Here is a 72,089-nt window from a genome sequence, read left to right as displayed (position 1 = left end):
CCTAATGGGCCAATAACCTCTCATATTGGCTCTTTTGAGCCAAACAACCACAATTGGGCCCTAGTTGGGCCAAAATTCATTAAACATTAATATTTTGGGCCATAAGACCCTTAGTGGGCCTTATTGGGCCGTGAATACCTTTCTTAGGGCATAGTGGGCCCAATACTCCATTTAGCATTATTTTAGGGCTAAGACACTCTTAATGGGCCTTATTGGGCCAATACCCTCCATAGATCATTTAATGGGCCGAGACCTATATATTTTGGGCCTTTAACACCAAAAACCCTATTGGGCCTAGGGGTTCTCGGTCACAACCCAAACCCAAGCCCAAAAATATTATTTCTTTCCTCTCTCTCTCTTATTCTCGGCCATATATACATATAAAAAAAGGGAAAATGGGGCATTGTCTCTATTGTGACATCTCACTAATGCATGGTGGTAACCCATGCAAATTACCCACCATACTTCTAGGATTAATGTGCTAAACCTCCATGTAATAACCACATTTAATCTCTCTCTTCTCCTCTTTATCTTGGCCGAGACCCCCATCTCCCTCATCTCTCACTTCAAATTCATTCAAACTCTCATATCTCCCTATCAAGCTCAAGGAAATTCCCTCATTCATCTTGCAATTTTCGTGAGTTTGGTGTGTGTTTTCAAGGGATTTTCATCAAGATTCATCCTCTTGGTAAGTTGTCATCATACACAAATTATTACTTTCAATTTTATGCCAAGATTATCGCTCATAAACAATTCATTTCGTGTTCAAGCTTCCTAGAGCCATCTAAGTTTCGAAACTCTTCCCAAAGGAGCAAGCTAGGCTGAAAATCATTTTTCCTTTCTCTTCAAAACCGATCTAACACCAAGGTGATCTTTATACCCCCTTGTTTTCGAGTTTTACTATCTTTTGGGGGAGAATACAAGCTAGTTTTGTGGTTAATATTAGTATTATGAATGCATGTGTATATTTTTCATGTATGTTGTGTGAATATATGTTAAACACTCATAAATACGAAATATCTTCCAATTTTTGGTGATATTAGTAACCAATCTACTTGAAGTAACTTATTATGATGTTTTGAAAAGATTAAACATGTTAAAAGTTACTAGAAAACTAAAGAAAGTATACAAAAGGATGACACTTGACAATAAAGATAAACAAAATGGGCTTTTAAGTGTCACTTACGGTTTTATTGGGCTTAAATTGACAACTCATGGTTTATTGGGCCAAAAATGACATTTTTCATAAAAATGGGCCATATTTGACAACTCACGGTTTATTGGGCCAAAAATGTCATTTTTAACATAAATGGGCCATTATTGTCATTTTGGGTATATTGGGCCAAAAATGTCATTTTTAACATAAATGGGCCATTATTGTCATTTTCGGCTATATTGGGCCAAAAATGTTATTTTTAACAGAAATGGGCCATTATTGTCATTTTCGGTTATATTGGGCCAAAAATGTCATATTTAACATAATTGGGCCTTTATTGTCATTATCGGTTTTTATTGGGTCAAAAGAGTCATTCTTGATAAAAATGGGCCTTTTTTTGTCATTTTTGGAAAATTTAGGCTAAAACGGTTATTTTGATGCAAATGGACCATTTACGATACTGCTTATTTAAATTGGGCTTATTGTGCCAATTTCATTTAAATTGGGCCTTTTGTGACCAACCTTATGATAATCGGGCCGTTAGTGAAAATTCTAATACACTCGAAATTTTCACGATACATTGGGATGACGACAAGTTTTCCACGATAACATCAAATATTTTGACACTTTCGATAAAAGCAATTATATCGCCAATGGTTGTAGTCAAAATACACACTCGAAGCAGTATTTATAGCGTTAAATAATTGGATACTCTATTCGCGTAAATTTAGTTAAGGCACTTGTGAGACACTCCTTCACTCGTACCTACCTAGTGTACATAGTAAGTCCTGTAGTTATAACCAGAGTCTCCTGGAGGGAGAGCGAGAATTTGTGCCTAGATCTATACTGGGATGACACCCCACACCTGAGCTGCTCGCTACAGCTAGACAGGCCAGTCTAGGGTGACAAATGTCTTACCATAACCGACGCCTGAAGAACGTCATGACAGGCATATCAAGCATGGTTATAGCGACTCACATAGAGAATAACAACACAATAAATTTACGTAATACACATACTATACTCATGATACAAAGTACGAACTATACAGTTACTATTAACATTTAAACTTTCACCACTCGGGTCTTAGGGTTAAGACCACTCTTTTTCATTATACAGAAAATATAGGATTTTCTGGGAAACTATCACACCCCCAAACCGAGATGGCGGAAACATTTGGGGGCGGAGAACGTCATGTACAATATCATAACAATGCACAATAGTAAAACAAGCAACAACATCCATTCCCTTAATAGTATAAAATGTATGTTTTCCATATTTTCTTCTAAAAATGAAAAGTAGTCTTCTACTCAAGACCCGACTGTTTTGTATGTTTGTTCTCTTGTATTAATGTAAAGTTTATGTTTGTACTTGAAATAGTATAAAATGTATGTTTTCCATATTTATCAACCATCTTTACTAGAAAAATAGTATGCATTTCTCATGTGAGAATATGATTGTATTAATGTAATGGAAAATGAAGGTTCATAGTAGAATTGTGTAAAATAAACTACTTATGCGTTAACTGCCTTGTAACCAAACTAGTTAATTAAGGTTAAATGTGATTAGGTTATAACAATGCTCGATTGACTAGTATAAAACACCGCGTTCTTTAGGTGTCGAAAATGATATGATATTTGTCACCCGTAGACCTGCAGGTCCCACTGTAGCTAGCAGCAAGGTGTGGGGTGGTCAATCCCATATAGATCTATACACAAACTCATGCTCTCCCTCCAGGCGACTCTGGTTACAAAACGTGACATAACAAGAATATTGCTAAGCCATGAAATAGTATCTCACATTTTAGTTATCTTGTTCACATATACTATGTAAGTTCCTTTTTGTTCTTGTAAATGAATAGTATACTTTGTAATGAATAGTAATAGTATGTATCTATTGATTCATGTATTGTTCCTCTGTTCTAGAAAATAGTATGTATTGATCCTCTAAACTATACCTATTATAGTTTACTAGTGTGTTTGTTTGAACTGTAACTGATTTGGAGAAAAGACTCAATTGCCTAACATATGCAACTGAGTTAAGTATGTACTTTGAAAATGGGGGTTTAATATTCATGTATATATTTAGCAAGTATAACTATGATTTAGCCGACAGTCAGACTAGTGATCCTACCCTAAGCCCACAACTAAACAAGGAATAGGAGTCAAGGTATTTAGCAATAGTCCTAAGTCCGTTCAAGCATATTTATACATAAATATATAAATGAATATGATTTTGATAATAACAGCAATCTAAAATAGTTTAAAAGAGTTTTTGAAACGATTTTTAACAACTTATAAAAGCATAAGAAATCCTTTGTTTGTTTTTCCACATGTAAATGATTAACACAATTATATTGTGTTATACTTGTATCCCCCCTAAAAAGAATTTAAAAAGGTAAATTGTAGGGGTATGAACTCATCTTAAGTGAGTGATTCGTTTGGATGTTCTAAATAGGATGATTGTTTCCACAAGTTAGATCCCGAGACAGAAAAAGTCCTAAAATGCATTTCATGCGATATATTGGCATGAAATTAGTGAATATAACCTCAAAGGTGTTAAGGAAACAACCTAGGATGTAAGAATTAGTTACAAAAGAAGTGTTAGAAGCGAAATCGAGTGACTGTTTGGAGTTCACGGCTGGGCTTCGGTGTTTACGACCGTACACGGTTCACGACCACTTGAGGATTCAAGTGTTTTCGACTGTAAACTCAAGGGTGTTCTTGGTGTTCGTAGTGAAACCAAGGAGATTCAAGGGTTTATGGTTGTAAACCCATAAATGAAGGGTGATTGATCGATGAAAAGAAGAACACTAGATGTTGTTATCAAGATCCAAAGGTGAATCAAATGATCCTCGGTTGATAGTTGAGAGAAAACTAGGGGTTTTCGGTTGCAGATCTTGAGAGAAAAAGCTTGAGTTTTTGGCTAGAAGTGTAGAAGTGAGGATTATTTCAGTTAAACCTATATATATAGTGTAGAGTTTGCGGTCTGAAGGGGTTTACGGCTGCGAACCGAAGGTTTACGGATGCAAACTGTTTGCGGTCCGAAGTCTTACTGCCCATGCGAGGGTTTGCTGCTCATGCGAAGGTTCTCGGTTCCAAATGTTTCCCTCCAAAACACACAACACTTTTGAATACAAGGTTGATACACTTATAACTCATTAATCTAACCAAATTAATATAATTAAAGAAATAAGTTTGACCTGTATTTGATATGTTTGACTTTCGTTGACCAAGATTTACTTTTACAAGAATGGAAATTACGGATTGTCACATCATCCCCTTGTTAAAGGGAATTTTGTCCCGAAATTAAGTCTAAGAGATACACATGGACTAAGGGAAAATATGAGGATACTTATGTTTCATTTGATCCTCCCACTCCCATGTAAATTCAGGTCCCCGTTTTGCTTTCCAGCGAACGTTCACTATCGGGATACGGCTTTGTTTCGTTTGCTTGACTTCCCTATCCATGATTTCTACTGGTTCCTCCACGAAATTGAGGCTCTAATTGATCTCGATTTCATTGAGTGGGATAACAAGAGTGTCATCAGATAGACACTTCTTTAGGTTTTGGATATGTGGAAGGTAGGGTGTACGTTACTAAGTTCCTGAGGTAGTCGTAGTTTGTAAGCTACTGGGCCGATTCAAGCGAGAATCTCAAAAGGCCCAATGTACCTTGGATTTAGTTTGCCACGCTTTCCGAAGCGTATCATGCACTTCCAGGGTGAGACCTTCAATAGAACAAGGTCACCAACCTGAAATTCCAAGGGTTTGTCTTTTGTCAGCATAGCTTTTCTGTTTGTCTCTGGAGGCTTTCAATAGTTCACGAATTTGAACAATCTTTTCAGTCGTCTACCTGATGATTTCTGGACTAGTGAGAGTGTTTTCAGGAACTTGTCCTTTAGCTAGTTGCGTGTCACCCACCTCAGCCCAGCACAGAGGGGATCTGCACTTACGACCATAGAGGGCTTCAAATGGAGCAACTTTGATACTAGTATGCTACCTGTTGTTGTATGAAAACTCGACCAAGGGTAAATGGATATCCCACGCTTTACCAAAGTCGATCACACAAGCTCTCAGCATGTCTTCCAACATTTGTATCGTCTTCTCACTCTGTCCATCAGTTTGTGGGTGGTAGGCTGTACTCATGTCCAGCCTAGTTCCCAAAGATTTTTGTAGCGACTGCCAAAATCTTGAGGTGAATCTACTATCTCTATCAGAGATAATAGATACGGGAACACCATGCAATCGTACTATCTCTCTAATGTATGTTCTTGTCAGTTTCTCCATCTTGTCGTTTTCTTTGATTGGCAGGAAGTGTGCAGACTTAGTTAACGTGTCAACGATCACCCAAATGGTATCGAGACCACCCGTTGTCTTGGACAACTTGGTTATGAAGTCAATTGTAATCCGCTCCCACTTCTACACAGGTATCTTCGGTTGTTGTCGTAAACCTGAGGGCTTTTGATATTCTACTTTAACTTTGGCGCAAGTAAGACACTTGCCTACAAAGGTAGCAATATCTACTTTCATGCTAGGCCACCAATATAACTTTTTGAGGTCCATATACATCTTGGCTAAACCTGGATGAACAGAGTATCGAGTATTGTGCGCTTCATTCATGACAACGTCTTTGAAGCCACCGAACTTCGGTGTCCAGATTCGATCCATGAGGTATAAGACTCCGTCACCATTGACTTCTAAGTTCTTATCCATCCCTCTCAGGGATTCACCTGCCACATTTTCAGGTTTCAAGGCTTCCTACTGAGCCTCCTTAATTTGTGTGGATAGATGTGAATGGATTGTCATAGTCAATGCCTTGACTCTACAACCTAAGTACTCCTTCCGACTTAGGGCGTCAGCTACTATATTGGCTTTACCGGGATGATAATGAATTTCGCATTCGTAGTCTTTTAGTAGCTCGACCCACTGTTGTTGTCTCATGTTGATCTCCTTCTGTTTGAATATATGTTGAAGGCTTTTATGATCTGTAAACATAGTGCTTTTTGTACCATACAGGTAGTGTCTCCAGATCTTCAGAGCAAATACCACTGCTCCTAACTCAAGATCATGAGTAGTGTAGTTGATTTCGTGTGCCTTAAGCTGCCTTGAGGTATAGGCGATAAACTTTCATCGTTGCATAAGAACACAACCAAGCCCTTGGTTGGATGCATCGCAGTATACCACGAAATCTTCTATCCCTTATGGGAGGGATAATATTGGTGCGCTGTATAAGGCTTGCTTAAGCGTTTGGAACGCCTTTTCTTGTTTCTCTTCCTAGTCAAAGGTCACACCTTTCTGGGTCAATGTGGTAAGTGGTTTCGCAATCTTTGAAAAGTTTTGAATGAATCTGCGATAGTAGCCAGCGAGGTCTAGAAATTGATGAATTTTCGTAGGCGTCTTTGGTGATGACCAGTTCTCAATGGCCTTGATTTTGGAAGGGTCCACGTGAATTCCCTCTTCGCTAACCACGTGACCCAAGAATTTGACTCTTCGAATCCAAAATTCGCATTTAGAGAACTTCACATAAAGTTTCTCTGCTCGTAGTGTTTCTAAGATCAGTCGTAAGTGTTGATTATGTTCTTCCTTACTGCGTGAGTAGATGAGTATGTCGTCAATGAATACGATCACAAACTTATCTAAGTAAGGATGGCACACCCGGTTCATGAAGTCCATGAACACTGCGGGTGCATTGGTTAATCTAAAAGGCATCACTACAAACTCGTAGTGACCATAACGAGTTCAGAAGGCTGTTTCGGCAACATCTTCCTCTAAAACTCGTAACTGGTGATACCCGAATATTAAGTCAATCTTTGAAATGTGGCTCGCTCCTTGAAGTTGGTCGAACAAGTCGTCTATTCGTGGTAGAGGGTATACGTTCTTAATGGTAAGTTTGTTTAGCTCGTGATAGACGATGCACATACGGAACAATCCATCTGTAACATCCCATTTTTCTAGTAGCTTCAAATTCATCCCTCAGATTTTAATTAGGTCATTTTATCCCTTCATTTAGAAGGAAGTGGAAAAGGAGGCCCTAGTGGCAAAATGGTAAGTTTGGAGAATTAAGTAGTACGCTGGGCGTACATGTGGTACGCTGGGCGTACACATGTGTACGTTGGGCGTACGTGTGCCAGGATGGAACCCTAACTTTTAGGGGCTGTGGAGTATTTAAGCACCTTATGGACCATACCCTCTCATCTCTTTTAGCCTCCACACCTCCCTCAACTGCCGTGAGAGAACCCTAGCCTCCTAGTGATCCTTCTTGAGCTTATAAGTGTCTTTTTGTTGCTTTCAACAAGGAGCTTGTGCACCAAGGAGCCAAGGAGGGAAGATTGGCTTGTACATATTGGTTCATCATCTGTTTTGGGAGCTGCAGAAGGTAAAAAGCTTGGAACTTTATTCTTGTATGAGATAGATCTAATCATTTTAGCTTTTTTGAAGCATTCTTGTCCCAAAAAGTCCCAAACTGGTGCATGTTATTATTTGGACGAAATGAGCTATCCTTTCAGACTCCTGAAAGGGTTTGAATGATAAAAATGAGGTCCCAATGGCTGAATGTGTCCCATGCATGGAAAATGAAGGTCTTAATGGATTAAGACCAAGTATTAAGAGCTTTCTGGACGTCCAAAATGATAAAGTTCGAGACTTTATAGTCCTATGACACATGTGGTCGATGGATCTGGAGTTTGGGCTTAAGTGCTTAAGCCATTAAGCACATATTAGGGTTTTGGTGAAACCCAGCGTAAATCCAGTACGCCCAGCGTACTGGGTCAACCACCCCGATGGTTGAAGGTCTGGGTATTCCATCCTGATGGATGATTGGAACCATAGTACCGGTTATATATGTATTGTGTGTGTGGGCATTCCAATCCGATGGTTGTGGGCCGAGAGTATTCCATCCCGAGGATGATTGGACTCGTAGTATGTGGGCATTCCAACCCGATGGTTGAGGGCCTGGGGTATTCCATCCCGATGGATGATTGGACCCATAGTTTGTTGTTTGTTATTGTATGTGTATTGTTGTGTGTATGGGTATTTTGGGGGTAAGTCACTAAGCTTTCGGGCTTATAGTTTCAGTTTATTATTTCAGGTTCAGCGGATGGCCGCGGGAAGGCGAAGGCGTGGCCGTACACTTCCTTGATTGATGATTTTAATTTTTGGGAACTCTGATGTTTAAACTATTTTGAAAAAAAAATTTAATAATTGAATGGTTTTAAATGATTTGAAAATTTTAAAATTGGCTCGGATTTTATGGATGTTACAAGATGGTATCAGAGCCTTGGTTTGAGTGAATTGGAGGAACACTCGTGTGAATCCAGTCTCAAATCAAGGAAAGATTTTCAAAATGATTTTTAATGGTTTTCAAAATAAGTAAAAGAGGATGCGAAGTGTACGATCAGCCGGAGCTAGTAAGTAGACCAAAATACCATGCAGTTATTTGATTATGTGATATGTAAGAACAGCATGCTAGTACTAGGCTAGGGATCTTCATGAATTGCATGATAGAATTGCCTGATTACATGATGCCTGATAGCCTAGAGTTTTCCTTATATGAAATTGACATCATTACTGTAGTTGCTTAGTGTATGCATTACACTCGTACATAATTAAGATCATATAGCCTGAGAATGTTTGGTTTGGCCTTATTTCCTGTTCTTGTCTGATGAAGGGCTTAGGGTAGGATCATGTATTCGAAAGTCTATAGGGTCCAGCGTTATGTATGGCTAGCATACACTAGTGCTGCAGGGTTAGTGGAAGTTTCATGGATGGGTGGGATGTGTGAGGCCGGGAGGCCAGTTTCGAGACATTTAGCATTCCCCTAGGAGTGAGGATTGAGCTCTCGCTATGACTATGTATATTGTTAGGGCGTTGTGATGATACTTGAGACAAATATGGTTAGGTGTGGAAGGTAGTATGGGCCCGTACTTCTGAAAGCACAGGACCCATACGCATAGCAAGGAAGTCACAACCCCTAGGGTAGGGTTGGGAGTTGGTCCCCTGTCGTTATATGGATTATCAAAGATCTTTCTGATGCCTTACCAAAGTGGTGGTTACGAGACGTCTTGAGAACGGATCTAGGTTAGGGTCGGGAGTTGGCGGCCAGGATAGGCCAACATTTTCAGAGGATCGTGTCAGTGAGATCATCCGAGAGGAGGTGATCAAGATTGTCCGGGGGCAGTTGCCGGAGATGTTCGGGTCTATTAAGACCTCCATGGTTGAGTATTTCTGCGAGTGCTATGTAGTCCTTGCTGAGACGGTTACCGCGGAAGTTATATCAGCTGAATCGACGACAGGGGGAGGAGCTGGTCGAGATTTCCAGTGCTAGGACATATTCTGATGAGCAAAGGACTGCAATTATTTGAGATCAGGGAGATATTCTATACTCGTTGCATTCCGAAGGTTGAGAGGGAGAGGCTAGCACACGAGTTTCTAGATTTGAGGCTCGGGGGTTTTTATCGAGGCTGGAATGCGAGTCGCGGAGACTCCAGAAAGGAGTGATGATTATGTTCAGCTAGAGTTTTGCAACTGGAAGTAGGATGGTTAATTGAAGGATTGGAATGTCGTTTCGTAGGGCAAGGATTGTGCCCTTTCAGTTTTCGAGCTCGAAGGAGTGAGCAGGCATGTGACCCCAAGATCAGGTTGTATTCCAGCTCGCGGTCAGTTGGTTGTAGGGATTGGCGACATTATTTCAGCGCAGGTGAGCACAGGTGGGGCGATGTGGCATAAGTATTTTGCGAGGTCCGGTTTGCCTTGGATCTCTTGCATCAGGCGGTAAGTATTGATTGTGCGGCTTATTGCACTTTTGGGATTGCAGACTATGTATTGGGAATAGTTTGTAGCCCGGTTGAGGGCAGAGGTTGCTTCATCTACTGCAGTTCAACTATGGACGTTTGGGCGGGTATGTGAGTCAGGGTGCGAACCCTGAATGAAGTGATTTCTAGAGCCAGAGGTGGGAGACTTGTTTGGAGCATCTTGGGATGAAGAGTATTATGTGGGAGGTCTGCGGAAAGGGTTCCACATGATGGTTATTCAGCATTGTCAGGAATCAGTGGTTTTAGTAACCGTTATTGATTGGCGGATGAAGGCGCCAAAGGAAGTAGCTCGTTGCTGAAGTATTAGTTGGGGTATCTGCCTTTTGGTCTTCAAGATTTGAGTGGGGGATAATTCAAGCACTAGTGACTGTCGGCTTCACTGGGATTCAAGGAGTGTTCGTCTGGTTCGTAGAGATGTGTGGTCAATTGGGATTGGCTATTAATAGAGCGCTAGTTAGAAGAGTTGGTTGTCTTCGGATCGATCGTTGGGAAGTGAGAAGGATTGGTAATTCTCCAATTTTCATGTATTGTGAAGACTTAGTCGAATCTAAGTGGGGGAGATCGTCCCGGGATACAAAAGCAGGAGCGGTGTTGAAAATAGGTTAAGTTTCGCATCGTGGTCAAGAAGGAAGACAACCTAAGTGGATGTTTGGTTTGAGGGTTGTGTGAGTTGGGAGTTCGGTGAAACTCCCCAGCATGTGTATCACGTCTTCTTGGTGCTTGATAGCAGAAGTCGGGGAACCAGGTTGGAGTTCTAGTCATGAATTAAGTTTAGTTCGAGTGTTTGGTCGAGGGTGTGCTCGACTCTGAGGGTTTTTTTGGATTGATAGATTGAGGGTTTTGTTAGCTGCCAGGGCTCGGCAGTGCATTCAGCATGGGTGTGCGAGTTATTTAGCATATGGGATCGACACGCGGGTTAGGGTACAGACCACGAATTTCTGAGAGGGTGGACAATTGTCATGAGGCGTAGGGTTAGGCCGGGGTTAGAGTCCACATAATGGATCAAGAGTTCGGAACCCCAAGTGGGTGAGAACAATATGCATAGGAAAGATCACCAGGGGGTGGTCTAGAGAGATGCTCAACAATTTAGAGCGGTCCGGATAGACTGAAGGCCGGTAGGGCGTACCAGTCAGGCCGAAGGCTCGGAGAACGGTCCAGACAGACTGAAGGCCTGTTAAGGCGGTCCAGTCATGCTGAAGACTTTGTATGTGTTTGTAGATCTATGTGCGGGTATTGAGTATGCTGCTATGCTATAGCAATTAGTAGGTCTGTCCCGAAGTGTTGAACATGCTGATGGAGTATGCTGAAGACTTTGTATGGGTTTTGTTAGTTATATGATCAGGTTCTGAGTATATATGTGTTATGGAGTAGCAACTTGTTCTACAAGTGGATAGTGTAGGATGAGGTTTCAACACTGTGACACTTGTTGGTGTTGTGATGGACATTGATTAGGCCTTCTTGGGAAATGGAGGAGGTGAGTACCTCCAGGATGGAGTGCTGGACATCTGAAGTGACGAAAGCGGTGTCGATAGGTTATCGGGAGCATTCCAGTCATGAGCTGAGGGCCGGAGAGGGCATACCAGACTCATGTTATGTGCTCAGAGGCAATCCAGACCTATGTTGAGGACCATGTGAGGGTATTCCTGTCATAGGTTGTGGGAATGGAGATTGTGTTGGTTATGTCTCTGGTAGGAGCGCGCTCAGATTGGATGTATTGTTGAGATTCGGGGGAGTTGCACTCGGTTGTGACGAATAAGAGGATGGTGGATGAGACGCAAGGATAGATCCTTGGATCTCAAGTTATGGGTTTAGACCCGGGTTATGTACTCAGTGGTATTCCAATCTAGGGTATTCCATCCTGGGATGACTAGACCCTATGATTGATTGGACCTGATATGTTTGGTATTCCAACATGAGGGTTGATTGGGCCAAACATGTGTGGGGATACGAGGGTATTCCATCCTAGGGATGATTGGACCCGTCGTAGGCATGCCTGGTATTCCAGCCCGAGGCTGATTGGGCCATGCATGACTGTTCGTGTTTATTAGTGGATTGATTTTGGATCATATTTTGGGAGCTGAAGGACGCATTATCCTGCCAGCACAAAGGGTTCACTTCAGGAAGAGGGGAAGTTGGGTTTCCGATACTTTGGATCATCAGGATTTTGTCTGGTTGGCCGGTAGTGGTAGGAATGTTGTTGGTGGGAATCGCTTGCGAGACTGTATTCTATAGATGTGGTGGACGACAAGGAGCGACATGGTAGATTATCGTCGTTATTATGTGGACATCTTATCCGGATGGTCTATTAGGTGGCATGTTGTGCTTGATCGGGCTAAGGCGGTCCAGCTCTATGTAGTAGGCCAAGATACCTGGTGCGGGCCGACGGTAAGCGTAGGCTCGGGGGTTCAGCAGAATATTATCCATGGTTCTATTTTCGGGTAGGAACCTCAGGATCCCAGGGTTGAATAGTCGGTTAGTAGTGTTGGGAAGAGAACTAGCAATGGTTAGTATTAGTGGTCTGTCAGGGAGCCAGATCGAATTCAGGTTTCCAGATTGCAGGTTTAGGTAGAGTAAGGTTGTGTGTTGCATGGGTTCATTGATTCGTTTTCTCTAGAACGAAAAGATTCTCGTTGGATTTAGTCTCCTTCGGAAGTCGTCAGCTGTGATGGGTATGAGGTGCCCCTCAGGATGTCGGGTTGCCGGGGATGGTAAGGAATGATTTCGAGGACGAAATCGAATTCAAGTGGAGGAGATTTGCAACATCCCATTTTTCTAGTAGCTTCAAATTCATCCCTCAGATTTTAATTAGGTCATTTTGGCCCTTGATTTAGAAGGAAGTGGCAAAAGGAGGCCCTAGAGGCAAAATGGTAAGTTTGGAGAATTAAGTAGTACGCTGGGCGTACATGTGGTACGCTAAGCGTACTAGGGCGCGCCCTAGTACACTGGGCGTACACATGTGTACGCTGGGCATACGTGTGCGAGGATGGAACCCTAACTTTTAGGGTTCGTGGAGTATTTGTAACATCCGGATTTCCAAGTATCATAATTTAAATATTTATTTTTGAGGTAAGAAGAGGGACTCGACGAGTTGACGCCTAAACTCGTCGAGTAGGATCACGACTGATGACTCGAAGTAATGAATGGACTCGACGAGTCCGCGCTGTGGACAGAAACCCTAAATCTTTGGGCATGTGCCCTATTTAAAGGTCCTTATGGCCTTCATTGGCGGCCACACACACACTTGAGAGACCCTAACGAACCAGAGAGCATAGAGAGTGAGGGAAGGAGCTAATTACATCACCATTAGTGCATTATTGCAAGAAGGAAGGAGGGGATTCAAGCTAGGCTGATTGAGGAGCTGAGATCTACTATCACTTCTTCAAAGGTTGTTGTTTGAGGTATAAACCCATGCCTATTTTCGTGTATATCATAGATCTCATGAAACTAGGGTTTCTTTACCCTTCTTTAGATGGAATAGGGAGCCTGTGGAGTACCATTGAGGAATAAACATTAGATCTGGACCTTGAGAAGTCCAGAGAGTCCCAATCATCCAACTTTATGCAGTCCCATAAGAGTTTTGAGCCTAGGTTATCATTTTAAGAGTTATTTCATCAAATAGAGCCATATGTGTTATGCATGAACATAAAGATTGGACCTTGACGTGACTTTTGGGTGTTAGAAGGTCATATCTATAAGTTAGAGAAAATAGATCTGGCCTCAGAAGGTCGAATGAGTGTTACCATGGAGGAAACTCGTCGAGTCCATGAGAGAACTCGACGAGTCGGATCGGGTTGCCCCGCAATTCGTGATCAGTGGTAGCCCATCGAGTTGAGAGGTTAACTCGGCGAGTTAAGTGAGGCCTTAGGAGGATTTCGAGGACACGCATGGAATCGCCGAGTCACCCGAGTGCACTCGACGAGTCTGGTCAAAGTTGAACCGTTGACTAGAGTTGACTTCAGTTGATCTTAGGGTTAGGTCAAACTGATTCAGGAGAGGCTATGGAGGGGTAGAATGGTCTTCTACCCATCCTTTAGAAATGAGAATGTAAGGAGAGTATTGATTAAGAGATATTATCATTTTGATAGGCGGAGGCTAGACCAGAGATATCGAGCACGAGAGTTTACTAGACATTATACGAGGTGAGTCTTCTCATTATACATTACCTAGAGTGGTATCTATGAGCAGACCGGAGGGTCTTGTATATTATGTGCTTGCTTGAGATTATGTGTTTGTGATGTATGTCTGCTATGTGATATTAGACCGGACCGGAGGGTCCAACGACTTACGAGGCCAGAGGGTCCTCAACCAGACCGGACCGGAGGGTCCAACGAGCTAGACTGGACCGGAGGGTCCAACGAGCTACGTGACTGGAGGGTTCCGCTGAGACACATTGACCGGAGGGTCTTACCGAGTTATAGCCTCGAGTGGCTTATGTGTTGTTTGTGGTATATTGGGGAACTCACTAAGGATTTATGCTTACCGTGTTATGTGATATGTGTTTCAGGTACTAGCGAGGATCGCGGGAAGGCGCCGGCATGATTTGTACACACTGATAGAGGATTTTGTATTTGAGATTCTGGGATATGTTTTACCGTGATAACATTTGATACACTTGAGTTTGACATGATTTATATGAGATATGTTATGTTGAAAAATGAAAAATTGTTTTAAAATTTTCACGTCGTTACAAGTTGGTATCAAAGCCTTGGTTTGAGGGATTCGGATGCACCTTCGGGCGTATCTGAACTCAAACTGAGGATTTGAGAAAAATTTTCATAAAAAGGAACAATTTTTCTAAAAAGAGTAAAAGGTTTTGAGAAAAGCGGAAAGGAGCACTGTGTACGATCAGCCAACACCCGGACGGTGATTTACCAAAATAGCCTTACATTATGTGTTATGAGATATTATGTGATGTGCTATGCATGCTAGAGTAGGCTGTGTATTCATATTTAGGACTAGAGTGGCCTGATTTGTGATGCCTTAGCCTAGGAGATTACTGCTACTATGAGTTACTTCGAGAGTGAGTAGGTAGCAGCGAGGAGCTTATGAGAGGTCTACTTGAGGGTAGCCTGTGATTAGCGAGATATAGAGTACTTGTGATCTGGAATCCTAGGAGGAGGACTTGGGGTGAATACTGATGTGGTGTGGAAGGTAGTATAGGGCCCGTACTACTGGAAACACCTGATCAGTGAGCAGCCCAAGTAAGAATCCTTAGGGTACTAAGGAATAAGTAGGGTTGAGTTATTGAGTGCGAGTACACACGAGCGAGTCTCTGATTTCCTTTGTGTTGTGTTTCAGAGACATCATGGTTGGTACACGCTACACTCCGAGGAGCAGCGGTGTTAGCGATGAGGAGATTCGCCGGATGATTCATGATGAGGTGGCCGCTGCTATCAGAGAGGCCATTCCGGAGATGTTTGGGTCTATCAAGACCACACTGATTGAGACGTTTGACGAGCGATATGCTGTTGTTACCGAGGCGGTTGTTGCTGCAGCCACCGCAGCTGTCGCTGCCGCGAGACCACAGGGGGGTGACTCGTTGCTGTACCGAGAGTTCAGCAACACGAAGCCACCAGAGTTTGACGGGACTCAGGATCCAATAGCCGCGATGAGATTAATCTATGACATTGAGGGATGCTTCTACACATGTTCATGTCCGGAGCATCTGAGAGTAAGGTTCACGCTGAACCAACTTCGTTTGGGAGAGAAGGACTGGTGGAAGTTTGTGACGGCTGATTTCACCTCTGCAGAGATTACGGCGGTGACTTGGGAGAGGTTCACCACCATGTTCCGAGATGAGTATGTTCCCCCTGTGGAGAGGGAACGTTTAGCCTAGGACTTATTGTCCCTCAAGCAGGAAACCGAGTCTGTGACAGTGAATACGAGGATGTTTCACAAGAGGGCGTTGTTTTGCCTTGAGCACGTGTCGACTGAGCAGGCACGTATGAGCCGATATCTGAGCATACTGAGGAGAAACATTCGTGAGTTCGTGGCGAACTCGACATACCGGACATTTGCCGAACTACAGGAAAATGCTCGGAAGAGGGAGATAGAGCTAGAGACTCAGGTCAGGGAGGAGGCCGAGTCTCAGAGGAGGGATAGGCGGCCGGTACAGTCTCATCCGGCAGCCAAGCGGGCAAAGCCCGCTGATTCGAGGTCTGGAGGGCAGAAGGGCCGCACTTGCGGAAAATGCGGCAAGAGCCATGAGGGGGTGTGCAGAGCGGGGGTGTGCTACAAGTGTGGCAAGGAGGGGCAATTCGTGAGGGATTGCCCCAAGGGGTTTGCAGTTTGCTTTCACTGCAACCAGACTGGCCACCGGAAGGCCGAGTGCCCACAACTACTTTAGGGATCAGTACAGGGATCTGCACCTGCTGTTAGAGCTACCGAGGTCCGGCCAGCGAAGGCGGAGGCACCGAAGGCTCGCGGGAGAGCCTTTCAGTTGACAGCAGAGGAGGTCTGCGTAGCGCCCGATGTCGTGGTTGGTATGTATTCTTTTATTTACTTATACTGAGTTCGAGATATTGGGCTTATATTATGGTATGCATAGGTACTTTCCTTGTGAATTATGTACCTGCTTTGGTGTTATTTGACTTGGGTGCGAGTCGATCTTTCGTGTCATTAGCGTTTAGTCAGCACATCAGTATCCGACGAGAAGCGTTGAGTCGACCTCTGCGAGTTTCTATAGCTGATGAGAGAGCGGTTTTTGCTACCGATGTGATTCGAGGATGTGTACTCAAGATTTTCGGCGTTGAGTTCCCGATAGATTTGGTACCGATTGCGATGGGGGATGTATGTGTCATCGTGGGCACGGACTGGTTGAGCCGATTTGGAGCTGTTATCGACTGCGAGCGTCAGTCGGTGACCATACGAGACCCTGGTGGGGGAGTACTTACGGTGTATGGTGAGGGTACCCGATTTGGGTCAGCATTTTCCTCGGCTTCCAGAGCGAGACAGAGTCTACAGCAGGGCTGTTGAGGGTTTGTAGCCTATGTGATGGACACACGAGTTGCCGCAGAGAGGCCGAGTTCTGTCGATGAGGTTCCGATAGTGCGTGAGTTTCCGGATGTTTTCCCCGAGGAGTTGTCGGATGTGCCTCCAAAGAGGCAGGTGGAGTTCCATATTGATTTGGTTCCGGGAGCGGCGCCTATTGCCAAGGCACCCTATCGCCTTGCGCCACCAGAGATGCAGGAGTTATCCTCGCAGCTTCAGGAGCTGCTGGGGAAGGAATTCATCCGACCGAGTAGCTCGCCGTGGGGAGCGCCGATCCTTTTTGTCAAGAAAAAGTATGGTTCACACCGGATGTGCATTGATTACCGGGAGTTGAACAAGTTGCCGGTCAAGAACCGTTATCCACTACCGAGGATTGACGATCTGTTCGATCAGTTGCAGGGTGCATCTTGGTTCTCCAAGATAGACTTGAGGTCTGGATATCATCAGATGAGGGTACGTGATGAGGATATCCCGAAGACGGCGTTTAGTACTCGTTATGGGCATTACGATTTCGTGGTGATGCCTTTTGGGCTCACCAATGCCCCAACAGCGTTCATGGATCTCATGAACCGAGTGTGCAGGCCGATGTTGGATCGATCGGTGATTGTGTTCATTGACGATATTCTAGTGTATTCGAGATCCAGAGAGCAGCATGAGGAGCATCTGAGAGAGATCCTTGGAGTATTGAGATCGGAGAGGCTTTATGCCAAATTCTCCAAGCGTGATTTCTGGTTACGAGAGGTCCAGTTCTTGGGGCACCTCGTTAATCAGAATGGGATATTGGTCGATCCGGCCAAGATTGAGGTTGTTATGAGTTGGGAGGTGCCGAGATCCCCCACCGAGATCAGGAGTTTTCTGGGGTTGGCCGGCTATTATCGGAGATTTATCAGGGATTTCTCCAAGATTGTCGTTCCCCTCACCAGATTGACCCGGAAGGGCGTTGCTTTTACTTGGGGTCCCGAGCAGCAGACCTCGTTTGAGACTATTCGCCAGAAATTATGCGAAGCCCTGGTGTTAGCCCTTCCGGAGGGAATGGAGGATTTCGTGGTGTACTGTGACGCGTCCATATCGGGGTTGGGTGCGGTGCTTATGCAGAGAGGGCATGTGATAGCATACGCATCGAGGCAGCTGAAGCCTCATCAGACGAGGTATCCCACCCACGATTTGGAGTTGGGGGTCGTGGTGTTCGCCCTCAAGATATGACGCCTTTAATTGTATGGGGTTCGGTGTACTATGTACACGGACCACAAGAGTTTGAAGTATCTGATGGATCAGCCCAACTTGAACATGAGCCAGAGGAGATGGCTGGATGTGGTAAAGGATTATGACTGTGAGATCTTGTACCACCCGGGCAAGGCTAATGTGGTAGCCGATGCTCTGAGCCGCAGGGCGGAGAGTGCCCCGATTCGAGATATATGCATGAGGATGACGGTGATGACTCCGGTATTGGATAGCATCCGAGAGGCCCAGGCAGAGGTTGTGAGACCGGAGAACCGCAAGAGAGAGCGGGTGATTGGGCAGGTATCCGAGTTTGTTACCGATAGCCGAGGGCTTATGACCTTTCACGGTCGGATTTGGGTGTCGTTTATGGGCGGGGCACGTAGCATATTGATGGAGGAGGCGCACAGATCGAGATTCTCGATCCATCCCGGTGCCACTAAGATGTATTTGGACCTGAAGAGAGATTACTGGTGGCCCTGTATGAAGAGGGATGTTGCGTGGGTAGTAGAGAGGTGCTTGACCTGTCGCCAGGTTAAGGCCGAGCACCAGCGTCCGCATGGCAAGTTGCAACCTCTAGAGGTTCCCCAGTGGAAGTGGGAACAAATTTCTATGGATTTCATCACTAAATTGCCGAGGACCGCGAGGGGTGTTGATGCAATTTGGGTGATTGTGGATCGGCTGACGAAGAGCGCTCACTTCCTTGCCATCAGTGAGAGCTCTTCTGCAGAGAGGCTGGCAGAGATATATGTGAGGGAGGTGGTGTCGCGGCATGGGGTGCCGATCTCGATTGTGTCAGACCGAGATGTACGTTTCACTTCCAGATTCTGGAAGAAGTTTCATGAGGAGGTGGGTACAAGATTGCACTTCAGTAGCGCTTATCACCCACAGACAGACGGGCAGAGTGAGCGGACGATACAGACGCTTGCGGACATGCTTCGAGCATGTGTCATGGACTTCGGTGGAAGTTGGCTTACATACCTACCTTTGGCTGATTTTTCCTACAACAACAGCCACCATTCGAGTATTGGTATGCCTCCCTTTGAGCTGTTATCTGGGAGGAGGTGTACGACCCCCACCTATTGGGGAGGGGTTGGACAGCGAGTGATGGGTAGCACTGAGATAGTGCTTAAGACGACTGAGCAGATACAACAGGTCAGACAGAGGTTGCTGGCAGCCCAGAGTCGCCATAAGAGTTATGCGGATAGGCGACGATCCGAGCTTGAGTTCCAGGTTGGAGACCTTGTACTCCTGAAGGTATCTCCTTGGAAAGGAGTGATCCGGTTCAGGAACAGGGGCAAGCTAGGGCCCCGATACATTGGTCCTTTTAGGGTGATCGCTAGAGTAGGCAAGGTAGCATACCGTTTACAGCTACCCGAGGAGTTGAGTCAGATCCATGATACCTTCCACGTATCCCGGTTGAGGAAGTGTGTGGCCGATGAGACGGCAGTGGTACCACTAGAGGATATTCAGGTGGATGCGGGCATGAATTACATCGAAAGACCGGTCGCGATCCTGGATCGGAAGATTAAGGTTCTGAGGAACAAGGAGGTGCTTTTGGTTCAGGTCCAGTGGCAACATCGGAGAGGGTCCGAACTGACTTGGGAGCCGGAGACGGAGATGCGGGAGCAGCATCCAGAGTTGTTTCCAGAGTGAGACTTGGAGGGCGAAGTCTGATTCTAGTGGGGGAGATTGTAACATCCGGATTTCCAGGTATCATAATTTAAATATTTATTTTTGAGGTAAGAAGAGGGACTCGACGAGTTGACGCCTAAACTCGTCGAGTAGGATCACGACTGATGACTCGGATTAATGAATGGACTCGACGAGTCGGCGAGTCGACTCGACGAGTCCACGCTGTGGACAGAAACCCTAAATCTTTGGGCATGTGCCCTATTTAAAGGTCCTTATGGCCTTCATTGGCGGCCACACACACACTTTAGAGACCCTAACGAACCAGAGAGCATAGAGAGTGAGGGAAGGAGCTAATTACATCACCATTAGTGCATTATTGCAAGAAGGAAGGAGGGGATTCAAGCTAGGCTGATTGAGGAGCTCAGATCTACTATCACTTCTTCAAAGGTTGTTGTTTGAGGTATAAACCCATGCCTATTTTCGTGTATATCATAGATCTCATGAAACTAGGGTTTCTTTACCCTTCTTTAGATGGAATAGGGAGCCTGTGGAGTACCATTGAAGAATAAACATTAGATCTGGACCTTGAGAAGTCCAGAGAGTCCCAATCATCCAACTTTATGCAGTCCCATAAGAGTTTTGAGCCTAGGTTATCATTTTAAGAGTTATTTCATCAAATAGAGCCATATGTGTTATGCATGAACATAAAGATTGGACCTTGACGTGACTTTTGGGTGTTAGAAGGTCATATCTATAAGTTAGAGAAAATAGATCTGACCTCAGAAGGTCGAATGAGTGTTACCATGGAGGAAACTCGCCGAGTCCATGAGAGAACTCGACGAGTCGGATCGGGTTGCCCCGCGATTCGTGATCAGTGGTAGCCCATCGAGTTGAGAGGTTAACTCGGCGAGTTAAGTGAGGCCTTAGGAGGATTTCGAGGACACGCATGGAATCGCCGAGTCACCCGAGTGCACTCGACGAGTCTGGTCAAAGTTGAACCGTTGACTAGAGTTGACTTCAGTTGATCTTAGGGTTAGGTCAAGCTGATTCAAGAGAGGCTATGGAGGGGTAGAATGGTCTTCTACCCATCCTTTAGAAATGAGAATGTAAGGAGAGTATTGATTAAGAGATATTATCATTTTGATAGGCGGAGGCTAGATCAGAGATATCGAGCACGAGAGTTTACTAGACATCATACGAGGTGAGTCTTCTCACTATATATTACCTAGAGTGGTATCTATGAGCAGACCGGAGGGTCGTGTATGTTATGTGCTTGCTTGAGATTATGTGTTTGTGATGTATGTATGCTATGTGATATTAGACCGGACCGGAGGGTCCAACGACTTACGAGGCCAGAGGGTCCTCAACCAGACCGGATCGGAGGGTCCAACGAGCTAGACCGGACCGGAGGGTCCAACGAGCTACGGGACTGGAGGGTTCCGCTGAGACACATTGATCGGAGGGTCTTACCGAGTTATAGCCTCGATTGGCTTATGTGTTGTATGTGGTATATCGGGGAACTCACTAAGCATTTATGCTTACCGTGTTATGTGATATGTGTTTCAGGTACTAGCGAGGATCGCGGGAAGGAGCCAGTATGATTTGTACACACTGATAGAGGATTTTGTATTTGAGATTCCGGGATATGTTTTACCGTGATAACATTTGATACACTTGAGTTTGACATGATTTATATGAGATATGTTATGTTGAAAAATGAAAAATTGTTTTAAAATTTTCACGTCGTTACAGTATTTAAGCACCTTATGGACCATACCCTCTCATCTCTTTCAGCCTCCACACCTCTCTCAGCTACCTTGAGAGAACCCTAGCCTTCTAGTGATCCTTCTTGAGCTTATAAGTGTGTTTTTGGTGCTTTCAACAAGGAGCTTGTGTATCAAGGAGACATGGAGGGAAGATTGGCTTGTAGATCTTGGTTCATCATCTGTTTTGGGAGCTCCATAAGGTAAAAAGCTTGGAAACTTATTCTTGTATGAGATAGATCTAATCATTTTAGCTTTTTGGAAGCATTCTTGTCCCAAAAAGTCCCAAACTGGTGCATGTTATGATTTTGACGAAATAAGCTGTCCTTTCAGACTCTTGAAAGGGTTTTGGATGATAAAAATGAGGTCCCAATGACTGAATGTGTCCCATGCATGGAAAATGAAGGTCTTAATGGATTAAGACCAAGTATTAAGAGCTTTCTGGACGTCCAAAGTGATAAAGTTCGAGACTTTATAGTCCTATGGCACATTTGGTCGATGGATCCGGAGTTTGGGCTTAAGTGCTTAAGCCATTAAGCACTTATTAGGGTTTTGGTGAAACCCAGCGTAAATCCAGTACGCCCAACGTACTGGGTCAACCACCCCGATGGTGGTCAACATCTGGACGAGTAATCTCTCTTCATCACGCCCCGCGTAGCAGAGGAGTTCACCCCGCGTACGTCCTGTGTTGGGACTTTGACAATTGGGCTTCGGGTTTTAGGCTGTTTATGGACTAGTTGGATTTGGGCCTTGCATGACTTTATGAATATAATGATTTGGGCCAAGTGTTGATAATGGATCTTGGATTGAGGCCCAACTAGGGAGTTGGGCCAAATTTGGTAAATTGGGCCAATTATGGGCTTTGCATAAGGACTTTCAAGGTTATGGACTTGGTATTAGGCTTTGGCCCAATAAAGAGAATGGACTTAATGAGTTGTGTGGACCCTTAGTCAAGATTTTTATGTTGTGTAATGGCTTGGTATTTATTATCTGGACAGTTCGGGATCTTGGGTGAGATAGCGATTCGGGAGTTCGATTCTTCAGTTCAGATCGGCATTGCGAGGTGAGTTCTCCTCACTGTACTCAAGGGTCTAAGGCACCAAGGTCGGCCATTTGTTTTGTTATTGGGATTATTACTATTATGATATGTTAGCCTGGTATCCTGGTAGATAGGATGGTTATATGCTGGTATGATCTGTTAGATCGGTATCCTGGTAGATCGGATGTGGTTATGCTTAATGACCTATAGTTTAGTCTGACTGTCTGTATGCTGGTAGGAGATTACCTGTAATATGTTCGCATGATTAATTGGTAGTTGAGGGTATTCCATCGCGAGGATGATAGGACCCTAGTATGTTATCTTTATAGACCGTTATATGATTATCTGATATAGGTGCACATGTTTGATTAGTTATGTTGGCATTCCAACCCGATGGTTGAGGGCATGGGGTATTCCAACCCGATGGTTGATTGGACCCATATTATGTTGGTATTCCAACCTGATGGTTGATTGGACCCATAGTATGTTGGCATTCCAACCCGATGGTTGAGGGCCTGGGGTATTCCATCCCGATGGATGATTGGACCCATAGTATCAGTTATATATGTATTGTGTGTGTGTGGGCATTCCAATCCGATGGTTGTGGGCCGAGAGTATTCCATCTCGAGGATAATTGGACTCGTAGTATGTGGGAATTCCAACCCGATGGTTGAGGCCTGGGGTATTCCATCCCGATGGATGATTAGACCCATAGTATGCTGTTTGTTATTGTATGTGAATTGTTGTGTGTATGGGTATTTTGGGGGTAACTTACTAAGCTTTCGGGCTTACAGTTTCAGTTTATTGTTTCAGGTTCAGCGGATGGCCGCGGGAAGGCGAAGGCGTGACCGTACACCATCCTTCTTCTTCACGAACCAAATCGGTGCTCCCCAGGGTGAGAAGCTTGGTATAATGAATCCCTTGCTTATCAGTTCGTTCAGTTGACTGGATAGTTCCTGCATCTCAGCTGGTGCTAGTCGATAAGGCGATTTGGCTACAGGGGGTAGCTCTTGGAATTAAGTCGATTCTAAACTCGACTTGACGTTGTGGTGGTAATCCTGGAAGATCTTCGGGAAAAATGTCGGGAAAGTCGCGTACTTATGGGATGTTCTTTATGTCTTTCATCGTTTGGCTCACATCTACTACGTGAGCAAGGAACGCATGATATTCCTTTCGTAACTACTTCTGGGATTGAATACTCGAGATGATTCGAAGGTTCGTGCCTGGTTTGTCGCCATAGATAACTAAGGTTTCACTATTCGGTAGATTAAGACGAATGGCTTTCTCGAAACATAGAATGTCAGCACGATGAAGATTCAACCAATCCATGCCGATAATGACGTCGAAGCTTTTAACTGATACGGGCATAAGGTCGATTTGAAATGAATAGCTATCTAGCGTGAGGGTACATCCTATGTATATATTGTTAGTGCTCTTAGTCTTCTCGTTAGCCATTTCTATGGTGAACGTTTCTTTTAGTTCTCGTGGTGGTTGTTTAAGTAAGTGTGCAAATTTTTGGTTCACAAAACTCCTCTCCGCTCCACTATCAAATAATACGCATGCATAAGAGTTATTGAGGAGAAATATACCCGTGACCACAGTAGGGTCTTCCACAACTTCCTCATGGCCTATCGCTTAAACTCTCCCGGCTTCACCGGTATTCCCCGCTTTTGGACAGTTCCGTTTGTAGTGTCCAACTTCACCACACCCGTAGCAGGCCTGGCCTGCACCAGCACCAGGGACCTGGGTGATTGGTCTTGCCGGAGCCTTACAGAAACGGGCCGTGTACCCTTTCCTATTGCAGTTAGCGCACTGCATCTCCTGGCAGGGTCTGTTGTGGTGGAAGTTGCACTTGTTGCACTTCGGCAAACTCCCAGCGTACTGTTTCGCTGGTGCAGGGACATCAGGGGTTGTTGCGGCATGAACAGCCACAATCTGTTGTGTCTTGGTGGAGTTCTGCGCCGATTTGTTCTTCTTTCCGTCCCAAAACTTCCTCTTGTTGTCGGTCGTTTTGGCTGGTTCTGGGACAGGGGTTGTTACTGGGGTGCGGACTCCATGGTCAATGAGTCACTGTGCCAATCGTTTGGCACTGTCAAATGTAGCGGGGTTTGAAGACAATACATTCCCCAGGAATGGAGGTATCAGTACCCAGATGTTCCTCTCGATCTTTTTGCCTTCAATGGGGACCATCCCTGGACATAAATCCACTAGATCACTAAACCTAGTTGTGTAGGCTACTATGTCAATGCCTTTCATGGTCAGGCTCCAAATTTCCTGCTCGAGTTTCTGAACTTCGCCCCTCAGGAAGTATTCTCCCCTCATCAGATCTTTCAGTGTTTCCCAACCCATCGAGTTAGCCACTATAAGAGTAAGTAACTTGACATAGCCATTCCACCATGTGAGGGCCCTGCCTTAGAAGGTGCAGGCAGCAAATTTTACGTTGCTTCCGTCTGGGCAGGAGCATATCTCGAAGATAGACTCCGTTTTCTCAAACCATTGTGATAGAGCAATGATTCCACCGCTACCGTTAAAGGCTTTGGGTTTGCAGTTGGTGAAGTCTTTATATGAACACTCCCTAGGGTGCCCGTGACTATCACCTTGGGTGGAGTTAACACTCCTTCCACCTCCGCTAGTACCGCTAGCGTTGATCTGAGCTAAGGCTGCCGTTACAGCCGCGGTCACTGCAGCTTGAAAAACTACAGGATCGAATTGTGGAGGAGGTGGTGGTTGACTTGGAGTTATTGGTGTATTGCGTCTATTTGATCTACGAGGAGGCATCTTTCAACTATAAGTTCACAAAGATGAAGATAAATGTAAGATGTCAATAGTGAGAATAATGAGAGTGTTCCTTGAACTAATTCACCATAGTTCAACATGTAATTGTTTGAGTGTTTTCAATAGAGAATTACCACTAGAAAGATGAAAGAATTTGGATAGATATTTTCCAAGAGGATTGGATGCTTGTCAATATCATTGGTATTATAGATGTATAGAGTTCAGGAAAATTTGACCTTGTAAAAGGTCTACAACATACCAATACAGAGAAAACTTTGACAGCACAACGACCTAACGAACTGAAAGTTCAAGGTCTAGATATAAACAGGAAAATAACACTAGAGTCTACAAGTAGACTTAATCTATATCCAAAAGAGAGAGTAGAGTATGATCTACTCGCGAGAAGTGTTCTTCTGATTAGTACTAGATTCTGCCCTAGACTCAGCCAGCTGGTGTTCTATTTCCCACACACACCTTTCCAATGCAACTTGACCCTGTCGAAGTTCTCTAACTTCGGATCGACTGGCATTCAGTTCCATCTGTAGTGCGTCAGTGTGAGTCCTGGTTAACTCCTGGTCATCAGTCAGATGGCGTAGACGAACTATGTTGACTTCTGAGTTAGCCCTAATTTCCATGACTTGGTCGATGGTTGTTCTTCCTTGTTCAACATTGCTAGCAACACGACGAACCAAGATGGGAAGGACTCTGTCTCCTGAGCCTCCCTTGTCCAAGTTATAGAAGCTTCGGTCTCCATTATAAGGAGGTGATTTTCTCTGTTCGTGGCTCCACCTTCCCAAGTTCACTGCCCACAGAGGCGTCGGCCTTGAAAATCCCGTCGGGGGTTAGGATTTTGGGCAACTTGAGGTGGATTATAGACCTCGGGTTCTGAGTCAGAGTCTTCTTGGACTTCCTCTTCGTTCTCTTCCTCAGAACTCTCCTCGGGGTCTTCTTCTTCTGGGACCACCGGGTTCTCTTCTTCAGGTTCAGCTTCAAGCCATCCACCGTTCCCTTGATTGGGAAAGTACGGGTCACCAGGTAGATGGAATCCAGCCATGTTATCTAAGCGAGAAAAGGGGTGTAAGAGATGTATAATAGACGTATTACTAAAGATATTTATAGTATGGTCCTTACCAGTTACTTCAATACTTACGTATTGCATACCAACTATATATAACCAAGATAGAATAGACCTTCGAATAAGTGAACCAACTCTAAGACCACAACCAAACAAGGAACAGGAAGTAAAACGAAGATCACAGATTCTAAGTCTATAGCATCTTAGTTACATATAACCTTAGCGCATCCACTCAACAACTATTGACCTACTAGTAAGGGTCTTTTTAGTTTTCACATAAGTAATTATAGTACAACAAAATACTCCTATAGTATTTTAAAATAATGTTATGTTCTAGTGTTTTATTGTAGTAGAGTTGGTAAGTTTTTAGACTTGTTGCAACACCACAACTATTCCTAGGCACATGCTAATCACTTCTCGGATATATATAGTTGACCAGGCTATATCAATCCCAGACCTGATTATATGTCCCCAAGCCTACTTGTGTTGTTCAACAATCACAATACATTTGTTCTGTTCTTAGTATGAATGTAGGTATGTATACTTTTAGTAAAATATGTTATTATTTAAAAAGTATAACTCTTGGTCAGAGTGTTTTAATCCCGTTGTGTTTATAGTTGTATATCTTTTATGGGTTGATATACTTAGTTCACTATAAACAATGCTCTGATACCAATCTGTCAGACCCCCAAACCGAGATGACGGAAACATTCGGGGGCGAAGGACGTCATGTACAGTATCATAACAATGCACAATAGTAAAACAAGCAACAACATCCATTGCATTGATAGAATAGTTAATACATGTGTGTTCTGAGTATAGTTGTATGACACCAAAAAATATATATAGTAAAATATAAAAGACGAGTCTTGAACATGCTTCGTCTTCTCAAAAACCTGATCCAGTGTACATATCTACTGGTTCCCTGAGAATACAAGTTATTTTGAAAGAGAGTATCAACATTTAAGTTGGTGAGTTCATAAGTATTTAGTGTCAAATGTTTGTAGTTGTTTCATGAAAATGTTTGTATTTGTTTAGTGAAATGTTTGAATACTTCCCAGAAAATCCTATATTTTCTTCTAAAAATGAAAAGTTGTCTTCTACTCACGACCTGGCTGTTTTGTATGTTATTTCTCTTGTAATAGTGTAAAATGTATGTTTGTACTTGAAATAGTCTAAAATGTATGGTTTCCATATTTGTAAACCATCTTTACTAGAAAATAGTATGCATTTCTCATGTGAGAATATCATTGTATGAATGTAATGGAAAATGAAGGTCCACAGTTGAATTGTGTAAAATAAACTACTTATGCGTTAACTGCCTTGTAACCAAACTAGTTAATTAAGGTTAAATGTGATAAGGTTATAACCATGCTCGATTGACTAATATAAAACACGACGCTCTTCAGGCGTCGAAAATGATATGACATTTGTCACCCGTAGACCTGCAGGTCCCACTGTAGCTAGCAGCAAGGTGTGGGATGGTCAATCCCGTATAGGTCTATACATAAACTCACGCTCTCCCTCCAGGAGACTCTGGTTACAAAACGTGACATAACAAGAATATTGCTATGTCATGAAATAGTATCTCACATTTTAGTTATCTTGTTCACGTATACTATGTAAGTTCCTTTTTGTTCTTGTAAATGAATAGTATACTTTGTAATGAATAGTAATAGTATGTATGTATTGAATCATGTATTGTTCCTCTGTTCTAAAAAAATAGTATGTATTGATCCTCTAAACTATACCTATTATAGCTATTAGTGTGTTTGTTTAAACTATAACTGAATTGGAGAAAAGACTCAATTACCTAACATATGCAACTGAGTTAAGTATGTACTTTCAAAATGGGGGTTTAATATTCATGTATATATTTAGCAAGTATAACTATGATTTAGCCGTTAGTCGGACTTATGATCCTAACCTAAGCCCACAACCAAACAAGGAACATGAGTCAAGGTATTTAGCAATAGTCCTGAGTCTGTTAAAGCATATTTATACATAAATATATAAATGAATACGATTTTGATAATAACAACAATCTAAAATAGTTTAAAAGAGTTTTTGAAATGATTTTTAACAACTTATAAAAGCATAAGAAATTCTTTGTTTGTTTTTCCACATGTATATGATTAACACAATTATATTGTGTTATACTTGTATTCTCCCCTAAAAAGCATTTAAAAAGGTAAATTGTAGGGGTATGAACTCACCTTCAGTGAGTGATTCGTTTGAATGTTCGATATAGGATGATTGTTTCCACAAGTTAGATCCCGAGACAGAACAAGTCCTAAAATACATTTCACGCGATATATTGGCATGAAAATAGTGAATATAACATCAAAGGTGTTAAGGAAACAACCTAGGATGTAAGAATTACTTACAAAAGAAGTGTTAGAAGCGAAATCGAGTAAATGCTTGGAGTTCAAGGCTGGGCTTTGGTGTTTACGGCCGTACACGGTTCACGACCACTTGTAGATGTGATTAATCAAGTGTATGAAAGAAATTAGAGTAAAACAACGTAATTGGTACACTAGAAGTAAATAAGATCTTGTTTCAGCTCATTTATACTTTCAACATACAAGGAGAGTGTTAGAAAAAATTACAGCCAAAAGTTCTATCAATCTCAGAGTACATCTCCTATTTATAGGAGAACTGAAAGTATAGAAAAAATACTAAGGACTCGACATTTAGATTTCGAAACTAAAATGCCTTAGTAAATAGATTACATAACATTCAAAACTGACTCAAAAAACTTCGACACATTACAACATATTTGACTCAACATTCTCCCCCTTTGTAATCAGTGTCGAACTTTAGTTTGGGAGAATTTGAGCAGCAAAATGCATCATCCTTCGAATTTCGGTATACCAGCTCATCACCTTTTTCAATTCAGCTTTATCTCCTTCGTTGTTCTTTTTACAGTTGTTCATACGAACAATAGAGTTCGTATACTGAGCTGTTGTATATCTTTCAACTTCTGAAGCTTGAAATAAAAATATCTTTGCTTTTCCCTTCATGTCTTTTCCCGAAAAGACTAACTCCATTGGCTTTAAACAAATTTCTCCATCAACAAACTTCTTAAGTTCAGCTTGAGACTTCACAACTTCCATATTCACTTTTACTTCTTTTACCAATGCAGTAGATAGCTCTATATCGGTCAAGGGTAGACAATCATAGTAATTGTCTATGAAAATTTTGATGTGACCAAGCCCAAGTCTCAAAATTTCCTTGCTTGTTCCTTGAAGTTTTGAAGCATCCATATCCTTAAGAATTAAAGCAACTTGAATAAGATCATTCAAGTTTATCAATGGAAAATCAACTACAGTAAAATCACATGTCACGTTGTTCGTCCTATCCACATGATACCAAAAATTTTGGATCATGTTTTTGAACATAACATCTTTTGTCACGCTTATCACTCGAACTATCTTGATAAGGGACCATACCTCCTCCTGATCGTTTCCAACCACAGCATGAAACCTTAATTTCATATGGAGAAAATCATCTTCATTCTGAAAGTTCTTAATAACTTTGTATTGTGCTGTGATGAACATCATTTCATTTATCGGAAAATCAAGCTGATTCATATCAGTATTTTCGATAGAATAGCTTCTTCTTGGCTTCTTTTCGAATGCATGCATGTGGTTGTATGACACTCTGGCTTCGATATTTTCATAGTTGTGAAGTTTCTTTGGATTGCCTTTATCCATTGTTGGTGGATCATTTTCGCGAAGCCTCAGAATACTTTGTATCTGTCTTTGCTTTTCCATTTCTGGTTCAATTTCTGCCTTCTTCTCATCTTTCGACTTTTCAACAACAATTACCTTTCCCTTTCCTCTATCAGCTTCACTTGTTTTTGGTTTCGAAGAACTTGAACTCACTCCAACAACTTCCGAACCAATAATAATCCCCTTCTGAATAGGTCTTGTCGTTGTTTTCGTTTCCATCACTGTAGTAACTTTCGGAACAATGGGAATTGGGATTTGAGTTGAAATTACCTTACCAACTGTTTTTGCTTTCTCCTCTCCTCCTTCACTTACTTTCACTTCCTTACCAACTAACTCCATTTCTCCCCCTTGCACCCTGTGACAACAGGTGGGGCACCAATTGGTAAGAGATTTGCAAATTTTGATAGAAGAGCCACTGCTTTCGTTATTGCTGCTTCAAGGGAATTGAATTTCTGAGTTAAAAATTCAGGAGTTAAAGCAGAAGTTGTAGTAGACTTTGACACAATTTCCTTCAATTCTGCAAGTAAGACGCCTATCTTTTCAAAACTCAGAACATCTTCACATGCCTTTGCTTCAGTCTTATAAATTAATGACTGATAGTATTCCACAACTTTCGTAACATCCCCAACAATGATATCAACTTTCGAATGAAGAGAAGAGTAATTAGTACTTAACTCCTGGATTTCTTTCGAAACATCAACCTTCATTTCCTCAAGCTTGCGATTTACATCCTCTCGCACAGTCTTGACATCTTTAACAAATAGAACATGACGTTTTTTTGCTATCATCCTAAGCTCTTTGATTTCACCACTGAATGAGTCAGCTTGAGCGTTGACTCTGAGCTCATTGTTTTTATCCATGACATCCATCTTATTTTGAAGACGTAACTCCTGTGCCTTGAGCATTACATCTACCTCTATAACCGAAACTGAATGTTTTGCCCCTGAGTCAGCTTTGGATTGAAGAATAGAGTTAAGCTTTCGATTAAGTATCTTGAACTGTTTTCCAGATATTAGCATATGATCTGGAATGTTTTCTTCCTCATAAACAAATTCTAAGTCTGCAAATGTTCCTCCAAAACCTCCTCCATCAGTTTCATCATCGGAATTAGGCTTTGGTGGATTAGTGGATTGTGATGTGAACAAGGTAGTAAAGGGTTGTTGTAAGATGTTTTCGAAAGTGAGTGAAGTTGTGGTGGTGAGAACTTTCGAAATAAATGGTGGAAGTGAAGTGTTAATGACAGAAGTGGTTTCGACAGTAGATGAAGTGATTGTACCTTGAGAAGTAGCTGACTTCGTTACACTATCACCCATGCTGACATTTGCACCCGTATCAAATACGTTTGCAAGAATGCCTGAAGTTGGAACCTCCTCAGTAAATGACTTAGTTACCACAACTTCGCGTGGAACTGTTGTAGGAGTAGATGTTGTAATTGGTGATTTCGATCCTAAATGTGTTTCTGGGACAATCTCACTGTCTGATGATTCTTCGTGAATGATCAGCTTTCTCTTCTTTCTCTTATCAGCTATATGTTTGGCAACATCTTCAACTCTTCTTTTCTTTGAGGATGGAGAAACTGGTGCTGGGATTTCTCGAACAAGAACTCCCTTCCTATTCAATTGTGCTTTTCGAACTAAAGGAGAGTGATCATCAGAAGATACTTTAGACTTGTGTGACAACTTCCTTAATCTTTTAAACACCCCTGATTTCGAAGGTATTAATTCCTTCGAAGGACCAGTTTTAGTCACTTCAATTTGCTTGATCACTTTCTTCGAAACTTTTTCTTTATCAACAACATGCTTCTTTGGTGATTTAGCTAGGATCTTCTTAGGACTTTCTTTCAAAGACATGTCTTCAGTTTCCTTCTTTGACTTCTTGGTTTTCTTGGAAGACCCCTCATCACTTCTAGATAAAAGAACTCCAGTTTCCACTGAAGGACTACTCTTCTGCAAATACTCCACCAAAACAGGAGTCGACGGATCTATCTGTTTGAGCATAGCATCCGAAATTCTTGCAATATTTGGAAATACCTATGCATCATCTTCTACTGTCTTTGGAAAATGATACTTCAAGAATTCTGCTTTGGGTTCTTCAACTGGAACTTGAATTCCATCCTTCTCATAAGCATAACTTATGATCAAACTCCAATACCGAGCACACGATATCCCTTGAACCACATTCGTGTTTTATACGCTTTTAAGAAACTCCTTCCACATCTGCGAAGAATAATCAACATTCAGATCATAGTATATTCCAGCCACCATAGCATATACTTCCAAACAACCATCGTCAAGCCCTACACTTCGACCAGTTAAGCATCGAAGGTAAATGCCAAAGAGAAAGTCCCAGATATAGGGCAGACTTGATTTCTTGAAATCACTGATCTTGGTAAGAGATGGTTGATGACCCATCTGATTGAACATATGGATGACCTGAGCATTCGTAACCTTGTAGAATGGCGGAGAATTAGGATTTTCAATAATTTGAGTGAACAACTTCTTTGTGAGTCGAATCTTCTTGTCATTTACCAGATTGAAGGTAACGACATCCATGGCCTTGCTATAAGTTGCAATGGAACCCACCAATGACAACCAGGACATAGGAACATCGAAATAGTTGAACATCGCAGTTGACAAGCCTGAGTGTTTGAGAGCGACAATTAACATCTTGAGTTCATCTGGATATACTGAAACAACATCTTCAACTTGGTAATTAGTGCTCTGAAGCTTCATGATTGGCTGAGATGAAGCATCGTTGGTGGTATTAATTTGAGCAGCAACCATTGATTAGGGTTTTGAAAGCGTTGAAGAACAGAGAGAAATTAGGGCTTAAATTGTCTCAGTGAATTTTGAACGCTTAAAGTGTTAATGATAAACCAATTTCCTTTTATATGTATCCTCATTTGAATACCAAACAATTTAGTCAAATCACTAGCCACGTCTCTCCTTGAAACTTGCACCACTAGCTGTTATTAACGCCATGTCAGATAAAGTAACCTTGAAACTTGCACCTTGTTGCCGAACGGTCACATCAGACTTTTCGTGAGTACCACGAAGATGAGAACAAAAAACTTCGGCATAGAGGTTGGGCTTTTTCACTTTTGGGTTTAGAAGCAAAGTCATATGCCAGATTTTTGAAATCTTCAGCCTGAGTTGGTATTACTCAAAACCTCAAGGATTTTGTGAGTGCAGCGTGCCAATGAAATAAGATAAGAAGCAATAAAAAAATTTGGATCAGTGATGTCGAAAATAAAATTTCGACATAAAGGCAGTTAAATCCCGAGAAAAGATTGTTTTGTTAATTATCAAGAGAGATAATCAACTGCTTGTGTGGTTTCCCGTGAATTACAATCGAATACTTGTAAAGAAGTATCGAAGCGCTTCTTTTATAAGGCTTTATGGGTGGTTAAGAATTTCGTTACATTTCAGCACTAACCATAAGTGTGAGCAATTGTAACCGAAATTACTTGTTTGATCAGTGTAGTCAGTGACAAGTATGCTTTGGAAAACTTTTAATGTGACAAAGATAACGAATGATACTCATGTAGAAATCATATTCAGAAAAACAAAATTTTAGCTGGATCCTGTTGGGAAACAAATGTCGTGGGTTTCGAACATTTGCTCAAGATCACTCATAACGAAAGAATACAATTTTGAGTATCGAAAAATTGGTACTGAAACAAGTGTTTCGTGAAAATCTGGAACAAAGTTCCCCGTTAATTGCTTAAAAAAATTTCAAAATATTGGGTTTCACTTTCATCACGGCCTCATGAATCCAGATCATAAACACATAATTTTGATATGTCTAAATCTTGATTGGTTTCGATCAAAGATCTCTTGGACATACGTCTTTGTGTGTGAATGTGTTAGAAATTTAGGATGAAAAAGATTGGTTTTCGAAGCGATTGTACCTCTGCTATGTTTAGACCAAGCAGTAAACTCTTAACTCCATTGAGAAGAGTAAGGTAGCTCATGGACTAATGTGAATACAGCCTAATTGGGAAGAAATTTTCGTAAGGAAAATTTTCATTAAGGCTTTTGAAAATACACATTGAGTCAATGGAGGCTTGGGTCAACATGCTGCAGCATGCTTCTAGGGACAACCTAACTAGTAAAGAATTTTCGAAAGAATACCTGACCCTAGAACTGCAAGCATGATTCCTGAAAATCTTCATTATAATCTGCATGAACTGATTAGAAACATACTACAAACACCAAAAATCTTTTTGGATTTTATATTTTCGAAGAAGAAAAAAAAATAAAAAATATTTTTGTGATTTTTGATTTTTCGAAAAGAAAAACAAACAAAAAAAATATTTTTGGTATTTTTGATTTTTCGAAAATAAAGAACAAATAGCGAAAATATTTTTGTGGTTTTCAAAAAAAAAAATTAAGAACTAAGAACAAAAATATTTTTGTGGTTTTCAAAATTTTTGAAAAGAAATAACAAAGAAATTTCGAAAATTTAAATGTATCAAACTTGCGAAAATTTTTCATTCTTGATGTCGAAAGTGAAGTGTTTCGAAGAGCTGAATGTGAACAGTAACCTCCGAATGATTAACCCTTACCTCTGAATCGACACCTTTCCTCAATACCAGCTTTTCATTCTTTCGAAAGTAGTCCTGGAATAGAACTTGTTTCTATCATCCCCAAACCTGTTAAAATTCTAACAAATGACTTTTCATCCAAGTGTTTTGTAAAGATATCAGCTAGCTGATCAATTGTCTTTACAAAATGAACTTCGACATTTCCACCTTCCACATGATCTTTTATGAAATGATAACGAAGTGCAATATGTTTTGTTTTCGAATGTTGTACTGGATTATGAAAAATGCCTATTGCACTTTGTGAATCACAATACAATGAAATCTTTTTCATATTTATTGCATAATCACGCAATTGACTTTGGATCCATATAATTTGAGAAGTGCAAGCAACAGCCACAAAATACTCTGCTTCAGCAGTAGAAATTGCAACACATGTTTTCTTTTTCGACTGCCAACTAACTAGCTTCCCATCTAATAATTGACATTCGCCACTTGTACTTTTTCGATCAAGATTGCAGCCTCCCAAATCTAAATCTGAGTATGCTTGAATGAAAAAGCCTGATTTCGAAGGATACCATAATCCTAACGAAAATTTTCATTTGAGATATCGAAATATATTTTTCACAGCAGTTAAGTGAGGTTCTCTGGGATTTGCTTGATACCTAGCACAATTACAAACAGATTACATGATATCAGGCCGACTTGCAGTAAGATAAAGAAATGAACCTATCATGCTCCTGTATAAAATAAGATCAACAACAGGTTTATCTAACGAAGGTGTAAGCCTTGTTCCAACCGCCATTGGTACTCTTAACTTGGTGCTGTTCGTCAATCCAAACGTTTCAAGCAAATTCTTGGTATATTTTTCTTGATTGATAAAAATACCTTCTCTGCTTCGACGAATATTTAACCCCAGAAAATTGTTAATTTTTCCCATCATACTCATCTCAAACTGACTTTTCATTAAACTTTCGAATTCACTGGACAAAGCAGGGTCAGTAGAGCCAAAAATAATATCATCAACATAAATTTGAACAAGCATTAGATGATCCCCAAATTTCTTTCAAAATAACGTGGGGTCAACTGATCCTTGTTTAAATTTTGATTGTTTTAAGAAATTGGTAAGAGTTGCATACCAGGCTCTTGGTGCTTGTTTTAACCCATAAACAGCTTTATCTAAGATATAACAATGATCAGGATATTCTTCATTTACAAAACCTGGAGGTTGTTCAATGTAAACTATTTCTTCAAGTTCGCCATTGAGAAAAGCACATTTGACATCCATTTGATATACATCAAAATCTTTGTGAGTTTCATAGGCTAAAAATATTCGAACAGCCTTGAGTCTTGCGACAGGGGCAAAGGTTTCTTCATAATCGATACCTTCTTGTTGCGAATAGCTTTTAACTAAAAGCCTAGCTTTATTTCGAACAATGTTGCCATCTTTGTCGGTTTTATTTTTAAAAATCCATTTTAAACCAGCAATTCAAACATCTTCAGGTTTAGGAATTAATCTCCAAACCTTGTTTCTTTCGAATTCAGCTAGTTCAGATTGCATAGCAACAACCCAATCTGAGTGTTCCATTGCAACCTTAACTGTATTAGGCTCTATTTTCGAAATAAAAACATTAAACATGCAAAACTCTTGATGAGCATTAAGTACCTCATTCTGTGCACGAATTTGAGCTCTTGTCAACACTCCATCTTGTGTATTTCCAATGACTTCTTCTTTTGGATGATTTCTTGTCCATTTTTCCAGTGGTGGATAAGCTGGATCAAAACCCAATGGTGCATCTTCATACATTTCATCACTTTCTGAACCTGCAACAAAAATATTATCAGTTGAATCAAGAAAAATTTCATTTTGATTCACATTCGACATATTTGTATCAATATGCTCCCCCTCGATATTATTTTCATTTTGATGCTCCCCCTCGACATCTCCATGCATTCTCCTATTCTCCCCCTCAACTTGAGAAGTTGAATGTAAGTGCTCCCCCTCCACTCGATCATTTAGCATGCTTTCGACAATTCTAGGAGAATTCGATGCTGAGTTTAAATCTGAATTTTCTTGTATTAATGTCGAATTTTCAGAATGCTTTGATGCTTCAGATATTCGATTGTCCGCGACATTAACTTCAGCATCAACAGCCCTATTAGGAACACCAAATATTAAATCATAATCAAAATCTATCGAATTAAAATTTGCAAATTCATCATTTGATTCATTAATAATTGGATGTTGTTCAAAACATTTTTCAACTCTTTTAACGTAATAATCATCAAACGTGAGATTAAATGTTTCTTCCATTTTTCTCGTTCTTTTATTCAATACTCTGTATGCAACCGAATTATGTGAATATCCCAAGAAGATTCCTTCATCAGCCTTAGATTTAAATTTCGAAAGAGTATCCTTGAGATTCATAATAAAACACCTGCAACAAAAAACATGAAAGAATTTGACATTAGGTTTTCGGTTATTGATAATTTCATAAGGAGTAATATTGAAACGACGATGAATGAACGATCAATTTTGAGTAAAACATGCTCTGGAAACAGCTTCAGCCCAAAGATATTGAGGAAGATTCGCATATGTGATCATCGTTCTTGCTGCTTTACAAAGAGAACGATTTCCTCTTTCAACTACACCATTTTGTTGTGGTGTATATCGTGAACAAAAATTATGCGAAATTCCTTTATCCGTTAAGAACGAATCAAGAACATTGTTCTTAAATTCAGAGCTATTATCACTCTTGATTTTTCGAATTTCTTCCTTAAGCTTGTTTGTATTTGCTTGATGAAATCAATCATTGTTTGAGCTACTTCAGATTTTAACCTGAGAAAATTAACCCAAGTGAATCGTGAAAAATCATCAACAATGACTAAAATCTACCGTTTCTTGTTGAGTGTTTCAACAGTTGAAGGGCAACATAAGTCAATATGAATAAGTTCCAACGGTTCAACAATGTTCGAATCTATGACAATTGGATGTCCTTGACGATGTTTAGATTTCGAAAATTCAAATGAGAAAGCCTTCAATGCAATAACCAGCTAACATCTGTTGGAGCTTTTGAAAGTAAGCACACTGAAGGTTTCCCAACAATTGGTTTGATGTCGAGAGTGAACATGTCACCATGTCTCTTAGACTTTAACAAAACCTCTTTTGTTTCGACATTTGAAATAATGCTTCCTTCTTCATTGAACACCACTTGATTGCCAGTGCCCACAACAAGTTGCGAAACACTTATCAAGTTATGTTGAAGACCTTCGACATAAGCAACTCAGTTGACTGTAAACTTCCCATTCGTGACTTTACCATAACCTTTCACTTAACATTTGTGATTGTTTCCAAACTTCATGACTCCTGCATTATCCAAAGTTCCAAACTTCACGACTCCTGCATTATCCAAACTATACATTTGTGATTGTTTCCAAACTTCACCATTTTTTGTCATATTGCTCGTCACACAAAACCTGCAATTAATGGAAAATTTTAGGTACCCAAGGTTGTTTCGGTCCTGGGTGATTAGTTTGAAAAACAGAGTGTAAACTTGAACTTAAGACCCAATGTCTAACTTTTGATTTGAAACTATCAATTAATTCCATATCAAGAGTTAAAGGCAGAGAGACATAAACTTTCGAAGATTTAGGATTGTCACTGACATTCTCCTTTTTCTTCTTAGTTAGATTCTCGAAATTCTTCACTTTCGAAATTGGTCGCCAAATTTGAACAAACGGATTATATTCTTTCGAAGAAGAACTTCCACTTGAAGATTCATTCAAATATTTCTCATAGGCATCATTGATTTGTTGTTGAGAAAATTTTCCAGATTGGTAGATTTTGCCTTTGCCTTCAAGCCAATGATCTAAGTTGTGCATATCTGAATGACCCTTTATTTATGAAACATTCGAAGGTTGTTTCACAGATGGATTTGGAAATTTTGGTTTTTGTGGAGTGAATTTTACATTTGGTTTTGTTCGAACATTTTCAAACTTTCGATTTGTAACGTTTGAGTGAAAACCTGTTTTCGAAGAAAATCGATTTTGAAAATTCGATGATTGTTGTGTAAAAGAATATTGTTTTAAAAACTGATTTTGTGAAAACCTTTGTTGATTGTGGGTTCTAAAATTCCTTGATGATTGAGATGTTGGAAACTTCTTTGTCTTTTCATTTTGATTAAGATTCTGAGACAAAGATTTGGGTGTTTGAGATTTAAATTTTGTAGAATTTTCTTGTGGTAATGATTGAGACAAAGACTTTTGTGTTTGAGCGGGATTTTTCTTAATATCTGAATTTGTTAAAGACATTGTCTTAACAGATTTGGACACAATATTCTCAGTCTTTTTCTTTGTCAAATCATTTGGTTTCTTACGATTATCCACAACTTGCCAAAAAAATTTCTTTCTTGCTTGTCTTTTCGAAATTCCATTTTCTTTCGAAAATTTTCAATTAGTTCCTTAAAATCTTGCGAATTGATTTTAACCATTTGATTTGTTTCAACAACATTTTGTTTTGAAACTTCTTTTGAAATTTGTTGTTTTTCAACCCAATTTCATTGAGGTTTTTTTCTTTGAAAAATGTAAGAATTCTTCGTGAGATTATTTTCGACAATGCTTTGATTTGAAAAGAATCCTTCATCTGATGTTTTCTTGTTATCTTCTTCAACCATCTTTTTAAATTCTGGTTTAATGCTGTCAACATTCCCAGTAGTGACAAACACTTGATTGGGAAAGATGATATCATCTGAGCACTTGAAATTTGGATATACAACTATGTTTGTTTCAAGATAATGAGCACCTTTTTGAGTCATCACTTTGTCGAAATTTTCAGTATCTCTATACACTTGATCAACAACAATTCGAGGAATGATTGTTTCTTTCGAAACATTCTTTTCTGACATTGAATTTTTCGAAACCTCATCCTCGTCCTCATCATCACTACAGTCAGTTTGACTATCTTTGACACTCACATGGCTGAAATCATAAACTTTCGATGTAGAGGGTTTGTTAGTGTCAATCCTAACCATCGAATCATTACATATTTCTTTGCCTTTAGACTTAGATGTGACATTAATGACAGACAACTGAGAACAATCGACACTTTCCTCTTCCTCAATTTCACTAATTTCGCTAAAACTATCAGAATAATCTTCGATATCAGCGAAATTAGATTGAGAGTTAGACTTCGAATACTGAGTTATTTTCAAAAAATTTATTTGTTCTTTTTTCGTCAATGTGTCATTCACAATTTCAACAAGTTCATCAGCATCAAGATATTCATCTATTTTAACAATACCATAAGCAAATCGATTATCAGGAACTCTGTTAAATTCTGCTATGGTTTTTTCACAGTCATAAGATATGCTATCAACCTTTTCTCTTTCAAAAGCTAGAAAAGGTAATAACTTCCTATGTTGTTCTTTGCTTATATCAGATGAATGATGCAATGCAGTTAATTTCGCATATAGACGTTTAGCAGAATTACAATAGATGTTCCTTTGAGCTAATAACATCCTTACATCATTGTCCAAATTTTCCCTATCACAACTAAGATTTTTCAATTGAAGTTCTAGATACTCATCCCTCCCTCTTTTCGAATCCAACAACTTTTGAGTCTCTAGCAATTGAATACTATATTTCTTAGCCTCTTTACTAGCAGACACAACAAGAGTATCAAAATAAGCAACGGTATCATCAAAAGCAGTTTTCTCAGAATCATTTGCTTCTAAAGGAATATCAAAATATTGAAGAATAGAACGTACCTTGGTAGTCATCGGTGATTTATCTCCACTCTTGGTCACGAAACAACGACCAGTCACCACTTCTTCATCTTTTTACACGAACCTTGCATACATTACACCATGCGTAGGATTATGCATCTCCTCATCATCTGATCCAGATGACCAGATTTGATAAATTCCATTATCTTCACCTTCACCTCTAGCAACCAAAGACATACCCTTTGCTTTTGCTCGAACTTCCTCCAGACGTTCAACATAGTATGCTTCGTCTTTCACCTTGTTCTTCTTTTCATCATTCTTTCGAAGCATACAGTCATTATCCATGTGATTTGCACCGTGGCAATAATGACAATCAATTCTAGAGTCACCTTTGAGCTTCTTTTCAACTTTTGCATCATTAGTCTTCACATCATTCTTTTCGACCTTTTTCTTATCATCACTCACAACTTTGTTGACAAAACTTCCTTTACCATCATTTGGTTTCAACTTTGGATAATAAGGTTTCTTGAAAAACTTTTTACTCTGTTATTAGAGTAAAATGCAACTGCCTCATCGTCAGACTTCATCAAAAATCCTTCTTTATCAGAATTCTCTTTCTCAAGTGTCTCCTTCTTAACAACTTTCGAAACCAAAGCTAATGGACCTCCCAGACTCATTTTTGTCACCTCAGCTATTTCATTAACTTCTCCTTCGTGAGTCTTCAACAAGTTGTATAGATCATTCAAGGTTGAATTATCGAAACTCTGCTGATTTTTCATCATCATGCTAACACTTCTCCATTCCTTACGAATTCCCATAATGAATGTGAGATTGAACTCCATGGTTGACCTTGTGACTCCATAATGATTGCATCTGTAAATGAGTTCGTTCAAGCGATCATAGTAGCCTTCAATGGATTCACCATCTTTTTGTTTGAACTCTTTCAACTCAACCAAGCATTGCTTCACATAATCAATCTTTGTTTTCTAACTTCCTTGAAACTTCTATTTGAGAGTATTCCACATTTCTTTAGCAGTTTTACAACCACGCACATAGTTATAAACAACAAGTGGCAATGCACCTCGCAATTCCCTCATGCATCTTTTCTCATTGTTCTTTAGCCTCGTAGATTGTTCACTAACAGCTTGAGTTGAACCAGATGAACCAATGTTCTGAACATTCGAAGGAGGTTGAACATTTCCATTAATGCAATTCCAAAGCTTCTCATCCAGTCCATTCAAATAATCCTCCATTCGATCAGCCCACTAATCATAATAATCCGGAATCAGCATAGGAATCTTCGTTGAAGATCCTAGCAGATGAGAAAAAGCGGTCATTGTATTCATGTTAAAGTTCGCCATGAAAGAATGGACGTGATTTTCAGAAAAACTTGATGAATTTCAAAGATGAATGAATGAATTGATTAGGAATTCCAAATCGATCACTCGATTAAACAAATCAATTGCAAAATCAAATCACAACTGAAGATCAGAGATGATTTTCAGAACCAAAAAGTGCAGAAACGTTTGAATCAAAATCGTGACTCAAGAACTTATGATTCAGAATGAAAATCAGATCATTGCAGTATGATTCCTGCTCTGATACCAATTGTAGATGTGATTAATCGAGTGTATGAAACAAATCAGAGTAAAACAACCTAATTGGAAAACCAGAAGTAAATAAGATCTTGTTTAAGCTCATTTATACTTTCAACATACAAAGAGAGTGTTAGACAGAATTACAGCCAAAAGTTCTATCAATCTCAGAGTACATCTCCTATTTATAGGGGAACTGAAAGTATACAAAAAATACTAAGGACTCGACATTTAGACTTCGAAACTAAAATGCCTTAGTAAATAGATTACATAACATTCGAAACTGACTCAACAAAGTTCGACACATTACAACATATTTGACTCAACACCACTTGAGGATTCAAGTGTTTTCGGATGTAAACTCAAGGGTGTTCTTGGTGTTCTTGGTGAAACCAAGGAGATTCAAGAGTTTATGGTTGTAAACCCAAGGAGATTCAAGAGTTTATGGTTGTAAACACTAGATATTCTTATCAAGATCTGAAGCTGAATCAAATGATCCTCGGATATTAGTTGAGAGAAAACTAGGGGTTTTCGGTTGAAGATCTTGAGAGAAAAAGCTTGAGTTTTCGGCTAGAAGTGTAGAAGTGAGGATTATTTCAGTCAAACCTATATATATATATATATATATATATATATATATATATATATATAGGGTAGAGCTTGCAGTCCGAAGGGGTTTACGGCTGCAAACCGTTTGCGGTCCGAAGGCTTACCGCCCATGCGAGGGTTTGCAGCTCATGCGAAGGTTCTCGGTTCCAAATGTTTCCCTCCAAAACACACAACACTTTTGAATATAAGGTTGATACACTTATAACTCCTTAATCTAACCAAATTAATATAATTAAAGAAATATGTTTGACCTGTATTTGATATGTTTGACTTTCGTTGACCAAGATTGACTTTTACAAGAATGGAAATTACGGGTTGTCATAGAAACTCTATTTATACAATATCAAACAAGAACACACATGCTTTAATACAAGATTGAAACAAAACTCACAAACTATTTTTACAGAAAATATAGGATTTTCTGGTGTTTAACAACTACTACAAAGCTTTTCATACAAGCTTGCTTATGAACTCACCAATATTTTATATGTTGACGTTTTTTCAAAATAACTTGTATTCTCAGGAACTCGTTAAAACAGGTTGGTCGATAAGGAATGAAGACTTTTGCTGTATTTTTGTTTCTCACCTTACTTGATGTTTTGGATGTATTGTTATAAACAAATACAATGATGTAAAACTATGATGGTTGGTATATTTTATGTATGGTGATGATGTTGTCTTTGATTCATTTATATACAATGTGATGATATTACAAGATGAAGTCACCCGCCCCCGGACGTTTCCGCCGTCTTGTTCGGGGGTGTGACAATCATCTCCAGAACGACACTATCTCCCTTCCATTTGTTCCTTCCACTTTGCAGATTGTTGATATTCTTACGAAGCTATTGACTTCTCCTCGATTTTATTTTCTATCTGACAAACTTTCAATGCTTATTGCTGCTGAATTGTGAGTTTGAGGGGGATGTTAGCCTAATAAGATTTTGGGCATTATTTTGTATTGGGTCTTATGTTGACCCATTAGCTAGAAAACCCTAATTAGCTAGTCCATATATTATGTATTTTTCTTCTATTGTATCTTGTACTTCTCATTTGATAATAAAATAAAACACTAGTTGTTCTATGCCTTGGTAGTTTACACCATATACAAGTACAGTTATACCGATCCAACATGTTCCAGAATTGGAAAATCTAGACTTGGATCGGCCTCAACAGATCCAAGGTCCAAGGTCCAAGGTCCAACAATTTCTCTCAAACCGGTCCGGTTCGATCCAAATGTTAACCCCTACATTTTTAGTGATAATTGTTTCCAATTGTCGTTCAAACAAAAAAAAAGAGTATAAAATAAACACATTCCTCGCAAAAAATGATGTAAAAAATTTAGTATGTTTATGAGACGATTTGGCTTGGCTATTGATCAAAATCGAACCATAACCATTATAATTGGTTAAGGTATTTCAGCAGCCATTTGATATCCGTTAGTATTGGCTTTGGTTAATGATTTACTTGGTTAATAGTTTTTTTAGTGGTTAATATCGGTTAACCATAATGGTCTAAAATGACATATATTTCTATACGAAGTGAAATACACAAGGTGATTTAAAAATTATGTTACAATAAAAACAAAAAATTGGAAATTTTGTATCTTATCTTATCTTGAATGATCGCGTGCATATAACTTAATAAAGATTGTGTGTATAACTATATTAAAAAAGTTTGTATATCATCTTCAATTATTACATGTGTATAATAGAATACACATTGCTAATAAGGTAGGAAATGAGAAAGTACGTAAATGTAACTGATATGTCCTAATATTATAAATATTTTAAGGAATATATATATATATATATATATATATATATATATATATATATATATATATATATATATATATATATATATATATATATATATATATATCAAGGTTGTAAAAATCGCTCGGCGGTAGCTCGGCGGTCGACTGACGATAAACGATTAATCGAACTAGGCGGGATTAATCGAAGATTAATAGGGGATCCTTAATTATTAATAAAATTATTTAAAAAAAATTATATTCCCTATAAAACTAAGTATTTGAAATTTTAAAATTTTAAAATTTTAAAATTTTGAAAATTTTAGTTTAATATTTGAAAATTTGAAAGCATAAAATTTTGAAAATTTTAAATTTTGGTGTAATATTTGAAAATTAAAATTTTTTGAATTTTTAAAAAAATTCTCACCTATGAACGCCGAGACCGCCAAGGACCGCCAGTGCCGACTTTGTTCGATTTTGACCAATTTCCGCCAAGCACTCTAATCGTAATCGGTTTATGGCTGCCAAACGATTAATCGCCGATTAATCAGCCACCAAGGCCGATTTCTGCAACACTGATATATATATATATATATATATATATATATATATATATATATATATATATATATATATATATATATATATATATATATATATATATTACCTTTCTGCATAATTTTTAAGGTATTTGGTACTTAATTGTTATAAATTTGTGTTTTGTATATTAAAAGGACAATATATATAAAGACATATTCTGGAATAAAATCTATAGCTTGAAGACTAATCAAAGATTTAATTAAGGGTAACTACAATATTAATGAAGATTTCAAAGATACTTATTGATATACATTCAACAATTATCTAGTTGATTTAATTAATATCGTATCGCAAAAACTATTTCTCGCCACAATTGATGTTGATTCCCAGAACCTAAAAATAGGTCCTTAATTTTGTTCAAAAAAGAGAGAATGCAGAATAGAGAGAAAATCATATTAGATCAAATTAGAATGAAGAAAGAGACGGTTTCGAGTGAAGCTTTTGGCTTTTGGTTTGCATTATGTTTGATTTTCAAGTTTTTGGCGCCTTTGCCAGGGCATTGATTTCAGCCTAAAAATAATAATAAGAAGAAATATTTGTTTAAAGTTAACTTTTTTGTTTTTACCTTTTTTCTCTCCGAGAATACAGTTTCTCGCAAGAAATTTAGGTATTTTTAGTTGTAAATCGCCATGAAATTCGAGTAATCGTGGCGCTATTTTGGTTCAGATTTATTATTTTGTAAGATTTGTTTTTGAGTTTACTAGTTGCACAACTATTTAATTATGCAGAAGCTATATGACCTGAAGTTCGTCGACAATTTTAACAGATCTAGTTAACGATTCAGAAAAAGATTATTGAATTAGCAAAGAATAAGGGAGCAACAGTTGATAATATCAAAGAACCAACTAGTCCCAAAACAGAGGATAACAATATGACAGACGAAATGTATCTAGAGCGGTATATGACACGCAACGGTGAAAGCGCATGATTTGGAGTAAGAAGGTCAGACGTTCTACATTTTGAACTTTGAACTTATTAGGCAATTTTTGTATCTTTTAAAAGAAACCCTATTTTTTTTTTGGAAAAGATCATGAATACAACATCCAATATGTGAAGATGTTATAAAAATTACCGATTATTTCAACATACCAAATGCTTCCGAGGATCAAGTTATGCTACGAGTGTTTCCAATTACACTTATTGCAGCAGCAAAAAATTATATAAAAACAACACCATCAGTAGAAATATCTACATGGACCAATTTGAAGGCAAAACTCGTTAAAAGATTTAGCCCACCATCTAAGATTACAAAAAAGAAAGCTAAAATTCAAAATTTCCAACAAGAACATGAAGAAACTTTATATGAGGTGTGGGAACGATAAAACTGAATGTTTCAAAAATGCTCTCAACATGACCTTAATGCTCATCAATAGCTACAAACATTTTATAATGGTCTAGATACTGTCAATAGACAATTAATGGATATTAGAGAACCAATACCTAAGAAATTACATGTTGAAGGAAAAGAGATCGTAGAGGAATTAGCACAACATTCGCACCAATGGTTGTCTATTAGAGACCATTCTATTAAAGAGAAAAGAGTAGATAAATAATTATGATGAAATAGAACCTTTGAATGCAAAAGTTGAGGATATGTGTAAAATAATAAGTAAAATGTCTCAATTTGTGCATGATATACAAATAGGCTGTGATTATTATAACACCTGGTTTAAATTGGAAAGGATTTGAGCATGGACTCGACGAGTTGGGAGGTCAACTCGTCGAGTAGGGTCGCGGGATCATGAAACGCGGAACGGGATCGACTTGGCGATTCGAAGGTCGACTCGGCGAGTCCGAGCTGTTTAAAGAAAATCCTAAATTTTAGGTTTGCCCCCTATATAAACGTCATTATCTGCCCCAGTAGCCTCCCTTAGCACCATGGAAGAACGTTTACGGCCGCACACCCTATTATGAGTGAAGAAAGATCAATTGGGAGCTTATCCTTGAGATTTTGGGGAGGATTCCAAGCTTGAAGAAAAAGTATCAAGGGGAAAACACTAGATCTAGCATCTAGTTCGTCTTGGGCATTGATTTGAGGTATGAATCTATTACCTTAATCATAAATTCTATTGAGAATTGTGACCAACTTTGTGGAAATGGAAGCAAGCTTAGATCTGGACCTATCACAAGGATATGGTTCCAGATCTGGACCTTATAGGCCCCAATATCATAAAGTTGCATCTTTTATTGAGATCATTCCCTCTCCATGCATAAGAACCTTGTTTGAAGGTTAGTTTTGGTGTTATGGCCATGTTAGGATATGCATGCACGTATAGTTTGAAACTTTACGTGATATCTTCACTAGGAGAGTATGGATCTGCAGTTTGAAACCTTAAAACCCACTGGAAAGAACCGATTACGTGAGAACTCGTCGAGTCCCTTTGGTGACTCGACAAGTTGAAAGGGTTTACGGCCAAGGGTTCACGACCAAGGGTTCACGGTCAGGGGTGTACGGTTGATAGTTTACGGCCGTGAACATCAAGGAACTCGACGAGTCCCTCGGGTGACTCGACGGGTCGATGAGTAAGCAGGGAACCCGACGAGTGACTGATTGTACTCGACGAGTTAAGGTCAATATGGACTATTGACCTTGACTATAGACCTTGACTTTGACCAGGGTTGACCCTGGGGGTATTTATGGGGTTATGCTGACATATTTACTCATTGATTATAGACAGTTTGGGAGGAGCTACGTGGGACATATCCGACTACAGTTTGCCAGTTCAGCCTTCGAGGGGTGAGTCTTCTCACCATAACAATGGGTCTAAGGCACCAAGGCCGGTCCATTATGTGATTATGTTATATGTGTTGGTCATTATGTGATTTGATATGATACGTGAATTGTTATGATATCTGATTGTGTATTTTTGCATGGAATACCCTGGGGGGAGCCCGTGGCATTGGATATAAGACCATGTGGGGTAGCCCATGGCATTCCTAGGTAAAGACCACGTGGGGGTGCCCATAGCATTGGATGTAAGACCATGTGGGTTAGCCCATGGTAGTCCTAGGTAAAGACCATGTGGGGTAGCCCATGGCATTCTTGCAGGTTTTATGTATGCATGGCTTATGTGTTACGTGCGTAGCTTTGATTAGCTAACAGGATATGTGTATGTGTGGGGTATGCTCTGGGGGACTCACTAAGCATTCGCTTACAGTTTGTGGATTTGTTTCAGGTTCATCTGAGTCCAAGGGCAAGGGCAAAGCTTGATGGCACGGCGTGCACTCTCTCTCAGGCGACTGTATGGGACACTCTAATATTTGAAAAATAAAGTTGTAATGAATATGGATTTGAAACAATTGTTTTGGAATTTCTTGATTTATGCGAATGTGTTTGGTTAATTAAAAATGAAAATTTTCTTTGAAAAATTGGGACGTTACAAGTTGGTATCAGAGCCTTGGTTTGAGGGATTTGGGCACACTCTCGGGTGTGTCAGGACTCAAACTAAGGAAATGACAATTTGTTTCAAATAAAAGGTAAAAACTTTTAAGAAATGAAAAGAAGAGAGTGTAACGCGCGCGATCGGCCGAGCCAAGTAAGTAGTTCCCAATGTGTTAGCAATGTTATACTGATATTTGAACTTAATGATCGTATGAGACTTGCTCTGTGTATGCTTTTAAAATTGTATACGGTTAGGAACTTATAGCCTCAGAATGATTGATTTGGCCTTATTTCCTATTCCTGGTTTGGTTGTGGTCCTAGGGTAGAATCTTTTATTCAAAAGACTATTTGATCCTTTTCTGTGTATAATTTGCATACATAAACGCAACCGGTTATGAGTGGTTTGATTGAGAAGGGTAGAGCAAATCTTAGGATAGCCTAGGATTTGGGTTATGCGGTGGCTTGTGGTATATGGTTCATTTGGGATGAATTGGAGTTATCAGGTAGAGCCTTAGGGAAAGGTACAGGTAGGTATGGAAGGTAGTATTGGGCCCGTACTACTGGAAGCACAGGACATGTACCCGAACCAATGTTAGATCTGACGACTTCAAGGAGGACCGGTGTGGAGAGATCCGTTTTATGGAAATCCTGATCGTTATGATTTTCGACATTGCAGTTCGCATGGTGGTGACACGTTTCGGAGCGGGAGGATCAGGATCGGGATCCGGATCCGGGAATGGATCGGGCGATACTACAGACGGCATAGATGAGGGGCTGCGCGAGCTTATTGCAGCCGAGGTTACCAGAGGCATCCTTGACGCTACCCCAGACATTTTTGGGACGGTCAAGGAGGGCATAATGGAGATCATGGAGGAGAGACTCAGATCATTCAGGGCTGAGATTGCCTCGGGCCTGATTAGGGCCCGGACTCCCTCGTTCCGGGAGTTCAAGGCGTGTGGGGCTCCAGAGTTTTTCGGGGTCAGGGACCCCATTGTCAGCCGACGCTGGTTGGCGGATATCGAAAACGCCCAGCGCACGAGTTCTTGCCTGGATGTGGCGAAGGTTGGGTTTGCTTCTTGCATGCTGAGAGACAGAGCCCGGGATTGGTGGGGCGAGGTTACTAGACAGGTGGGACCAGCCGGGGTGGCTGAGATGACATGGGTTGAGTTTGTCCGGCGGTTTGATTTGGAGTTTGCACCACCCATTGAGGTGCAACGACTAGTGCGAGAGTTTCATGCTTTGCAGCAGACCACCGAGACTGTGGCAGAGATCACCGCCAAGTTTCGGGAGTGGGCTTTGTTGATCCCACAGTATGCTACAGATGAGGAGATGAGACAGACCCGATATCATTCCATGCTCAGGGATGATATCCGGGAATTCGTGAGCTTTACGGGGTGCAAAACCCTGAACCAGATGGTGGAGAAGGACCGTGAGAGGGAGATGGAGTTGGATTCCCACACTAAGCGGAAGAATGAGCAGGTGCAAGCAGCAGGGGCTCAGGATAAGAAGCCTAAGACCTCTGATTCTTCGGGTAAAGGCCAGCAGGGACGGGGCTGATGTGCCAAGTGCGGGAGGTTTCATAGCGGGGAGTGTCAGAAAGTTGGGATATCGGGATGTTACTCTTATGGCCAGCAGGGCCACATGAGCAGGGATTGCCCTAAGAAGGGATTGATATGTTTCCACTGCAACCAGACTGGCCATAAAAAGGCCGATTGTCCGAGGTTGCAGGGAGGAGAGGGAGCAGTGGCGGCGCCCGCGCCCGCCACAATGAGGATTACCGATGGTCGCCCTGCTAAGGCGGAAGCTCCAACAGTGAGGAGTCGTGCATTTCAACTGACTACCGAGGAGGCACATGCAGCGCTAGACGTTGTGGCTGGTACGTATTCATTCTTCCCTACTCTATGTAGTTGTTTCGCTTATGTGTACTATATGCTTGTATAGGGACCTTTTTGGTCAAAGGTATGTCTGCTCATGTCTTGTTTGATTCGGGTGCTACCCGATCGTTCATATCTCTTGCGCTCAGCAAGAAAGCTCGGGACGCGCCGGGAACTTTGTATTCCCCGCTGGAGGTTGAGATTGCGGATGACCGCACCGTTAGTGCTGCGCGGGTATATCGGGATCGTGTCCTGAATGTGCTTGGTGAGAGATTTAGTGTCGACCTAGTCCCGATACCGTTGCGAGGGCTGAAAGTGATTATCAGAATGGATTGGTTGGGGGCCAACGGGGCCATGATTGACTGCGAGCATCAGTTGGTGAAGGTTCGAACCCCAAGTGGGGGAGAATTGGTGATACATGGTGATAAGGCATCGTAGGGGTCGACCCTCTGTTCGGCTGCGAGGGTTAGGAGGTTCCTGCAGCAGGGTTGTTCGGGATTTCTGGCATATATCTCGGATACAAGGTTAGAGATCATGAAGGATGTAGGCAGTGTGCCGATTGTTCAGGACTTTCGGGATATTTTCCCCGAAGAGTTACTAGGAGTGCCTCTGGAGAGGCAAATGGAGTTTCACATTGAATTAGTGTCGGGTGACGCTCCGATGGACAAGGCACCATATCAGTTGGCACCACCCGAGATGCAAGAGTTATCTACACAGCATCAGGAGCTGTTAGACCGAGGGTTCATTCGTCCGAGCAGTTCCCCGTGGGGAGCACCAATTATTTTCATGAAAAAGAAGGATGGATCCCACAGGATGTGTATCGATTATTGGGAACTAAACAAGCTAACAATGAAGAACCGTTATCCGTTGCCAAGGATCGATGATTTGTTCGATCAACTGCAGGGTGCGTCTTGGTTTTCCAAGACTGATCTTCGGTCGGGATACCACCAGATGAGGATTCGGGAAGAGGATATACCAAAGACGGATTTCAGGACTCGGTATGGGCATTATGAGTTTGTAGTGATGCCATTTGGGCTCAACAATGCCCCAGCAGCGTTCATGGACCTTATGAATAGGGTGTGTAGACCGATGCTGGATCGGTCGGTGATCGTTTTCATTGATGATATCTTGGTCTATTCTAAGACCAGGGAGCAGCACGAACAACACTTAAGGGAGGTGCTGGAGACCCTAAGGGCGGAGAAGTTGTATGCCAAGTTCTCCAAGTGTGATTTCTGGCTACGAGAGGTACAATTCTTGGGGCATATCATCAACTAGGAGGGTATTTCGGTTGATCCAGCCAAGGTTGAGGCTGTGATGCGGTGGGAAGTACCGAAGAATGCGTCAGAGATTCGTAGCTTCTTGGGTTTAGCGGGTTATTATCGGAGGTTTATCCAGGACTTCTCCAAGATTGCGGTGCCATTGACCCGTCTGACCAAGAAGAATATGACGTTTCGGTGGGGTAAGGATCAGCAGTTGGCCTTCGAATCCTTGAGGCGGAGGTTGTGCGAGGCTCCGATCCTTGTTCTACCAGAGGGATTAGATGATCTGGTGGTGTACTGTGACGCATCGATTTCAGGGTTAGGTGCGGTACTGATGCAAAGAGGGCATGTGATAGCGTACGCCTCACGGCAGTTAAAGCCACATGAGGCGAATTACTCCACTCACGCTCTGGAACTCGGGGGCAGTCGTATTTGACCTCAAGGTTTGGAGGCATTATTTGTATGGAGTACGGTGTACCATTTACACCGACCACAAGAGTCTAAAGTATTTGATGGACCAGCAGAACCTCAACATGCGACAGAGAAGGTCGTTGGATGTGCTGAAGGAGTATGACTGTGAGATCCTTTATCATCCAGGGAAGGCTAACGTAGTGGGTGACGCTTTGAGTCGTAAGGCGGCGAGTTTCCTGATTGGGAATGTGTGTTTGAGAATGACGGTGATCTCTCCATTGTTGGAGATGATCAGAGAGGCTCGGGTTGAGGGTGTGAAGAAAGAGAATTGGAAGATAGAGAGAATCCGAGGACAATATCCTCTGTTTGTTAAGGATAGTCATGGTCTCTTGACGCAGTGTGGCCGGGTGTCGGTACCGGTGACCGGGGGAGTGACACAGAAGATATTAGAGGAAGCACATAAGTCCAAGTTCTCTATACATCCAGGAGCTACGAAAATGTATAGGGACTTGAGGCTGAGTTATTGGTGGCCATGCATGAAGCGGGAAATTGCTTGGTTTGTAGAACGGTGTTTGACCTGCAGGAAGGTCAATGCCGAGAATCAGCGGCCTCATGGTAAGGTCCAGCCGCTACCCATTCCCATGTGGAAGTGGGAGGAGATCACAATGGACTTCATTACGAAGTTGGCAAGGACAGCGAGGGGTGTGGATGCTATATGGGTGATAGTGGATAGACTGACGAAGAGTGCCCATTTCATTCCGATATCCGAAAGTATATCCGCAGAGAAGTTGGCAAATATTTACGTGCGTGAGGTGGTGGCTAGACATGGGGTGCCTGTGTCGGTAGTTTCTGACCGCGATGTTCGGTTTACATCTAGGTTCTGGAAGAAGCTCCATGAGGAGCTGGGCACTCAGCTACACTTTAGCACGGCGTACCACCCCCAGACCGACGATCAGAGTGAGAGAAAGATCCAGACACTGGAGGATATGCTACGGGCATGCGTGTTGGATTTTGGAGGGAGATGGGATACGTATCTCCCACTGGCAGAGTTTTCGTACAATAACAGTTACCGTGCCAGTATCGACCGAGCTCCATTCGAGATGTTATATGGTCGGAGGTGCCGAACCCCGGTTTGTTGGGATGAGGTTGGACACCGGGTCATGGGAAGCACTGAAGTGGTGCTCAAGACCACTGGGTTGATTCAACAGGTGCGCGACCGGTTGCGGGTCGCGCAGAGCCGTCAGAAAAGCTATGCTGACCGACAACGATCAGATCTTGAGTTTCCGGTGGGGGATTTCGTGTTGCTGAAGGTGTCGCCTTGGAAGGGGATCATTAGGGCCCTGATATATAGGCCCGTTCCGGATTATTGACCGGGTAGGTAAGGTAGCCTACCGCTTGGAGTTGTCGGCAGAACTTAGCCAGATTCACAACACATTCCATGTGTCGCAAGTTAGGAAGTGTGTCACAGACGAGGCTGCGGTTGTCTCATTGGGTGATATCCAGGTGGATGAGAGCTTGAACTACACCGAGAAACCCATTGCCATCTTGGATAGGAAGACGAAGGCTCTTCGGAATAAGGAAGTAAGACTGGTGAAAGTACAATGGCAACATCGGAAGGGCTCCGAATGGACTTAGGAACCAGCAGAGGAGATGCGAGATCATTACCCCAATTTGTTTGAATCAGTAGACTTCGAGGACGAAGTCTAGTTCAAGTGGGGGAGACTTGTAACACCTGGTTTGAATTGGAAAGGATTTGAGCATGGACTCGGCGAGTTGGGAGGTCAACTCGTCGAGTAGGGTCGCGAGATCATGAAACGCGGAACTGGATCGACTCGGCGAGTCGAAGGTCGACTCGGCGAGTCCGAGCTGTTTAAAGAAAACCCTAAATTTTAGGTTTGCCCCCTATATAAACGTCATTATCCGCCCCAGTAGCCTTCCTTAGCACCATAGAAGGACGTTTACGGCCGCACACCCTCGTGTGAGTGAAGCAAGATCAATTGGGAGCTTATCCTTGAGATTTTGGGGAGGATTCCAAGCTTGAAGAAAAAGTATCAAAGGGAAAACACTAGATCTAGCATCTAGTTCGTCTTGGGAATTGATTTGAGGTATGAATCTGTTACCTTAAGCAGAAATTCTATTGAGAGTTCTGACCAACTTTGAGGAAATGGAAGCAAGCTTAGATCTGGACCTATCACAAGGATATGGTTCCAGATCTGGACCTTCTTAGGCCCCAAATATCATAAAGTTGCATCTTTTATTGAGCTCATTCCCTCTCCATGCATAAGAACCTTGTTTGAAGGTTAGTTTTGGTGTTATGGCCATGTGAGGCTATGCATGCACGTAAAATTTGCAACTTTACGTGATATCTTCACTAGGAGAGTATGGATCTGAAGTTTGAAACCTTAAAACCCACTGGAAACAACCAAGTACGTGAGAACTCGTCGAGTCCCTTTGGTGACTCGGCGAGTCGAAAGGGTTTACGGCCAAGGGTTTACGACCAAGGGTTTACGGCCAAGGGTTCACGACCAAGGGTTCACGGTCAGGGGTGTACGGTTGGTAGTTTACGACCGTGAACATCAAGGAACTCGACGAGCCCTCGGGTGACTCGGCGAGTCGATGAGTAAGCAGGGAACCCAATGAGTGACTGATTGTACTCGACGAGTTAAGGTCAATATGGACTATTAACCTTGACTATAGACCTTGACTTTGACCAGGGTTGACCCTGGGGGTATTTATGGGGTTATGCTGAGATATTTACTCATTGATTATAGACAGTTTGGGAGGAGCAGCGTGGGATATATCCGACTATAGTTTGCTAGTTCATCCTTCGAGAGGTGAGTCTTCTCACCTTACCCATGGGTCTAAGGCACCAAGGCCGGCCCATTATGTGATTATGTTATATGTGTTGGTCCTTATGTGATTTGATATGATACGTGAATTGTTATGATATGTGATTGTGTATTTTTGCATGGAAGACCCTGGGGGAGCCCGTGACATTGGATATAATACCATGTGGGGTAGCCCATGGCATTCCTAGGTAAAGACCATGTAGGGGAGCCCATGACATTGGATGTAAGACCTTGTAGGGTAGCCCATGGCAGTCCTAGGTAAATACCATGTGGGGTAGCCCATGACATTCTTGCAGGTTTTATGTGTAGGTGTGGGGTATGCTCTGGGGGACTTACTAAGCACTCTGATATTTGAAAAATAAAGTTGTAATGAATATGGATTTGAAACAATTGTTTTGGAATTTCTTGATTTATGGGAATGTGTTTGGTTAATTAAAAATGAAAAATTTCTCTAAAAAATTGGGACGTTACAATAATTGTAATGGAACTCACCTTAGTAAGGATTGTCCCAAAGATACTTTAAGTATGGAAGAGGCAGATATATACTATGTCGGAAATAGGTATGAACTATTAACAAAAAGAGGATGTACACCTCATGATGAATACATAAAAGAAAGGTAAAATAGATATAGACAAACTAGTGAGCAATTTTATAAGAAATAGCCATTAGAACAAACTATGCCACAACTAGAAAAGAAAACTGATTTAGAAATCTTAGTGACATAATTTACTTTCGCTTATAGGAAAAGACATAATGAATTAGAAGAGACTATGAAGAGGTTATGTACAACAATTGGAACTTCCCATAGGAATCAACAAGCCTCGATATTAAACATAGAAAACCATGTTGGCGAAATTTCTAAGGTTTTACAGGACCGATTTCCGAGAACACTAACGATCTACATAGAAACCAACCCAAAGAAAATGTAGACATCAGGAGTCCAACTAAAGACTCCATAAAAAGCACTTGTAGGAGGCAACCCGACATTTGGTTTGACTTGCTTTCTTATATATATATATATATATATATATATATATATATATATATATATATATATATATATATATATATATATATATATATATATATATATATATATATATATATATATATAGGGAAGAGTTATTTGGAAAACAAAAAAACCCTAAAAATCATAAAAATGCATAAAAAAATACCTAGAGATGACAAAGCTTTTTTTTGACATTTTTTATGAAAAAATCGTAGGTTTTTAAAGAAATTTGCTGAAAAATTTTTTGAAAAATAAAATTTATAAAAAAAAAAAAAATTGTTTTTTTATTTATTTTTTTCAGCGAATTTTAATAAAAAGCTGCGATTTTTTTTAAAAAAATTCAAAAAAAAAGTTTTGTAATCTCTAAGTATTTTTTTTATGCATTTTTATGATTTTTAGGGTTTTTTTCAATAGAACCTAAACCTCTATATATATATATATATATATATATATATATATATATATATATATATATATATATATATATATATATATATATATATATATGTGTTTATCTTTTTTTATTTTGTATAAAAAATTATATCTCATTATTCCTTATTTTCTGAAAGTAACTAAAATTATAAATAAGAACTAAGCTTAAAAAAGCATAAAATCATAAATCGTGAATAAGGGATCTTCCAGAAGGAAACTCCCAGCGAAAAATATGATTTTCGTCGCGAAAATGTATTGCACAATGATTTGAAACAAAAATAAAATCTACAAATACTAGATATTTCATTATGAAAAATTTCGTAACTCATCTCTTGATTTCTGAAAAGTCATAAACCCTAAATCTTATTATTTTTTTCCTCTACAAGAGTAAAAAGTATGAAACTTCTCACTTTAATTGTTTGAAAGATTCCTTATATTCTAAATATGTTATTGACAAATTTTTATATAATCCACTCTTTTCCCTACAAGAATAGTTTTAAGAATATATCCCTGTTAGTTTTAAATAAAAAATTTTAATGATAAATTTTTGGATTTTTCTTCTGCAAAAAGATTATTATTATTACTAGAATGTTTAGATCATAAAAAATTATTGTTTTGAAATATTTTCAATTTTAAAATCAGAAAACTTTTGAAAAAACGATTAAGTCGATTATCGCACGCGAATAGGGATCGCACGCGAATAGAGATCGCGCCAAGAAAAACAACCTGATCTGAAAAAAAAAATTGCTATATGATTGCATTAGCAATTTAAGTTAATCTACAGATGTCAAAGCACAATATTTTGCCTTTGAACCAATGGAATTTCTTTAACTCGCGCTTAGCAAACGTATCGTAAGGAGAAATCTTGATTCCAAAGTCGATTGATTGGGGAACACTAACCTCAACAGGAATTGATCGAGATATAGCTTTATATCGTACAAAATTGGTGCTATTGGATGACCAAGAGTTGTTATTTATATATCTAACGTGGAACAACATATTTAATAGAAAAAAGGGGATTTACAAGGAAGTAGGTGATTTACAAGGAATTGATGTTAGAATTCTACATCAACTTCAAATTCAAAGTCACAAACTATTATGAAAAAGGAGCTATAAGTTTTCGACTAGGAGGAAAAGCTAGATAGTGTAGCATTTTAGAATTAGCATGGAGGTGTGGCATTTACACAAAAAAAGACACTATAAGTGAAGAATGCAACAAGTTCATATTGATGTTACCAAGAAAAATTCCAGAAGATTTTGATCATCAAAGTGCATGGGAAAAAGTTGGATGATATTGCAATATTTATACATTATTTAAGTAGATTTTAGCTTTATTTTGGATAATAATAAAGATATTTGGTACTTAATAAATATAAAATCTATTTTATAGCCAAAGAAGAACATTCTCAAGAAAAAAGACTAAAAATGGACATAGCTGGAAACTTAGAGGTTGAAGCATGCATAAAGAAGATTTCACGGCGTGGATAACTTTGGTCCATGACGTGGAAACGTAAAAGATTCCTATTGAATCTGCGAAGACTTAAAGATACGTGTATAAAGTGTCTCCCACAACATGGATGTTTGTTTTCCACGGCGTGGCGCCTAATATTTGGAAAGTATTTATACGATTATTAGGTCGTATTTAAAAGGTGCGCTTCAGAAACCTGCGACTTTAAGCGACAACACACTTTTGAGGAACCCTTGGGAGGCTAGATTTCGATTGAAGAACAAGGAATAAAGAGATTTAAATGAATAACATCATTAATCATTTGGTTTGCTTGTTTTCACTATGTTTAATCTAGTTAACTTCATGTTTTTGTGTTTTTCCGCATTGATCGTGAAGTAATAACCCTTTACTTTTGTTTAGATTAGATGAACCTAATACTATGTGTTTATTTCTTATTATATGGATTTATGTAGTTGGTTTTAACTTGTGTTTGATAGATCATCATCCTAGTATAGTAAAGTTGTGAACTTTTATGCTTTTCTTTCAAGTTTTGTATAGTTACATGATCAATTTAATTGCATGAACTTGTTATCTACTTGTTTATGAACATTGAGTTGCTAGATATAGTGATTGAAAAAAATCCTAGAGTTAGGTGGTAAAAGTTAGTTGCTTTAATTGTGTTAGAGAGCTTTATTGATACATAATATGTGCTTGATTTACTTGTCGTGATCATAGATATGTAATTCTTAGATCTTATCATTCACAGTCCAATATATATTTTAAAATCAATTTGGAGCTCTTAAGTTGCTTGACCATTGTAATTAAAGTTCATAAACTGGTATATGTAGGTATTCAGATCATGATAACTAGTAAATTATAAATTTGTAACCAACGGAATAAATTCCTTATCTTGAAATTAACCAAAGGAAAAGGGGGGGGGGGGGGGATTCCAAGCTAAACGTAGTTGTTTTCTTTATTTTAAAGTAGTCTTAGTTAAGTGTTTAATTTAAGTTTTTTTGAACTTGAAAAATCAGATAAAAAACCCCATTTAAATTGATTTATTTTAGTTTAATTATTATCATTTAGTTTCTTAATCACCGTTCCCTGTGATTGATCGCTTACTTACTCTACTATACTACTATACGACTATGTACACTACCTATCATGTTTTGGCTGGTAAAATTGGTTAGTGTTATCAATTTAAAGCTTAGTGAGTTCAAAACACATCAAGTTTTTGGTGCTATTGCCAGAGAACGTCTTATTTTCACTAGAAATTTGTTGCTATTTGTAAATCGATTTTTTTGTGTGATAAAATCCACAAAAAATTACTTTTAGTTGATTTTCTATTTTTCTGTTTAAACAAGTTCCACGACGTAGACGTCGATTTCCCACAACGCTGAAACTGGATGTTTCCGTCTTTATTTTTATTATGTTTTTGTTTGTTTTATGTTTGTTTTCTTCTTTTGTTGAAGTAGTTCATGACCCGGAGATCTTCCTCGAAAATTTTGCCGCCATTTGACAATCCATAATCTAAATTCCACAAGCAGAAAGATAAAAAAAGTAGAAGGAGACGAATCAAGTAAAAGTTTCAAATCCGGCGTTATATTATATTTTGAGAGAACTCTGGAAAAGAAGGGAAGCATATATGAACCAGAAACCGAAAGTTAAACTGAAGAAGAAGAACGAAGCGAGCCCGATCACGAAATGGCAGACATTGTTACCATGAAGATGAAGGAGTACAATAGGCGAATGTGTGATGACAATGGGCCCAATCTAGTGCGACCCGAAATTTCAACCACGACGACCTTTGAGATCAAGGGGCATATCCGTAATATGCTTAAAAACATTCCGTTATTTAGGAAGGACCATAAGGAAACGCAAAAGCAGATCATGAGGTGGTTGAGAATGCAGATTACTTTAATATTCCAAATGTGACTAAAGACGCGGTGATATTAGGACTCCTTCCAATTACTCTCAAGGATGAAGCAAAGACTTGGATAGAATCACTACAATTGGGGGCAATTACGGCTTGCGATAACTTGAGAAGAGAAATTATCCAACAATTTAGCCCACCCTCGAAGATTGCTAAAGTAAATAAGAATATACAAAATTTGGGCAACACGTTGGGGAGTCACTATATGAAGTTTGGGAGCACTATAAAACGATGCTTAGGAATTTACCTTAACATGATTTAAATGTTCAACAATAAATCTCGACATTCTATAATGGAATCAATGTGTGCACTCGAGGGAGTGAAGATCTCAAGGGACAATGATAAAGAAGGATCCGAAAACTAACAAAGCATTGATCGAGGAGTTTGTAAAAGATTCAAGAGAGTACCATAACCCACGAGAGGATGTCAAGAGAGGAAAGTCAATTGGAGATGGAGCTCAAGAAAATTTGGCATCCATAATTTCTAAACTAGACCCTATGGATTGAAGGATTGCCAAGATGTGTCAATCAATCATGTTATACAAGTTAGGTGTGACAATTGTTGCAGGGCTTATTTAACCAAAGATTGTGATTTGGACGGGAATTGAAATAAGAAAGCTCAAGTTTGTTATTTAAGTGGTGATCGATTTGATGACGATTTGAGAAAGCCAAAGCCAGAATGGAAGCCTTATGACGAGTACAACAAGGAAAAAGAGGAGAAGTGTCGACAATAAGGAAGGGGCTTTTATCAAAAAGATCAAGCTCAACCCAAGAAGAAACCCAATATCGAAGGGGTGTTAGCTCGATTTATGGAATCAAGTGAGAAAAGACACAAGACAACCGATCTAGCTCTTAGAGAACAACAAGGTACTCTCCATAATAAGCAACCATCCATCTTGAACATCTAAATGAAAGTCGGTCAATTATCAAGGCTTTTACAAGAAAGATTATCGGGGACATTGCCAAGTAATACCAAGACAAACCCGAAGGTGTATGATTTAGCTATATCAACTGAGGAATAAGGAAAATTTTATCCTCCGATACACCTTGAAAACAATTGAAGAGAATCCTAATGAAAAACCTGAAGGAGGGGGAAAGAAACAAAAAACCAAATCTGTTCAACAACCACGACATGGAGGACACATGGCCATGCCGTAGAATCTGCACAAAATTTCTGAAAAATATCCAATTAAACCTTTACAACCACCTCTTAAATATCCGTCTCGAGCCAAGCATCACCTACTTGAACAAGAGCATAAGAAATTAATGGAGGAAGTGAAGGGAATCTCTATTAACATGACGTTCATTGATGTGATCGCTAAAATGCCCAAATACACAAAGTTTTTCAAAGATCTAATAAACAAATGGGAAGAATTATAGAAACTCTCGAAAATGGTGCTTAATGAAGAATGTTTAGTTATAGTGATGGAAGGTCTTCAAATAAATATTATAGATCCGTGCTTTTAACCTTGCCTTGTGAAGTCGGGAATTCGGCAACGACAAATGCATTGGCGGATTCAGGGGCTAGTATAAGTCTAATGCCCTTTTTGGTTTACAAAAAGCTCGAACTACATAAGTTGAAGACTACTAGGATGGCTACCCACATGGTGGATCAATCAATCACCTACGCTCGTGGTATTATTGAAGATTTTTTGGTTAAGGTCGGAAAGTTCATATTTTCTTTGGATCTTGTAGTTCTAGATATGAAGGAAGATGAAAACTTGCCAATTATATTAGGGAGACCTTTCCTATGTACCTCTCATTCCTTGGTAGACATCTAAGACTCCAAACTTACACTACAAGTGGGGTCGAACATATTACTTTTTGGTGTTAATCCAAAATCCAAGCTTTCAAGAGTTAAAGAGGATGAAGTATTCTTTACGGATGAAATGGTGCAAGAGGAAGATGAAGGTAATGAGATAAATGAGTCTGAAAGGATGATGGAGGATGAACTACAAGTATGGGACATGCCTTTTCCAAAATAAGATTAACCAAAAGAAGCAGTGAGACGTAGAAAATCTCGAGCATCGGTTCCATTGATTTTTGAAGTGTTTTCATATACAATGCCTCTAGTGCAAGCCGAAAGGAATAGTCAAAGTGAAGAAATCGATAATGAAGAGGAGGTACACAAAATCAAGGAGCTTACACATGATAAGGGATAAAGATATAGAAGAACGTAAGAAAGAAGATAAGAAAGGCAACATAGTTGGGGGAAAAAGCATTGGAGTCAAGCGCAAACACGAAGTAAACGCCAACAAAAAGAAGAAAGAAAACTAGAAAATGTCATATAAAATACGTGTGGATTCTTGCAAGAGAAAGCGAATGGAGATATAGGATAAGAAAGAGATTCTGCTCCCACTCGCAACAACGTAGAGCGGGATGGAGTCCGGCTCACGGCTCCTTCAAAAAAGAAGCGCTTCCGGGAGGCAGCCCGTAGTTTGAATGAAAGTTTATCCTTTTTATTTTATTTTCATTTTTTTGGTGTATTTAAATTTACACTTATACCCGAATGATTTTTGTTTCCTTCGTATTTTTAACGTCCCAAAAATTACGACTAACAATTTCGATTTTTAAATTAATTAAAACCATAATCCACACAACATCATAAAAACCATGGTGAATCAAAGTGTTGTTGGGTTTTGTATACTACAACATCCTATGGTTCACATACAACCCTAATTGCTTTGGATATATGTTTTCTGTAATTATACATACAATATTGTTTCCAAAGCATGAAGCCTAAAACTAGCATACAATTGAGATAAACAACATAGAATTGAGTTATAGAATTTACCTCTTTGTTGTACCTTGGAGTTTTTCCCCTTTAAGAACTTAGCACCTCAAATGTGATGCCTCAAATGGTTCACAAACACCATGAACAAATGGAAGACTTTTGAGAGAGAATATGGAGCACTAAAATTCGGCTATGCTTCTCCAAGAATACATGTTCAACTAACTTTAGGTCAAAGGGGTGTCATATATATAGTGTAGGAATCCAAGAGTCATGGGTAAACCCTAATCCATACACTTGGGTTATGATCCATATTTCATGTGGGCTAACTTTTCATGCATACTTACATAAACTTATCCCATCATGGATCAATAGCCCAAAAAATATATATATCACTAATTTACATAATCAGTCCTCGTTAATTTAATTAGTCTCTTTTGATCACTAAACTAATTCCAAATTAATTCTTGATCAATACTAATTAAATAACATGATCTCATATTAATATATTAGGACTTATAATATATTAATAAATATTAAATAACCTCTTCTCAAAAGTCCATCCTATCAAATTGTTCTGGTGAAGGCAACCCAAATGGACCTATTATTGCAAGTATGGCTCCACAACCCGACTAGCAATCGTAGCTCTTAAAAGCCGTAGTCGAACTCTGACCTAGTCAATTACGCGTCCATTAGATAAGGGATCATATATTCCTCCATTCTACAAGATATCACATGGACTGAGATATGGATTATAATCATTCTCTCTGTGTATCTGTTGTTTCCCGATTTCCGATTTATGAGAACTGACTAATTGAACAAATCAAATCAGTCCGGGTTTGGCCAAGCGCTTAGGGTGTCATCACTAAATCATCGAGGGGTCCACATATATCGCTTTTATCCCTCCAAGGGTAAAAGGAATGGATAAACTTCGACTCATATGCTTGCTATATTTACTCATCAAATCACACACAACAATGTGTTTTACAACACCAAGTTAGTGGTGCGTTTACACATCATCAATGTGCAACCGATTTGTAAGCTATAACTCACGCGTGTCCGTTTTAAGAATATAAGATATTATCATCTCATAATCACTTGTGATAAAATCCATGAAATGATTCAGATGAGCGTGGGTTTAATCCAATACTTGAATCTTATTCCAGGAGTACTCATGAACACTGCAACAACCTTGTGCTATGTCTAAAACACCTAGACAATCTACAGTCAGATTCATGACAGTCTTGCCTCAATACCTACTTCCAAAGTATGATCGACTGTGGATAGTTTGAATAAGCTAGTTATTCGGGAAGTCAAAACATGCAAAGTGAAACATAAGAATAATCAAATCCAATATGGTCTCGGAACTTATGAATATAAATAAAACACCTTTTATTTAATCACCATATTGATTACACATTATTGATTGTATACTGTTTCAATTAATTAACTTAATACTTGAATTAAAACAATAGTTATTCCATGCTCCAAGCATGCACACTATGTTTACATATGGTCCTCTCTTTGTGAAATATAGCAATGGACAACATTTCAATGATGTTCATTTTTTTCAATTCCAAATCCTTATCGTAAATGTAAGAATACCAAATTCTTGCCATTTACTATAATATGTTAGATTTGAAACTCAAAGGCAATAATCCTTTTTTGTAATGTCAATGCACAAAGGTCTCAAAGACTATGCCAATAATATTACAAAGTATTCCCTTTGGACATTGGTTGTTGGACCAATTCCATGGAAGCGAAGTGTCATATTCAAACTACATTCCTTTAAACATCCTTCTTGCATTAAGGTTTCTAATCTTACACAGATTTTATGATCAACTTCTACTTTTGGAAAATTTCCATAATCCCATTTTGACTATCATTTCTGAACAAGAGTTACCTCTCCTCAGAGTATGTCAATATGGTCCTTCCAAAATTTACACTTTACTTCCAACTGTCCATGAGCAACCAACCTACTTAGTGAAAGCGTTTCCTCACAATGGCCTACCATTGCTTCCAAGTTGTTATGCAAACATTTGAACACTCATAGAACTCACATGCATAGTCAACTTTAACTGGAATGGGCACAAAAACAAGAATATGCCAACACGATAGGTTACAAACCTCAAGTCGTGTTCTAGTGATTAACAATAGCTTTATTGTTGATTAGTTCTTGAAGCATTTCAAGATCTTTAAGACTGCCACTGACCTCTTGATATATAAGAATCTCTTTGTCAAGAAACATTACTTGACAAACAAATATTCAAGAGTTAGTGCGGTCTCTTATCAAGACAAAACACTTCACACAATTGGTCTTAGTTGGTTTTTGTCTTATCCAAATCATCACAACTTACCAATTTCAAATGTACAAGAGTAAGAAACATTTTACTCTACATTTGATGAGTGTTATAAACCTTTGTTAAGACCATGTCACTCAAGTTACAATCTTGGAGTATGATTCTAAGACCTGATTTTGGAACAAAGTTTGATTTATCTTCTTGATTTAACCATTTCAACAATTCACGATTCCTCTTCTTAGCCATACAAATGCACTAAGATGTTCTTAGAGGATCAATTGTGATATGTTTTCATAATCACTAAGATAATCAAAAAACAAGATACTCAAGTACTCTCCCTTCTTCTCAGATTGGAGATACTTTTATCTTTCTGCCTAATTTGATACTTCTTATTCGTTCTGCCATACACTGAAACTTTTCCAATGATTCAGAATTACACTTAATCTTGTAAGCATAACCATATTTACTAAACTTTAGTAAATCATAACGAATAGTCTTATCATTCTTTGTGGTGGACCTGATCAGCGCACAACCAAGTGTACCCGATCCCATAGCCCTTCACTTGACTCACATGTGAACAAGGAATTAGTCTTAATTTCCCAAATATGAAGTTCTCATTCATCATACAATACAAGTTGCATGATTCCAAGTTTCTATCCAGCTGAACCTTGGGTGATGAGAATCTTTCCTTATATGGTAAATCTTGACACTACCAAAAACGAAAGAATCAAATCCATTTTCCAATATTGTTATCAATGGAAACATACAAACAACAATTTTCACTAATACCATTGTAAGGAAACTTAAAATAAAATAAAATTCAAAAATTTTTCTTTATTTATAAAATGCAGAAAAACTTTTACTTACAATGCAATTACAAATGAAAACTATATTGTTATCTATTCCTAAGAAATCTATCATAACTCTTAAGCATCACCTCAAAATTCTGATCATTGAACCATGCGATCGAAATCCATCTCTTCGCGATCAAAATCAACTTACTCTTCCTTTGAGCTTCCTTTCTTTTCTTCGATCCTACAAAACATCAAAATGTAATTACATTACATCATGTATTAAGAATCTCCAAATAGGAACTTAATAGAGTTAGATAGTGGACTTACCTGAAGCAAAATCATACATTTTGACTTTACCATCCTTGTGGTCCTTCAGGTAGATACGGTAGCTTCGCAACCAAAACCCCTTCTCTTGGCAATAGAAACATATGGACTCTTTCTGAATGGTACATGGAACTATCTCAGACTTAACCTTTCTCTTTACCATTTGGTCAAATGACTTGACCATGGCCGATCCCTTTCCATTGGAAAGAGAAAGCTTTTCTGGACTTCCAATGTTACCATTGTCAATGTCCATGGAAGTTTAGGAAATGGATCTTCCAATCAAATTTGCATTACCAGTGCGCCAAATCATTGCTGATTCAGCAGCAACAAGCAAATATGTTAGATCAATAAGGGTTATGTCGTGATCTCCCATATAGTAGTCCTTAAAGTACCCGCTATATGACTTAGGAAGTGATTGAAGAACCAAGTCAACAGCCAACTTCCTTGAAACAACGACGCCCAACTTTCCCATCATGTCAATGTGTGACTTCATCTCCAAGACATGTGCACACACAGACCTTCCATCTTGGTGTTTGCTAGCCAATAGGGCTTGAGTGACCTTTTGAACTTGTGGGTCAGGGAGAATTATTGGAGGAGGTGGAGAAAGTGAAGTTCCACTATAGCACCAAGAAGGGATTAATCTTTCACCTTGATCGTCTTGTGGAATATCATCTTTATAAAGAAAGGATTCGGAAAGACCATAGTTGTCAGAAGTAGACATCTATAAGGGAGAAATTCAAGTGAGTTGATTTAAGTCCTTAATATAACACCCAACTGAAATATTAAGGCTAGGACCCAACACAATATTTTACAATTCGGGAGAGGGATGTCGTAATCCGATTGGAAAATATTTGAAGGTAGGTAAATGACGATTTACCAATATCTACCATGAAAAACAAAATTGATGTTTAGGTTTGAAATGAATATGAAATTCCTAGATTCTTTGAGATTCATTGAACTTTTCAATGGCATGTTTAAATCTCGATTGTGCCCTTCAAGTTTGTGACTGGGATGCCGAGGATCACAAACAAGGTGTGAATAACCATGGAAATGTGTTCGGTACTCTTAATGTTACAAATTACCTAATTAATGTGCCGGTTAACCATACACGCTCCATTGATCTATGATTAACATCAAGCTACCCTTTGCCACACACTGTCAGTCCCAGATTAGTGTGCCGGTTAACCACACACGCTCCACTAACGACTTAACAAGGTGCAAAGTGCAATTTCATGGGTTAGCACCAAATTCACATTTTTCCTAAGTAACTAAGATTGGGAATTTATAAGTGTTTAGTTACTTTATAATTCATTATACTTTTAATGAGGGTTTAGTGTCCTATCCTACCCGTTCGGCTAACGACCCTCCACCAGTCAAGGAAGCGGTGGGTGAGAGTGGACACCCATTAAACCACCATTTTATAGGCAGTAACCTTATACCACCATTTTAGACCGGCTTCGTGAATGAGGCCTACTAACGGTAAGACTAACCTTTTACTTATACATATATAATATATTAGACTTTTAATTTTATATAGTATAAGAGTGTATTTTAAACTTTTAAAATACTTGGTGGTTTAATCTATTAATAAATTATACTCTTAATTTAATTTATCTTAAACCATGATATTATGGATTTATTAAAATTCTTTTTTGATTAAACTCTTTAATTAATTTAATAAAGTCCATGAGGTGTAATTGAACTAATCAAAGCAACTAGGTTATTAAAAATTCAAAATTAAAGTTATTTAATTAATTTTTAAGTTATGAACCCAAGAGTTACACCTTTTAATTACAAGAGTTTCTTAATTTGAGACTTTTCAAATACCAAAACTTGAGGACAAGTTTTGTAACACTTTAAAACCTTTTGGTTTTCCATAACTTATGAGTTAATGCGGTTATTATGGAAAAACTTTTTATATTCCATAACTTGAGGACAAGTTATGGAGGACTTTAAAAAACATTTAAGATCAATTTTACAAATCAAAATTATCATATAATTTTTCATGATCTAAATTAACTCATATAGTATGACAATTCATATCAAATAATACAAATAATTATCTTATTATCTTAAAATTTGACAATTGTCCTTTAATTGGATGAGGATCATCATTACTAAATTAGAAAACACAATTTTTATGATTACAAAACAGTTTGTGGTAATGATCCTAGTCCAATTCTGGCCAAAAACTCGAAATGCTACAACCAGAGGCATCAACTCGTCGAGTGCGTGATCATGACTCGTCGAGTTGCCCTTTTACTGAGTGAACTCGTTGAGTCAGCCAGTGGACTCGGTGAGTTCATCAGTCAGAGGCCAGAAAATCGATTTTTTCAACTTTGAAAAATAGCAAGCATCAAATATAATAGAAAACAATCTTAGGCTCTGATACCACTGTTGGGTTTTATATACTACAACATCATATGGTGCACATACAACCCTAATTGCTTTGGATCTACGTTTTCTCTAATTATACATGCAATATTGTTTCCAAAGCATGAAGCCTACAACTAGCATACAATTGACATAACCAACATAGAATTGAGTTATAGAATTTACCTCTTTGTTGTAGCTTGTAGTTTTGGCCTTTAAGAACTTAGCACCTCAAATATGATGCCTCAGTGGTTCACAAACACCGTGAACAAATGGAATACTTTTGAGAGAGAATATGGAGCACTAAAATTCGGCTATGCTTCTCCAAGAATACATGTTCAACAAACTTTAGGCCAAAGGGGTGTCATATATATAGTGTAGGAATCCAACAGTCATGGGTAAATCCTAATCCATACACTTGGGTTATGATCCATATTTTAATGTAGACATACATAAACTTAGCCCATCATGGATCAATATCCCAAACAATATATATATCACTGATTTACATAATCGGTCCCCGTTAATTTAATTAGTCTCTTTTGATCACTAAATTAATTCCAAATTAATTCTTGATAAATACTAATTAAATAACATGATTTCATATTAATATATTAGAACTTATAATATATTAATAAATCATAAATAACCTCTTCTCAAAAGTCCATCCTATCAAATTGCTCTGCTGAAGGCAACCCAAATGGACCATGCTACTCTCGGGTCAAGTACATACCAATTATAGTTATGAGCTTAGACACCTAATCCAACAAGTGTACCGATAACATCTAAGTCAGAGTGATATAAAAATGTAGAACGATGTGGTGTGCGTATTGCAGTCATACCGGGCTCTTACCCTTCGAACCAGAAGTACGTGAAACATAAATTGAAAACCGTAAGCACAAAACTTAGTGAGCTCCCCAAATTACCACATACCATACATATCAAACATATAATGGGCCGTGCCCATCATGGGGCTCCTCTCGGTAAACAGATTTGTGAGTCATCAGGCCCCGTCTGGTATACATATAAACAAATAAACATATAACCATATACACACATTCAATAATCACAAAGATAAATAGCATACATGATAGTCATTGGGCACCGCCCGATAAACATGTAAGCACATGTCACACACAAGAGTCACGCAAACAACTAGCATTCTAAACGTAACAAACCGTGGGCCGACATTGGTGCCTTAGACCCGCTAAACACAGTGATGAAACTTGCCTCTAGCTGCTGAATCTCTCAAATGAATCTCTGTCTGCTGGACCGGAAAATCCCCGCGCTAATATCATCAAATAGTATCCAATTAATAATTGGATCTAGACCCCTATTCAAGAATCTAAGCTACATGACCAATTTCTAGGGTAAAAGACCATTTTACCCTTTTCCTTACTTGGCCCAAAACCAAGGCCCAACCCAACTACTCAAAAGGCCCAAATTCCTTAAATGGCATCACAAGGCCCATTAAGCCCAACTTCTAAATTTGGCCTAAAATCATTATTGACCTAATTCCAATACAGTCCATAGTCTTTCCATGGCCCAAAGTTAGAAATCAGATGGCCTAACAAGGCCCAAATCGTAATAGCCAAAAGTATGGCCCAAATCCGAGGAAGTCAAACTGAAAGTCAATCTGCTGAGTACACGGGGTGTACTCAGCTCATACGCTTAGCGTAGTCCTTCCGGGGACAATACGCGCAACGTACCAGCTGGGTATGCCCAGTTTACTCCCCAGATTACCAATCCACTCCATTAAGCACTTAATCAGTTGAAACCTCCAACCAAACTCTTAGATCTGATCCAAAAGGTGACTTAATACGTAAAGCTGGCAACTTTACACCCATGCATGACTTAATGGGACCCAACACTCAAAAAGAAGCATAGTAAGGCTCTTAACACTTGCATGGGCCAATATCTTTCATAAAGTTTGCATTTTTTTGAACAAGGGACCTCCATGGAGCTAATATCTAACATCCATGGCTTCTGGAGTAGATCAAAAGCTCAACTTTAGCTCAAAAGACCCAAAAATGCATAAATAAGGTCCCAAAACTAGATCTAGCATAATGAACCATCAAGTAGAGAACTTTATACCTCAAATGGCTTACAAAGATGATGATGAATCTGGATCAACAATCCCAAACTAGTCCCAAGAAACCACCAAGATTTATTCTTCTTTTTTCACTAAAACACCACCAAATCTCACTTTCAAGCTCAAAACTCACAAGAGGCACTTAAGGTTTCGTTTTTAGGGTATAGGGTGATGGTAGCCGATCAATAGAATGTCGAAATGTGGTTTAAGTTGTTTGAATAGGGTGCAAACCCAAAAAGTTAGGGTTTGCCCCTGCACCACGTAGGCCATGCATACTCCATGTATGCCCCGCATACGTAGGTGAAGCCCGCGACCAGGAAAGAGCTAGCACGCTAAGCGTACTCAAAGAGTACGCCCCACGTACTAGCTAGGCACCAAAATGAAAAAGGATTTTGCATGAAGGGGCTAAAAGGAAACTTACCAAATTACAAATATTACAATTCTCCCCTACTTGAATTAGACTTCCTCCTTGAAGTCCGCTGCCCCAAACAACTCTAGGCAGTGCTCCCCCATCTGGTCCTCTGGCTCCCACGTCCATTCTGAACCCTTCCGGTGCTGTCACTGAACTTTCACCAGCTCAACAACCTTGTTCCTGAAGGTTTTCGTCTTTTGGTCGAGAATCGCCACCGGTCTATCGATATAATTCAAGAGATCATCCACCTGAATATCCTCCAATGGAACCACCGCATAATCATCCACTAAACATTTCTGTAACTGAGAGACATGGAATGTGCTGTGGATCTGACTAAGCTTCTTGAGAAGATCCAAGCGATAAGCAACTCGACCCACCCGGGCCAAAATCCTGAAAGGACCGATGTACATGGGGCCCAATTTGCCCTTCTTCCTGAATCGGATGACACCTTTCCAAGGTGACACCTTCAGGAGAACCATATCCTGTATATGTCGAATAGTGTTGTGAGGTGTCGAATGTTTTGGAGAGTTTCCTTAGTTTGTAATGTTATTATAAGAGCGCTTTTAGTTTCAAAACTTTGATGTAATGTCCCTTATATTTTTTGTGTGTGCTTTCATGTTTCCTATAACTAAGGAGGTGTACTAGAGATAGATAAGAACTTTTCGTGACATTGTCTAAGAACTCTTTGTACTCTTGAAAGCATAAATTGAGCCAAACAGAATTTATTTAGATATCGTGTTCATCATTCTTACTTTACAATGATCTTGTTATTCAAACTTGATTTCATTACAACTACATTTTGTATCAGAGCAGGATTCATACAGATTTATTATGATTTTCTAAATTTTTGCAAAAGTTTTGAGTCTCGTTCTAGATTTCAATTTTTCGCTCTTTTGCTTCAGAAAATCATCTTAGATCTTCTGTTGTGAGTCGATTCTGTGTTCTAGTTGTAAATCGAGTGTTCGATTGGTGAATTCTGAGTGGTTTAGCTGTTTGATCTCATTCTGATTTGAGCTTTTCTCAAACAAATTTCGTACTACAATGGCGAACTTCAAGATGAACACAATGACGTCTTACTCTCATCTCCTTGGATCATCAACGAAGATTTCGATGCTGATTCCTGAGTACTATGATCAGTGGGCTGATCGTATAGAGGATTACTTGAACGGAATTGATGAAGAACTTTGGATGTGTATTCTCGGTGATGTTCGTCCACCTCCTGCTGTTCATAGTATTGGAAGTTTTTCTAACAATCAAAATGTCAATGAAAAGACAGAAAGATTGTTGAAGAATGAGAAGAAGTGTATGAGAGAACTCAGAGGTGCTCTACCTCCTGTTATTTACAATTATGTTTGTAGCTGTACAACTGCAAAAGAGATCTAGAATACTTTGAAGGAAAAGTATCAAGGAAGTGAAAAGACAAAAATCAATTAGTGAAACATTGTCT

Source organism: Lactuca virosa, chromosome 4, assembly GCF_052849685.1.
Source record: "Lactuca virosa cultivar CGN04683 chromosome 4, Lactuca_virosa_CGN04683_v6, whole genome shotgun sequence".
NCBI classification, from domain to species: domain Eukaryota; kingdom Viridiplantae; phylum Streptophyta; class Magnoliopsida; order Asterales; family Asteraceae; genus Lactuca; species Lactuca virosa.
This window is presented reverse-complemented; position numbering follows the sequence as displayed.